The sequence below is a fragment of the Hippocampus comes genome, unplaced genomic scaffold (assembly GCF_001891065.2).
Source record: "Hippocampus comes isolate QL1 unplaced genomic scaffold, H_comes_QL1_v1.1 scaffold85, whole genome shotgun sequence".
NCBI lineage: Eukaryota > Metazoa > Chordata > Actinopteri > Syngnathiformes > Syngnathidae > Hippocampus > Hippocampus comes.
Genome location: NW_017805540.1, coordinates 491,084 through 559,736, shown reverse-complemented (window position 1 = coordinate 559,736; position 68,653 = coordinate 491,084). Strand labels below are relative to the sequence as shown.

Sequence of the window (68,653 nt, the reverse complement as noted above, 5' to 3'; positions counted from 1 at the left end):
GTGTGCAACATCGGCAATAAAAATAAATGTATTTTCACAGGCTAACTGCAAGACTTTCGGTAAGGAAAATGCAAGGTCAAAGGTCAAACCTGGGCACAACACATACCAGGTCTGGGATTGGCTTTCCGGGGGGCAACTTTGGCCGCGAGGACGGCCGTGGGGGAGGAGGTGGAGGGACCGGACTGCCTCGAGACTGCGGCGTGGCGGAGCGGGCTGGTGAAGACGGGCCTGAGGGACAAACCAGTGTCTGAGGTGAGCACTGCCTTAATATCAACGCAGGGACAGATTTATGTTCAATTGACATCAACTGACTTTTCTTGCTTGCTGAACGACTACAATGATAAGGTCACAGAGGTTCTTGTATAAGCAAACCCATGTTTTGGGGAATGGTATTTCAACCATCTTTTAACTAGACTTTGTTGATCGCAGCACTAGATGGCAGTAAAAGTTAAAAACTAACCAAAAAAAAATAACCTATCGTGCTTTTCAGAAAACCCCCAAAATGTTATCCATCCATTTTCTGAACCGCTTTATCCTCACAAGGGTCGCGGGGTGTGCTGGGGCCTATCCCAGCTGTCTTCGGGCAGTAGGCGGGGGACACCCTGAACCGGTTGCCAGCCAATCGCAGGGCACACAGAGACGAACCACCTTCCACACTCACATTCACACCTCGGGACAATTTTGAGTGTTCAATCAGCCTGCCATGCATGTTTTTGGAATGTGGGAAGAAACCAGAGTACCCGGAGAAAACCCACGCAGGCACGGGGAGAACATGCAAACTCCACACAGGAAGGCCGGCGCTGGAATCGAACCCGGTACCTCTGCACTGTGAGGTCAACGCGCTAACCACTCGCCCACCGGGCCACCCCCAAAATGTTATTTATTTATTCAACTGTTTATTTATTTAACAGCACATATTCCATTGTCCTACTGGTTGCCCTTTCTCGGATGTACACAATACTTTTGAGGGCATGTCACACGACAAGTAAATATGTAAAGAGCTCAATACTCACAGCTACCTGAGTAAGGCCCAGGGGAAGACATAATAGATCGGTATGTGGTCGGGGGAAGAGGAGGTGGAGTTCCACGGAAGCTCGGTGTTAGCTCTCTGGGTGAACCAGTGAAGTCTGGGATGTCATCTCTCAGGTACACTCCCTCTGGTGTCCTTTTCCCCCCTGCTATCCCTAAAACCAGGGGCGATACAACTCCTGCTCGAGGGGACCTTCTCTCCGCTGGCAGAGGAGGCACTGGACTTATTGATACTGGAGAGGGTGTGTAATGTGCAAACTGCAGCACCTCCTCATCAATCGCCTCCTCATCAAGGCAGACTGCTGGTGAACTTGTGGGAGAGAAGTAAGGAGGCAGGGGAGGGGCTGGTTCATCCGGTGGAGGAGGTCCCAACATGATGGAAGGGCATGAGTCCAGTGGCGTAAAAGGAGGCGACGACTCAGGAGAGAACACCGGAGGTGAAGGCGGGGGCTCATCGGGAGGTGGTCCAGGCGAGAGGCACGGGCTGGAGGGTGTGGACGAGGGCGTGTCAGGGGCAGGAGAATCCGGCGGAGGGGGCGGCGCGGGCTCATCCGGGGGTGGAGGTCTGTCGTTTGTGAAAGTAACCCATCTGGTGGATGCCGTGTCCGCAGCCGTGCGCGGGCTACCCACGGGGCCAAACACGTCATCGAGGTCAGGGGCTGCGGAGCCTCGGTAGGAAGAGGGGGACAGGACGCTCAGGTAGATGGGGGCAGAACTGCGACTTGCTCTGCCATTGGGTAAATCAACTGCAAAAAATAATAACGATGAACTCGGGCAACTGTATTCACATTCAATCCACAATTGCACTTGGAGGGCTATTTACCAGCAGATTGTGAAGGATAGCCTTGACGCTGCGATATCATGTGTTTGGGAGGGAGTGGGGGTGGAGCTGCAACGACGATTGGACACAGGTCTTAATTTTTCAGCAATTCCGAATATTTATTCACAAACGTACCTCCTGTAGGGAAACTTCTGCTCAAAGGTGACTCGGATCTTGGCCTTGATCCTCCCCAGACATCAGCAGGAACCACTGCAGAAATGATGACCAATATTGCCTCCGGCATAGCTTTATATGCATTCATGTGACGAGTTCCAATACCATCATATCTGCCATACTGGCTCTCTGAGGGCAGTCCAAAGAAGGCAGGGATGTTCTGTGGTAGTCTGCCACTGCAAAGGGAATGCAGTAAAATCTGATTCTTTTGAAGTGATTGATTTTTTTCATGTTCGTACAAACGAAGGTGGATCATGTTTCAAAGTTCGACCGGCTGAGGTGTACACACAATGTAGACCCTGTAGAAAGCCTTTGTGGGCTCTGACATTCAATATATTCAGGATGGTTAGTAAATAAGAGACAATCATGAAAGACCTTGGGGTGTCAGGGGCAGGACTCGGCGTGTGGGTAGAGCGTCTCGGCCGAGCAATCTCTTCACCTAGAAGAAACCGGCAGATGAATGGCTGCTTTGTAAAGTTGTCATCAAAAAGCAAACACATTCAGATGCACTTACATGACAGGTGCCTCTTTATCCGTCCCTGCAAAAGGATAAAATAAATCACACCAAGAAAAATGGTAACATCGCCATCCTAAATCCTTTTTTTTTTTTTCAAGATGGAAAATCTTGTGTTGCCGTTTATTTGAAATATAAGCCAAAATGTGGCGCTTTGCTTCATTCCATCGAAATTTGTCGGGTCGGTGAGTGGGCCTGAACTGAAAGTGTTTTGAGTGTCATGAAAAGTGCTTTAAATGAAGTCAACATCACCTCCTTCACATATTTTCAAGCTACCTCCAATTGTCATCACTTTTTTGAGCGTGTTCTCAGACTGTCTGGTTGTCAGCCTTTGTGCACTGCAGAGAAGATGAGAACTTTCGGGGTGTCGGCTTTGAAAAGTCAGAAGGCGATGCCACAAACTCACCGGGCTGCGTCTCTGAGACCGGCAAAAAGGAAGAGAGAACAGACCTGGGTCAGAAAGTGAGTGACAAATCAGTCAAATTCACATCAACTAAAAACTGCACACAGCGTTCCTCTTTACTTGCGGTACAAGGCTCTTATAATGCAGTGTGAGCCATAACACACAAGAGATTAACGACAAGGACGGCACGATCGTGTCGGTTTCAATGAGACTGCCTCAGTCCTAAGGAAGACTTGTGAGTTATGTTTGTATGCATTATGTGACGGCCGTGTCAGTAAAGCCGCACAGTATATTCAGCCACAGACATTACTCATGCAAAATAGGGTGCAGCTAAAAGGTCATTTGTGGCAAGCATCATTCAAACTGTTTTGTAATTTACAAATAAAGAAATCAATAAATTGATTAAAAAAAAATTCAAATGGCTTACCGGACTTCTCTTCTACAGGAAGACAGGAGTTCAGTTTAAAAAAATGACATGAATGTAAAATAGAATGAGATAAACAACAAGAGAAATCCGAAAGATCTTATTTTCTTTAAAAAAAAAAAAAGAGCTTTGTTCATGAGTTTTCTCACCAGAGACGGAGAGAGCGCCAAACCTCCCACTGAGGCTTTTAGCTCATCCAGTGACGGAGGGATGCACTTGGCACTCTCAGCGGCCAGTGGTTTGATCTTGATTTGGAATTTTTTCTTGCTTTCTTCATCGTCCTCTGAATCGCTGGAGGAGAAAAACTGCTTTCCCGTGGAAGCTGGTAAACATTTGTCAAGGACAGAGGAAAAAGGGTGCTTTTGAAATGAAAGAACGTGAGATGTTAGGCTTGGTATGGAGAGAAGAGAGATGTTTACCTGGTTACTTAAGGTTTTGTTTCAGGTGCAGTGGTTGTGAAGGCTCTATATATAAAAATAAAGCTGTATAGTATTGTGATGTATTCCTTTTAGCATAGCTCCACCTAGTGGATGCATAGCGCAACCGCAGCCACTATTGTAGCTTCTATTTAGTGCGCACCATCTATGAAAATAGTTTTAAAATAGGCCATTCATTGAAGGTTCGCTTTATAATCCGAAGCTCCTTATAGTGCAGAAAATACGGTTTATAAATAAAGATGTATTGTATTGTACAAAAAGGATATCATCGCCTTCATCACCAGGACGTTGGCTGAAGCCCTCTTCATCCACATCAGGCGATGCCTGAAATGACAGGGAGAAAAATGATAAATTATTCAAAGTTTCTTTTAACTATTCTCACAGGAATTCTGCAGGGGAAATTGTGTTGCAGTCGTCCGACAGATACTGACACAAGAGTTGATTTTTTTTTAAAAATCTGCCTTTAAAATTAGAATGTTTGATAAACTCTTTGTGAAAACAGGCTCACTGACATGGCTAGCTCCTGCTCTGTTAAAACCCATGCTCACAATATGCCTTGTATTGTGTGCACTGAAAAGTGAAAAAGAGGTATCAGCAAGACAAGAGGAAGCAGTGAACACTCACGTATCTGTCCCAGTCAAATTCGCCATAGAAACCGTTGGGTGCTCCATTTGTCTTTTTCTGTACAAAATGACAACAAGGAAGCTCAACATCATCAAAGTGTCACAAAGTATTAAAAACAAGAAATGCCAAATATTTTCAAAGGAAGGCGTATGATATTCTGACAGTCAAATTTATTCTGACATTTGGGAAAAATATGTATTTGAACTAGGTTCAATAAATAAATTGAAGTGAATTGCAAAGTTCTTGTGAGAACAGCCACTTTTGCGCATAATTGTAGCTTGCCATCCTAGACAGTCCCACAGTATGCTGCACAACGTAAATCCAAAAAATCCAACATATACACACGTTTCCTTTCTTTCCACTTCCGGTTCCTTCTTTGTCAGGTGAGCTCCTGTTTGAAATTACAAGAGACACACAAATAGTATGACTTGAGCATCCACATGAGTGTAGCCGTATTGTTTCTCAGTTGAGTGCCTTTGAGCAATGAAAAGCAAATTTGGTGAAGGGTAAAAACAAAAAGATCAGTAAATGTATTTATTTCATCTAAAATAAAAAAAATTAAAAAAACATTAAAAAAATCTGGATTTAGTCTTCTGCTATTCGCAAACAGTAAACAATTCCTAAGTACCACCAAAGGTTTGCATGGAACATTCAATGTCAAGCAAAGTGAATAATAGAGCCCGAAGATGTAAATATAATCAAATGTAATGCAATCGAGACAGTTAAAAATTTGACCACTACATTCTAATCGGTACGTTTTAGAGTACTTTTGTGCCAGGTGGGCAGCAGTTCCTGGAATATTATGTTGAACAAGAAAAACACTGACAGAGTGAGAGCATATTACTTCCCCTGGATATTATTCAACCAACTAATACTTTTTTTTTCTTTTGCTTTGCCTCACGTATCTCTGAGTTATTTTTACAAAAGCAAAATTATGATTGAGATTAAACTGGACTAAAGGTAGTCAATTCACAGCACAGTACAGGCAGTACAGCCCGTGAGCTAATAGGACAGTTTAGTCAAAATGAAGACAATTTCAATACAAATTGGAACCCGTCAGGATGCTTTTGGATTGGTGCGAAGAGCACTTTCCAACAGCAGCACTCAATTTGTGCTTTTGTCCACTTGCATATTGGGAATACTTTAAGTGAGAACATTGGAAGCATGCCCTCTGAGATACATCGTCATTTTCTACAGGCATGCATTTCTCATTACATTTAGCTTGTGGTCAGTATTTTTGGCAAAGGTCAATCCAGCACATTCAAGGTAACTTACGTCGCCTCTGTATCCTTGTCTTTTTTTCGTAAACCCAAGGCTTTCCTGGTTCGTTTTTTCAGTCCTAGAACACACACAATGAAAGAAAGGGAGCTCGGCATCATGAAGATTTTAGCATTAGCACCCGTAGTATCTTGACATTAAAATTTAGCAAGCAAAAGTGCAGTAACTTCGAGAAGGTTTGTGTAGATACACAAGAAATTCCCGTCAGCCACAGTCATATAACACGTGAATATCCCCAAGCTCGGGAAGTACATGTAAGATGTAACACCACGGGAGACTAACTACAGGTCATTTGCTAATTTTAGCTGCCATCATTTGCACGTTAGCACTGACGTCGTATTTCAAGAGGGGCACCTGTCATTACGGTTGACGTATATGATTTAGCCATGCCCTAGTTTATCATTGAACTGACTTCGTCCTGAAGTATGTGAGATAACTGTTAGCACAATAGTGATGCACGAGGTGCAAGATACTGTTCACCTTCCAGCCATCGTCAATACACATACAGCACATAGCCATGTGCAGACACGTACAATTACAATGATAATCAATCCCTGCGCGACAGGACACCAGCAAGACAACATTGCATCAGGGTACCATCTTTTTTGTTGTTGTTGTTTTTTTTTTTTTTTTTTTAACCACACCTCACTCGCCTTTCCATGCATTGGACATACTGCATCTTGTCAATGCACAACAAACCCGTCACCACGCTTATTAATGCACGGTCCAGGTGTCCCGAGTCGTCCGCACTGCATGACAGAGCACATCAATGAATTCAGTCCTTAATAGCCCAGCAGGACATAAGAGGGCAAGAGGAGAACGCAAGGGCTAAAAGACAGGGAGTGTACAGATTACCTTGCATCATGATTCCAGATTTTCATCCTATACTGCCGCTGGTGTGTGGATGGACACAAATGGAAATGATTCCGGCTGGTTAAAGGATGCATGGGCAGGGCATGGCTTATTGTGCATGGTTCCAGAGCTAAGCACGGATGTTGACACCCTCCTCCCCGAGAGGCCCAACTCCCATGTACAGGGATGAGAGAGGTGGGGGGGGGGGGGGACAGCAGCTGTAGAGGACAGCAAGGGGAGACTAAGCAAAAGCGAGGGAGCCGTAGGAATATTCGGCAAAATCCAGGAATAAGGGGTCCTATCAGTGCACGCTAAGTCCCGAACGCCCTGGCAGCACCAACGCATGCCATCTCTTCGAGGAGAGATGCTGACGAAAGGAAAAGGAGGAACACTGAGCGGTAAGGAGAGCGAGGAAGATTGAGGCGGGGGTGGGAGGGGAATGGGTGGGTTGCTGATGTCACAGCTGCATTAAACCAATCCCCGCATCCGTGGTCACATGGCTGCTGCCGTCCCTGATGCCTTTGGCTTCCATCTAACAGAAGCATCAGCCGAGTGCTTGCAAATTGCACATGGAGGTTACACATGTATTTAAGCAAATATTACCTATTACTATTTTTTATTTCCCACAGAATTGTGTGCATTGTGTTTCCAAACAAAAGTCTCAGCTGTTGTTTTACTTTCTAGGGCATCCATACAGTTTTACAGAAAAGTGCGGAGTTAAAATCAACACATTTCATACTGGATTGCATGACCACAAAAGTATCCAGGCCCACTAAAGAGCAAATGCATCACATGACGTAAGCTGATTGTTATAGACACATAATCAAATCATGATTTCAGTATTTTCCAATAAGTAATACCTTCAAGTACACTAAATTGATTTGTTCCAGGCTTAAACAGTCACCGGCTCAAAAATATTGACTTTGCAATGTGATAAATTTTATTTGTATACAAATAGAAGTCAACCACTGGAGATTAAAAACAAAAAAATTGGAAACCAACTCACCATTTCACAATGCCTGAAGCATCACAAGCATGGAATTAGTAACAGTTTGCTTACAAACTTCTCTGGTCAGTTCTATGCTATTCATTAGCTATATAAGCTTTTAGCTAGATGCTATTCATGTTAGCGTGTTACGTTGTTTGATGGTTGGACACTTTTGGAGGAACTCCAAATGATACAATTTTTGGGGGGGCTTGACTTTGGGGTTTCCATTGAATAATAAACTATATATTAATTTTGTGTTGTTGCTTTCTCTGTAGTCACTGATGGTGTAGTGATACACTCGCCTGAGTCGTGCGCAGGCAGCATGTGATCAGTCCACATTCGGTGATGGTATGGACGTGGGTGTGAATGGTTGTTTGTCACTGTATGTGCCCTGCGACTGACTGGCGTCTAGTTGAGGGGGTAATCAGCCTTCCGCCCAAAGTCAGCTGGGATAGGCTCCAGCAACCGACCCTGTTCAGGATAAGCGGTATTGAAAATGGATGGATTGATAGATGGATGGATTGATAGATGGATGATTTCTGTGTTGATATGATTTTCATATTTGCACTGAGACAGAAAAGAAGAGCCAGTGCTATAAAAATACATTGCTACGATAGATGATTTTCAAATGTTGCTTAAGAGAGGGGCAGAAATGGCTTTTTTTCATATCAGAAAAGATGTCTTGGGTGAGAATTTACGGGTGAAGTAGTCATGTTGACTTTTAAGATATGTAAGGTCATTTATTAATGCTTGGAGCTGTTGTTACCTTGCATGTCGCGTTAACTGTTAATGAGCTTACCTAACCTGCAGTCACAGAACGAAAACTCGTTCTGTGTGCTTCCCTTCACAAGCTCCTTACATAAGATGCCAGGACGGGGTCAAAAGTCATGCCAGCACGGATTTAGCCAAGGAGAGTAGAATAAAATGAGCTCCAGTAGCAAAGAGCTTTGGGATAGCGGTCAACTCTTGCTGCAGTTTGATGTGGCACTTACAAAGGACAAGAGTTAGTTATGATTGTGTGCGCCTCACAGGCAGGTCCAAGCTGCAAACAGTGAATCAATCTCCAATCGCCCATGTGAATATATCGCAATATCAAAAATAATGTGAATTGCAGTGCTGTGAAATCGTATTTGCCCCATTCCTGATTTCTGTGTTCTTTTCATATTTATTACATACAGTACAAAGGTTTCGGTTCGTCAAACCAATTTTAATACCACACAGAGACTACACAAGGAAATAAGAAAATGCAGTTTCTAAATGCCAATTGAATTTATTAAGGCACAAAAACAATTTCAAAACTGCCTGTCCCTATGTGAAAAAGTAATAGCCCTCCCTAGTTAAATCACAAAGTAACTGTGACTAACAACAGTTTTGGGAAAGTTAAGTTCAATTTCACAGGCGACACCCTAGCACCCCATTTGTTGAATCAAGAAATCACCTAAATAGAATCTATCAGACAAAGTGAGGTAGGCGACAGGATCTCAATAAATAAATGCATCATGTCACAGTAGTAAGAAATTAAAGAAAGAATTAGAAAAAATAGTAATTGAAATCGATCAGTCTGGAAAAGATTCCAAAGCCATTTCCAAGACTCTGAGGTTCAGTAAGCCACTGTCAGCGCCATTATCCACAAATGGATAAAACTGGGAACAGTGGCAAACATTCCCAGGAGTGGTCGACCAGCTAAAATTACTCCAAGAGTACCAAAACGACTCATCCAAGAGTTTGCAAAAGAACCTAGAACAACACTCAAAGAACTCCAGATCTCGCTGGACTCAGGTCAGGTCACAACTCTACCATTAGAAAGACGCTGGCCAAAAATGGCATCCAGGGGAGAGTTCCCATGCAGGCAAAAACCACTGCTGTCAAAAAATGAACACAAAGGCTCATCTCACATTTGCCTGGGAACACCTCGGGATCTCCCGGGAAGAGCTGGAACAAGTGGCTGGGGAGAGGGAAGTCTGGGCGTCCCTGCTAAAACTGTTGCCCCCGTGACTCGACCCCGGTTAAGCGGTAGAAAATGGGTGGATGGATGGATGGACAGGTGGGTTTGGACTTGTATTGTATCTAAATAAATTGAATTGGCATAGAAACTACATTTTGTATTTCCTTGGGTTGTCTCTGTGTGATATTAAAATTGATTTGATTAACTGAAATCTTTGTGTGTGATAAATATGCAAAGAACACAGAAATCAAGAATTGGGCGAGTACTGTACTTTTTCGCGGCACTGCATCAGTATTGAATGAAAGCGTATTTAATTCCGTCAAGCTGTATAGTCTTACATGAGGGGCTCAGCAGCCCCCTTCCTGATGGCATGAGAATTAGATTACTATGTCCACTGTGGGCGGCCCGGTCCTCCGGTGGTTGGCGCGTCAACCTCACAGTGCAGAGGTACCGGGTTCGATTCCAGCTCCGGCCTTCCTGTGTGGAATTTGCACATTCTCCCTGTACCTGCGTGGGTTTTCTCCGGGTACTCCGGTTTACTCTCATATTCCAAAAACATGCATGGCAGGCTGAGTGAGCACTCCAGGTGTGAGTGTGAGCGCGGATCGTTGTTTGTCTCTGTGTGGCCTGCGATTGGCTGGCAACCGGTTCAGGGTGTCCTCCGCCTACCGCCCGAAGACGGCTGGGATAGGCTCCAGCACTCCCCGCGACCCTTGTGAAGATAAAGCGGATCAGAAAATGGATGAATGTTCACTATGACTGTAGAACTGTTTTGCAAAGCTTTTAGCCCAGAGCAGTCCAACACTGCCACCTACTGAATGGAAGGATAGACACAGCGACAGTCATACAGTATACAGTATTATTGTTAATACACATTAGTATGAAAGCTGTGGTAAGGCTACTCGTACTGAATACAGTAGTAAAATTAAACTTGAGCAGAGTACCAATTAAACACAGCTCTTCTAAACACACTTCATTTTGCTAAATTGTTGGTCATAAGAATGAATAATTGAACACTTTTATCTGCTTTATTTCAATAAGACTTAGACTTTATATTATATATGATATGTTTTTTTTTCAAAATATGACTAAATCCATTATTTCATGAGCTTGACGATTTGCTACTTTTCCATCTTTACATAAGAAATGATTTGGCATAGAAAATATAATTGTGGTAAAATCTCTCACTCTTGTGGGTTTTGTGTGTGTGTGTGTGGGGGGGGGTGGTTATTGAAACAGATAACAAAGGGGAATTTATGTCATCATTGAAAGTGTCTTAAAGGGACATACCCATGAACGTCAGGTGAGCTGCTTGACTGCATAAAGAAGCATTTGACACAAGCACAAACATACAGGAGATATAAAAGCAAAAGGCTATACAGTACAGTACAACCAAATTTCAAAGTAAAAGAAACCTGAAAAAAATTTTCGTAGCAGACTGGCCTAACCCCCCACCCCACACCGAATAAGAGTGCAAATATATGACGTAAGACGTTGAGGTCCTGCATTGTGCCACTAGAGGGCGCATTAATACCGACTAAACGTCCTCTCAATGGAGTCGTCATACACATCTTGCATATATATGTTGACAATCACCTGTCAAAATATGAGTGGATTGCGTTAGCTAAATTTACGCGGATACATTAATCCTCTATCTTTCCAGCTTTTTTGTTTTTGATCCAATCTGCGTCATGGCAGTCAAAGAGCGCTTCGGGTTCGCAGGTGGATCAGGAGGTGGCAGTGTTATACACCAGTGAATGAACCAATTGTCTCTGGGTAGAAAAAAGTGGAACAAGGCGAACTGCGGTAACGAGAAACCACAGCTAAAAAGATGATGTAATCCATTAAAGGGGCATTCACACTCACAAAATTGGACCACGACAGACGACACAAGGTTGTGTTGCGATGACCCACTAAAGAACGAATGCAGACAGAAATGCGAGGAGGCAATAATATCTTTGGGTTACTCATTCTTAAATAATAGAAAATTGCTTGTTTTTGTTTACGGCACCATTCGTCATGTCAGATGCTCATAAGCAATGCTGAGTAGGGACAAAAACTACATAATTCGTGCTAATATGTTCAGTGAATTTCACCACATATTTGTTTGGATGTTAGAACTACTGTACAGTATTGCAGTGGTCTGTTTGTATTCCACGATACATCGTATCCACCACAAGTAAGATATATATATTATATATTTATATATAAGTGCTAGGTTTAACATAAAATCAATCGAGACTGGTCAACAGCTCCATCCATCCATCCATTCATCCATTTTTTCTTAGCATTGCTCTTCATTCGGGTCATGGGTAACCTGAAGCCATTTCCCAGCTGACTTTGGGCAAGAGCCAACTGTAAGACAATTGTGTCAGACTACTGCAGGGCACATAGGGACAAGCAACCATTCACACTTCACACCTATGGACAATTTAGTCTTTGGAATGTGGGAGGAAGCTGGACTACCCCCAGAGGAAATCCTCACAAGAACAGAAAGAACATGCAAACTTTGTTCAGAAAGGCCAGAGCTAAAATTGTTATATCAAACCTCTGATCTCTGATGTAGACGTTAATCACGAGGCCGAATGTGAAATAATTGGTATTCAGTTTCTTTCTCAAATTTTCATGATAAAATTGTTGGATTCGGGTTATAAAAAACATGCATGCTACAAATTAGAATCCTTTTCAGTTTACATTGCTGTATATTTTTTGTTGCACAGAGAACTAGACCACTCACACAATCACATACACAGGGAGATGTCAATATGATGGTCCGCACAAGTGGTGCTACACCCCTCAGCTGAGTCTTGGGAATGTGAGCTTGGGGGATATGTTGGATGCTTTGCTCAAAGGCACCTAAACAATAGTCAAGACGCAGATTAGCACAATTTGAGCTTTTGCCGCCCAGTTAGTTATTACTGTAGTTGTTGAAAAAAAATACAAATAATCACTCTAACATTCCACTGTCAGGACACCAGCATTTTATGTATTAAATATTATTATTTACAGGAATAATAAAAATACATAGCACCTTACAAAAGACCTAATAACATATATATCAGAGGTCACCAATGTGGTGCCCGTGGGCTCTACATGAGCACCACATGAGCACCACATGGGCCTGTTCTAAAAATAGCGCACCAGTAATGGGACATGTTTTCTTAGGAATGATGTCGAAGTGAACACTGGATTTCAAAAATGTGTATCAAACCGGCAGCCCTTTGTACTAATCAGTCACCAGAAGTTGCTCTCAACTTAAAAAAGGTTTCGTCAGGTACTTTCATTGAAACCATTTTAAATACTCATAGTAACACTGTAAATCCATGACTTACATCGAGAATAATTTTCAAAATCACATGAGTTTCACAATAGCATCAGTGAAGTCATTTGAGTGTCAAATGTGGGAAAGTTTTGTTTCAGCTGACAGCAAGACAGCCCGAGGGAAAACCGCCCATGCAGTATTTCGTTATGAAAGTTAATGAAGAAAATCCAGGTTGTTTCATTTTGGTCGGTTATAATGTGGCCAAGTCGCTCGGAGCTTATTAAAAAACAACAACAACAACAACAAAAAGATGTTTTGAGAGGCCCCTGTGTAATTTATTTGATATGTACAGTAGATTCCGAAAACTGAAGCCTCTTGGATAACATGGACCCGATCAAACAAAACAATTTGCACTGCATTAAAAGTGGAGACTCAGGATCTGCCTTGTTTGCATATGACCGCAGCTCCGACGCCTTGGGCTAAACAGAAACACCATCCATTATGAAGAGTGGTAAACCAGCTGCCTCCCAAATTACAGTGACTCTGCGCTCCCATTTTACTGATTTAGCGGTGTCGTGGTTTGCCATCTCATGTTACTGACTGTAATGGTGAGATGTACTCACGCAGGCTATCCTCTCCTGGTAAAAAAGTGGGCGGGGGGATTTTGTTGGCCATTTAATAGGCACCGAGTGAAGCACAATTACAGATCTGTCACGGGGGCCTTTCAAGGTTATTTGCTCAACCGACACTCGCATTTTTAGTCTGCCAAACCCTCAAAAGCAGGAGAGGTGGATCATTTCCCCAGCGTGTCGGGCTTGAGGGACCGAAGCTGGTGACATGTCATCAGTCTTGCTGCGGTATGATTGTGATTGACAACCTAGATGAAGCACCCAGACAACGGCCCGCTTGTAGAGTTGACCCTGCTTTTAACCTGTTGCCACGACTCTTATCGTCACAACACCTCCGCATACCCCCCGGTCAAGCCTGACAATATTTACCCAGCGCCTTGTGCGCCCCTTTTTCGCCATCAGTCTGTTCAGAGACATCTGCTCCTCCTAAATGCTGCACTTTGACCTTGCACGCTAAAGATAAGTTCACCTTTCCCACCATGCTGACTCGTAAGCCACACGGTTTCTTTTTAGGACACGCGTGTGGTATCTGAGCCTGGAGAATAAAATACAAGGAGTCCAAAGTATGAAGAAAACCACCGGTGGCTGCGGCGCTCCTGTATTTGCTCATTTTCGACAATCCTTTCTGACGGCACTAATCAGGGGGATCGTCCAGCCCACCATCTTCAGCTGCAAGCCTATTAGCGGATTGTGTCGTTCGTTTATTTAGTTTCTCACACTTCTCTGGAATGAGAGGCCATGGAAAAGTAAGGGGTGGCGGTCTGGGCTCGGAAGTTGTGGAGGGAGAGAAAGAGGAAGGGAAAAAAAACGGAGGTATATCGAAGCGCGCAAGAGCAAGTTGGAGAGAGCTGGATGGCCAGATACAAAAGCCAAACCTGTACTGAAATAGCACGCTCAAGAATCTTTGCGGTCGACAGCAACTGTAACACGATGAGGGGGCTCAACAATGCGACGTGAGCGACCTTCTTGAGTGCTTGATGTCGAGTATTGCATTATCACATTTGCTTTGCAACCTGTCGCCTTGTTTATCTGGCAGAGTACGCCGAACATCCTATTACACGACGACGTCGCTCCACTTAAAGCTGTGAGTGACCCCGTTTGTTTACCTTGACATTTGCGGCGCTGACAAAAGCGAAGCGTCTCTTGACAGGCGTAATTATCAAAAGTAGGTGGTAATAGAAGCTTAAGAGGCCTTTGACCTTCAGATGACATCCTTTATCCTCGTTTGATGACAACGATTGAACCCGAGCGCTAAGCTCGTCGCCTTTGTCTTGCCTCCGTGGGGTTTACAGGACCAACGTGGCAACGCGTTAGATTTGAGATGCCAAGCAATCTTATCAATTCCGTGAAAACATCATTACCTTCAATTTGTTTTGCTAGGGCGGGCACCCTGACACCACGCAATCTGTGCTTTGCTTGGCCACGCGTGACACATAAAAATCAGCTTCGTTTGACTGCAGTACATTTTGCTGGCCTTTCTGCGGTTTTGAATCGGGTGACTTGGGCACAGTGCGATTGCTCATGCAAGGCCACATACACAGAGCTGCAAACTGGACGCGACGCGTAATCATCCAATTGTTCCACCCAGCGCTTATTCATCATCAAAGTGGCCTGTCAATGCCTTCATATGTTAAATTACCAAAATGGTGCATCAGCAAATGCACCCAAATATACATTTGTGATCAAAACACTTTGAAATAACCCTCCAGGTTGTGCTTGAGAAAAGGTGGGCATTTCAAAAACGTCACTGGATGGTGAAATTCCAAAGCAACCCAGCCAGAGCTGCGAAGAAAAGGATAATATCATCATATTGTACCGTACTTTAAGCAAGGGTTAACTGATTTGATTTTTCTGACCCTATGAGAGTGTAACTCTAGTCATAATCTATATGACGGACACATTTTGGTTACACAGCATAATGAACATTAAAGCATGGTTCTGGTGTAAATTAGTGTCATGCCACGCATGTAGTAGCCGGTCTCTCAGCCAAGTTGTGTGGGAATAGGCTCCAGATCACCCGTGACCCTGCACAGGAAGCCGCGGCAGGGGAAGCTGGGCGGGGCGGGCATGTTGATTGAAGGGACGTATGCAGTGGTGTGATAAAGTATCACTTCATTCGTACTGTGAGGTTTGTTTGTTTTTTTAATATAATTTGTGTTATTCTCAAGAAGCAGTCTTTTATTTCTTTTTACTCACTTTATCTTGTAATTACATTCGCACGGGGAAGAAAGTTTTTTTTTTTTTTAATTTACTCAATATTATTTCATCAAGTGGTAGCACGAAAAAAAGTCACCTGGATCCACATTCATTTTTTAAGTAGATAATAGAGGGCTCCGTCCTTTTAGCAATTACCCACAATGCACTACCGGCGGCCATATTGGAGGGCTGTTATAAACAAGCCGTACACGAATAGACTTCGTGTATGGCATTGTGGGTAATTGCTAAAAGGACGGAGCCCTCTATAAAGTTACTTTAAAAATGTTTCTGGATCCAGATTTTTTTTTTTTTTTTTTGGGGTGTGTGTGCAACCACTTTACAAAATAAAATGGAGTAAATTCAACGCTATTCTGTGCATATAGTAACTGAAATGCCTTGTTTTGCAGGCTACACTGAAGGCAAATGTGTGGAAAGGCTTTCGAATACAGTACATTCTGTACGGGAGCCAAATAGTCATACAATCATATGACATCATTACACCTTGATTTAGTTCTCAGCATTTTTATGGCTAGTTCTGAATAGAAGACGAGGGAAAATTGTGGCAAAGCTTTAGAGACAAAGAGGGTCAAATTTGCCCTGGGGACTATCAGTTTGACATCCGTGCTCTATGTTATGGAATGGATGCGACAAAACACCAATCAAATTAGGTCGCAACCAATTGTAGCGTATATACTTTTTTTCAGGTTTGGCCATGATCGTGTCTGCCTATGTGATGGTACAGTCCTCTCTTGAACTGAATTGTTTCTTACTAGTATAGAGCGAAAGGTGAAAAGCCAGTCAGAAATTAGAGTTAAAAGTTATGACAACAAACGTTATCAGGATTTTGGAACAAAACATATTCTGGTACAAACTGTGCATACAAACAGCACATAAATATGGTCTCTGGAAGAAAGGGAGCGTTTAAAAAAAAGTATTAGAGATATGGAAGATGAGAACAGGGTGACTTTTTGTAGTACCTCCCCTCATTCATATGTAGGGAATAGTTTATTATTGTGGCAGTTTGGGTGATATTTTATTGCTGAACCTCATAGCTAAACGGAGGGAGAGGGATCGCACAGTCTTTGATGTGGTAGTGCTCTATGGTTGTTATTTGGTCGCTGCTGCCGATTCGCAATTTTGTCCGAAGTCTCCGGGACAAAGTGAAGTCAAGGCGGTAATGGTTTCTTAACCTTCAGGGAACATACATTGCAACCCGCTGTCATTTAGGCGCCAAGGTAAAGCTGAAATAACTTGCTGTGGTCAAGGATGTTTCCTTTATGCAGGTACCAATGCCGCTGTTGTTGTGCAGGGAGCCTTTGTACTCTCACCGTATTGTTATGGCTCCACCGTGAGTGCTTAACACATGTTGAAATAACTTCTTTGAGACCTATGTAAGCAAATACCACTTAAAGTATTTGTATGGTCACGCATGAGAGTGCATGTGTAAGGAAGGGCACCACTTGCGTGCAGGACAGCGGTGCTTTGTTTGGTCAGCAAAATGTCAATCTGTCTTTGTGAGGTTATCCCATATGATCTCCCTAAATGCACATGGCTTGGTAGCCCATCTGGCTGGCAGTTGCGAGCTCCCCCTCCCCAAACACCCGCCGCCACCACTCACCCTGGTCTGGAGGTCTTGCCTTGCTACCTCCCACTGAGAGGATATGAAAAAGCAGACAAAGCTTTCCATTCTCTTCTTTTACTGTCAGATTTTTGGATCAGTGTAATCCTGAAATGGCAGTAACACGTGCACCGTGGTTTGGTTGCTCCCTAACAACTAACTTGCGGAGCAAACAATGTGACAAATCTTACTGGAAATGGACATTTGGATGGATTTTGTCGACACACATACACACAAAGACACACACACAAGCATACACATGGGGTAGCAACTTCCCAGCTTCCCCTAAAACGTACACAAAAAGCTCAATCATTCCACCGCGTCTACATGGCCTTGGGCTCCCTTAAACTTTTCAGCATCTGCAAATGAAAGATGCGCCTTGGAAAAGCACAAGCCTCTAAGAAGTGCACAGCTAGCCTAGCGCAACGATACACACATCAGCTCTCTGGACAAGTTTGGCACCCGCACCAGTAACTGTAGGCCAAAATTCATGTTGCGTGCTAACTCACTCCCTCCACCCCCATCCCCTCGCGCTATCCCGCACTGCAATTATATGCATGCTCCCACCCAAACATGCAAGAATAGGCCTTCTCAGTCAACAGACAAAACGAGTCATTCTGTCCTCAAACCATGACATCATGACCATTTAACTCCGGCGAGAAATTCAAGCTTAATTTAACTTTTGTCGAGAGAGGGGGAAAAAAAAGTGGTGTGTGTTAAAGTGGCAGAACGCAGCGGTGCAGTGAACAGACACTTCTACATTTCAAGGACAGTACTAAAAAGGCCATCTATTCTGTGTTAACGTTGATATGAAAAATAGGGCTGCAGCTATGGAATATTTTGGAATTCGGCTATCCTATTGAAAATTAGATTGAATAATCAGGTATTCGCACATGCATTTCCACTTAATAATGAACAGCCAATTGGTTTTCTTTTTTTTTCATATTCAACATTTCATACTTCAATATAAACTGTGCATAGCAGCACACTAGTTTTCCTTTCTTGAAACATGAGTAAAATATAAGAGAAATCTCTCCCCATGGGCAGAGATTTTGGTCTATGAGACGGAAGTAACTTCAGAACAATAGTTGCGATTTTAAAAACAACACGAGTGAGGAAACCTGGCTTGTTAAAAAGTGATCGTTTGGAATGGCAACTGTCAGGCTGTCAGCATCACAGTGTGTGGAGTCATTGGCGTCTACTTCCTTTGAAAGTAATCGAATGGCTCTCGCCAGCCTTTATGGGGCAGTGCTTGTGCTTTCTAGCGCAGCTACCATTTGCTAGCACTCGCTAGCGTCGGAGATGCCGACAAATTCTGGCAACAGGCGCCGTACAATACGGTGTCAGTGTAATGAAGTCATTTTTTTCACGCAGTTAATTAGCGATTGAACATAATTTCAGGGCGTCATTGTGTTGTTGAAGTTGGTAGCAACGGTTTGTGATGGCAAATGGCAGTCAAGTCAGTAGGATGCGACACACTGGAGGGAACAATTTCAGAATAAGAGTATTGATGTTGGTACCTGTATATTATTTGGTTATATAAAATTTATTTTGAAGTTAGCCTTCTTACAGCATTGAGGAGTGTTTCTGTCATGCATACTATAAACAATTGTTGCTGTGGTTAGCTTGACTACGACTCCTTGACAGTGTAGACGTCAAGAAGCAGGAAAAAAATGCCTCTCTAGAGGTCCCAAGCATGTTGGGGGCTCTGTTAAGATCCCACTGGCCGTGCTAAAAACTTCCCACAGACATAAGACCATTTGTGTTTTTAGATTAGATTAGATTAGATTAGATTAGATATCCTTTATTTGTCCCACACTGGGGAAATTTACAGCCTTCAGCAGCAAGATTGTGGGTAGAAAGAAGAGAAAAGAAAACACAGTTCAATTAAGTGAACAGTTATCATAGAATGTCAGAAATTGTTGTCTTTTATAACTTCAGGACTCTGCAATTTCTGGAAGTTTCGTGGTGTCATTGCAGGAGTGGCATCTATCAAACTGCTGACAGCTTTTGTGTCAAGCGCACCTCACTCTCTCAATCTGCCTCGCAACAGAGCCTTCTCCTCTGTCCTTGCGGCTCTGGGAGGTGTCCTTAATAGTGGGTGAGCACTTGCGTGTTTATGCATGTATACATGATAGAAGTGAACCAATGACAGGAGCCTGAGCCCAGCCCATTCCTCGCAACAAAGAGGCGGGTGGGTTTCATTGCAGACCCTCTCACTCTCCTACACGCTCATAAATAACCATGCGGACTCTCTGCCCTGGCCAGGGGGAGAAAAGAGCCATTTAGGCAGCTCCTCTCCTCTCATGCCTTGTAACTGACCTTTTATAAGGGTCATTCCGTAGACCCTCCCCGCCCCCCACCTCATCTCAGAGCCACCACCTCCCGACACACACGCCTCTCGATCTCTCCTTGCTGACACCCACCTGGATCATCCGAACGTTAGAACTGTGGAGAGAAGCCACTTAGCAAGCTTGTGTCACTGTGGACGGGCCTTTCAGACCCAGAAGGCTGAAACCTTTACAAGCTCTGTCCTGGAGCGTGTGAGATGGCAGCAGGGGTCAGAGGTGAAGGTCACAATATGGGAGGAGGGGAATAAATCCTGTATCATGAACAACAATGGCTGCAATCCCCACTGACAATGATGCCATTGTGGGCTATTGGTTGCTTAGTGTGTCCTGGAGCTGTGCCTAATAGAGTTATAGGGCTGATGTGATGGCTGCGTAGCAAGGAGAGTAGTGTCCTTTTATATGAAGGAGGCAACTGCCTAAGAGCTTGAAAAGAGGTCTCAGCGTCTTGGTTTCTGCGTGAAAGCCTGGTTAGTGTGTGTGAGTTTGAATGTGTGTGAGTGTGCATCAGTGAGGGGGCACCACATTTGACTCCTGTTTCTTAAGACTAACACGTTGATGTTTTGTGCGTTGGCACCCCACACCAATGTTATTATTTCAGCACATTTTGGGGGAATTGTCTCTTCTTTTTGGTGTAAACACTGCCATAGACCCATCCATCTATTTTCTTCCAATTATCCTCTGCAGGGTCACGGGAAGCCTGAGCCTATCCCAGCTGACTTTGGGCAGAAGGCAGACTACACACCAATCACAGGGCGCCTATAGAGAAAGAGAATGATTCACACTCGCATTCAAACCGTCACCGAATGGCAAGTGAACAAACAGTGGCTGCACCAAAAGTCTGTAAAGTGAACCACAACACAACCGGTGATGGTCCAAGCGATTACAAATGGTATTGCTGAGTCAGGTGTCATCAATTGATATCGAAGGCCACCGTGTGTTGTGTTGAATAATAAATAACATTTTGCTGAAACGTAACTCATGAAAATCAGGATTGTTTTTGTAGTCCAATAGAATAATTGAAAAAAAAAGACTGTAGTTAATACGGTTTGAAGAAAAATGATGGAAGCAGGAAAACCAATCACTGAGGTCGAACAGTTTCAGATTGGTGCACCTGACATAGTCCAGCTGTGTTGGGTTTGAAGCGGGACTTCTACACACTGCATGTTTCAGTTCTTCCCACATACAGGATGTTTAAAAGTCTTAGGATGAGGACTAATTGAAGACCATTTCAAAATGCTGCCGGTTAATGTTTTTGTTCTTAGCCATTCTTGAGTATTTTGCAAAGCGTTTTGGATCATTATCCTGTCGGGAGAAACCCATCACCGGTGACTGAGAATTCACTTTTCACACTTTTTGCCACTCGGCAGGTCTTTTTTTTTTTTTCAAGAATGCCTTGATAATCTTGAGAATTCATTGTACCATGCACGCGTTTAAAAATAATAATAAACAGGTTACCGAGTATTTCCATGTTTCACTGTTGGTTTTTTTTTTGTTCTTTTGACCCTCTTGCTCTGAAGTGACAGTTCGAACCATGACATCACTTTTCAGTGCAGTAAGTGCAGTGAATTCAGCATCACTTTGGACTAGAAAATGTCCAAAAACTAAAACGTCACCTCTAACTGTAACTCAAGTGTAAAAAGGCACTACTTGAAAGACAAACTCATTCAACATCTCATGAATGTTTGCTCCTTGAGCTCTAAACGGTTCGTCCGTCATTTGGCCCTCCACTTAAAACAAGATGTGGCAAAGTCTTCTGGACGAACAGTGGACCCTCATACCACGACATAACTCAGACACCTCAATGTGGCGGTATGCCGCGAGTTCCTCAGTTGTCACCTCGGCATGGCAGAACGGAGGGACAAATTATGAGTGGTGGCTTTGACCGCTGCATGCTCAACTAACACGGAGGACAGAAGTGGCATGATCTGACCAAGAGAGTCAGACAGGCTGACACAGGAACGTTTGGAAAAATTGTAAATCATTTTTTTTCTGATGCTCCCATTCGACATTCCCTTCACCAAACATTGGTTTTCTGTTTATTTTTTTTCCTTACTCGTTGGCTTTTCTATGACCCCCTCAAAAGAACAAGCTATGTTTCCCAGGGACCAGCTATTTGAAGCTCATACTTTTGGTCATCTAAGGTTTTCAGCTCCATTCAGACACTGTCCCCACTTACATTTCCACAATGACAAGATCCCCGGGGCCAGACCATAGCCGTCCTACACTCTGCCCACAGTTGAGTTGCCTCTGGCAGCACTACTGCATGCTTTGTGTGCTGGTTCTGGCCACCAACCAGGGAAACCCCACAGTCTCTCCATGGTGAATGCCGAACACTCTGCCAAGACCATTATGCATCCCTTCAATGGCCGTGAATAGCGGCACACTACAGTGCGGCAGATTGTTAAGATGTGCAATTCACCCTGGGCTACGTTGTGAGACCATGACACATATACAAACACTGATGAACTACACTAATCCCTGATATGGTTTCTCGGTGTTGTGTCTTTTAATGACGGACAACAAACAAAGCAAATCCTGATAAAATGTGCCCTACATCGAAAGCTACGGAAATATGAAAACAGTTGATGAATGATGTTCCTTGACACAGTTAGTGGGCTAAAGCTAAACAAGCATTACTCCCAAAAGCCAGGAGATTACTATCAAAATTTGGTGGCAGCAGGAAGCCTACCACGTGCACATTTAACACTCTTATGTGGGGATTAATGTTCATAATTTCCCGACAGCGTCAACAATACAATATCGAACCACGCAGAATCGAGTGGCTCGAAGGAACAAAAACGGACCATTTTCAAACGATCCTATAGCCATAGCTCATTCAGATTTCCTACTTTTGCGGTAATAGACCTTCTCCTTCTGACTATTTCTTCGCTATTGTTAAACTCTTAGTTTCCAAGGTTCACTGGCATATTGCAGTTGTGGGTATCAAGATGAGTCACACCAGCCAGCAGGCAGCAGGCAGGCCTCTTGCGTTAATCTTACGATTAGCCCACACTGATCCCATCAGGACTGCCTAGATCTGTGGTGCAGAGCCTAAAGGTTTATCCCAAAAGTGATCTGTCGCTAACCCTAACCACAGCATGCACAAATGGGGCACGCGAGCAAATACAAGGCGCACCGAGAACATTTCCACTACTTTAAATGCCGTTTGTCAGCGTAACATATCTCGAGAGCTCATCGTGCCTGTCCTCACTTGACATATGTGGAGCACCGGCGCTGATGTGCGTCAAAGAGTGTGGTGGTAGTGTGATGTGGAAATGTGTCACACAGGTCAGACCAAGAAGTTAGGGGGGCAAGGAGTGTGCCCCTCTGACACTGGACGGTGGAGGTCACGGGATAGCTGCTAAGTGACATGCCGTGACAGGCTTCGAGTCTTCTCAAAGTGGGAACGGCACAGAAGGCACAAAAGCAAACACTAACACTTTGTATTTGTGCCCAAATATGTTCACACACACACACACACACACACACACACACACACACACACACACACACACACACACACACAAGCACATTCGTCCAACATGCAGTAACACCTGCTGAATTTGACTACTGACAAGCAGTACACCGTATGTCTCAAAATAAACAAACATGCCATTAGTCTAGCAATTTAACATGCGCACAACATACGAGTGGTAAAGATACTTTTGTGAACGATTAACGCGTGTTTGATTGAACCACGTGTGAAGATGTGAGTGAGAAACTCCATTATGTGTTTCTCTGAGACATTGACAGCTAATATTTTCCATTCAGGTCGGTTAGTTGAGAAAGTTCCATGGACACTGGACACAGGCAAGAATCGTCTTACTGATGGGAAGAAGGAATGCTGGAGGCAATTACCACCCTGACTCTGTGTCTTTGGGTCAAAAGGGGACCAGCCATAAACGCGCGGACACCAACAGAAACAGACCTCTGACCAGGCAGACCTTGTTTCACTCTCCCTGCAGCCACACATCAGCTGGGGGAAGAGGCCCTGGTTGTTTAAATTTACAGCACCATGTCATTCTGTGTCATGAGAGAACGACAATGCTTGGACATGAATATACGCGCAGTACATTAATGCTAATATGCAGTTAAAATTCATTGTTTCTAGATACTCTTTTCATTTTAGTGTAGACTCTGCCACTAATGTGTTCAGCTGAATGATCTCAGCGATAATTACAAGTGGTCCCACGCACACATGCGCAAACGTTGACAATTTTGCTGCTGAACGTGTTTGACAAGCCCAACAAGAATATAGCACACACTCGAGAGGTACTTAGGTGACACCATCACCACTGAGACAAAAGAGCTAAACAAAATGCTTCCTGGATGCCCTAAAGAAAAGCTCAAACAATAACTCCTCTGTTATACTAATGTGTATAGCATGATGTCACCTTAATGTTACCTGTGTGTTTTGTCGTATTATTATTTTATGTCGAATGTTCTGAAAAGAACTCTGTTACAGCTGCAGCTGGTGTGAGAGGCTTTATAAAAAAATGATGTTTTGTATAGTCATGTATACAGCATTTTGAGGCAACTTGAAAATGACAGCTCACATCAATAATTTCTTGTTTTTGAACGTTAAAACAAGAAATGTAAAAGGGATTATTTATATTTGATGGTTCTAATACGTGTATTACGTTTTTATCTTTCATTCATGCCATGCGGGCCATTTTCAGCTGTTACAGTGCAGCTTGAGCAGACCTGAATGAAAAGGTCCGGATCGTACCATTCTGGCTTAGGGATAAAATTAATTCTAAAACGACATAACCGTTTGTAAAATAAAATTATATTTGTCATAATGCAGTTGAAAGTTTTCGCTTAATTCTGACAACTATATACAATATAACAACGAGTGTTGCGTGTGGTTGTCAAGCATGCGCGTAAAATAACCCCCCTACCGTGAGAGCGGGTTGGACCAGTCCAAGATGATGTTAGAACTGCCCATTAAAGTCGCTCGACTTCCTCGACGAACTAAAGACGAGCTCAGTGCACTGTACTGCAAGAAGGTACAGGCTGACAATTGGCATCTTTAAAAAGTCCGCAGACAGAATCTATTTGGACTTTGGTTGCTTTATGAAACCAGATTATTCGCTGGGATTTTCTTTTCGTCGAATCAATTTTAGGACGTACAGGCTGATTTGAAATTGAAGTAGCCGAAATTCGGTTCCGTGACGAAGGAACAAAGGTGCATTTTTCATCCTTTTGTGTTTCTTTTTTTTCTTTATACTTCGAGACAACGACAGCAAACTGGACTACTCTTGTGAAACGGGAATGATTTATCCTCCCGAAGGTTTATTCTACATCGAGATGGATCCAGCACCACCAGGTAACACTAACTACTGCAGCCATTGTCTGTCTTTTGGGGTCTTAAAATCGTCTGTCAGCTCCCGTTCGCTTGCTTTTCAGCTTTAATGGTGTCGTGTGACAAGAATGTTCGGCTTGACATGTGCCAAATGTATGGAATTTTGAGCAAAACGTTCAAATGGTCAGGTCGTGGGTGCTGCGCCTCCTCGGTGCTATTGCCCAGGCATGCATAGCGCAATTCGCTTGCCAATTACGTAATACCTCAGCGGACCAGGCGCAGTGGTTCGCCTCTTTTCCTTTGTCCCGGCACGTACGACTAAATTGACGACAGGCACCGCCGTTGAGTATCGCCGAGCCCCCTTTAAAACGTGTGAGGACTTGGTGGACACCCATGACATGGCACGGGGAACATTTTGAAGGAAATATGGTGCGTCAACGGGCACCGCATGAAACGAGCGCTTTGTTCTCCTCGGCAGCCAGCCGTGCTTAATTAGTGCTAGCTCGCAAAGTAGGCTAGAAGGCGAGCGGGCGAGACGACCCATCTCATGCCGTCATTGCCGTGGGGCGACTGGTGCCTTTTTTTCCTTCATGCATATTTGTCTTTTTCCTTATCGTCTTACACTGTGCTCGACGTTTTATTCTTTTTCTTTTGACAACTTGGAAAACTGCGCCATAATTGTTGACGTGCATACTCAAGAGGGGTTGTGCTAAACACGACATTGGCCACCAATGCTACGACTTAATGATTCGGTATCTAAACGATCCATGACACGACCGTCCCAGAAGAATCAATTGACAATGGAGCAAAACCAGGTTTTACCGTCATGGATTGGAGTCTCCAGTTCAGGGTTAATGACTTGGCTCTGGCTCTGTTCTATGCTGCTGGCTGGTACGCGGCTTTGGAATCCACACAAATTTCTTGGCAGCCAACAGAAAAAGGGGAAGGTGTGCAGGTTTAATTTTACTGGGGCCAGCAGCTTTTGGTTTTTTAGCCTGCCAAATAACTGCTTCTGCTGCACCTGACTTTTGTTTATTTTAAGGTCAGAAAAAGAGCGAATGGTGGGTGAAACCCACGTTTTCTCCCTTCACAGGCAGCTCTTGTCGTCTGCCCAACTTCCCCATGAAAGGCACTTTTGTCCTATGTTGAAATATATCGCCCCTCACCTTCTCTTGATGCGGTTTGCCCTCGTTTTTCATCCTTAGGAAAACGCTCAAGACTTTTGGCCAAGTCAGATGTTCTTTTCCTTCAAGCCAGTAGAAAAAAAAGGCTGCAGTAATTACAACAAGATGGGTCATGAAGTTCAAAATATAATTTAGTTCTGATTCTCCACTTAAGTGCAATTGGTCAATAAATTAAGACTCAAACTGTAGAGAATTATGTAGTTAAGGCAAGACTTCCATGATGACATCACGCTGTAACAAACTTGTCTCAGATTAGTCTGAAATACTAAATTGCAAGCCCCAACAATTATATTTATCGTGTGACAGTGAGAAAATAGACTGCGTACCACTATTGTGGGCAACTGCCAAATAATACTCAAATTTCTGATAAGTCATAACGCAAGATCGTGCAACAACTACCCTTGGGTGTCAGTCATGATTTGGCATGTGACATCTTTTGGAAACATGCCTGGGCTTGTTCCTGACAAGCCACCAGGCAAGGCTGTGACTCTTTCATGGGTAGGAGGTGTGGAGTGATCGGAGTTTATAATCTTTGAGACATATATAACTATGTATATGTATATGTGTTTTGTTTTTGACTGATAGCGCTCTTTCTAAGAATCATCCTAATCCTTGGTTTTCATTTCTGTCCCTTCCAGCGCTCCCTCCTAGGTCAACAAAGCCAATGTCTTCCGCCATGAACAATAACTGCCTTTCCCCGCAGTGCAACTCGCTACAGGATGCTGAATGGTACTGGGGAGATGTGACCAGGTAAAAAGAAGAAGGGCGAATTTAAATACGTCCCCTTTGTACTGCTTGGTGATTCACTGTTTAAAGGTGTCGTCATGTTTAATCTGTTAACTGATTTTCCCTCAGGGATGAGGTAAACGAGAAGCTGCGTGACACACCTGACGGCTCCTTCCTGGTACGCGACGCCTCCACAAAGCTGCAGGGAGACTTTACGCTGACGTTAAGGTAAAATGAGTTCAGAAAACCGACGGAGGAGTGCGTCGGAAATTGTTTTGTTCGCTCTTTTACACGAAATGACGGGACAAATTGTGGTTCACAGGAAAGATGGCCATAATAAACTGATCAAGATTTACCACCGCGATGGGAAGTATGGCTTCTCGGACCCGCTTACGTTCACTTCGGTGGTGGAGCTTATTTGGCATTATCAGCACCACCCGTTAGTGGAGTACAACGCCACACTGGACCTGATGCTCACACATCCAGTGTCGCGCTTCCAACAGGTTAGTAGAAACTGCTGCTGTGACTTCAGATTAGCGATGGTCAGTCGTCTCACAGACAATTGGGAGGATTCTTTTTTTTTTTTTTTTTTTTTTTTTAAACAAGCCCCTAATACAGTACTCGCTTTGTATTTCTTAACCGGTTGCTGTTGCATAACTAATTACAATTTGCCTTTTGCCAACTGCCTCCGACCAATAACTGCAGATAATTGTGTGATTGCTGTGTGTTTTGTAATTGCAATTTGCGACGACTGATTCCAGAGTTTTCAACAGGATTCGTCAAGTAAATATCTAACCTTTTATAAATCCGATTTGTTTTCACATCAGGCAAAGGAGAACAGCGTCGATGTCGCCGGAAGAAAGCTCAAAGAGGTCCATTGTCAGTATCAAGAGAAATCTCAGGAGTTTGATCGTCTTTATGAAGCCTTCACGAAGACTTCGCAGGTAATAACTGAAGTTGAAATGACCTCTGGTGGTCTTCAACGCCTGAGTGAAAATCAATCAGTTTGACTGGCGTCCTCTAAATGGATTCATTCTCTGATGTCAGGAGATCCAAATGAAACAAACGGCAATCGAGGCGTTCAACGAGACGATGATGATCTTTGAGGAGCAGTGTCGTGAACAGGAGCGCTACGGGGAAGAATTTGAGAGGAACAATCCATCCGAGGGAGCCGACAAAGATCTTGAGAGGTGCGAACATGGATATTTCAAAATGAACGCTGCATGGCATAATAAACATTTGTTTGAAGATGTCATCATCTTGAAATGTTCGTCAGACCTTTCCTTCCTGTCTGTAGCTTTCTGATCAACTACGAGAAGCTGAAGTGCCGCCTGAGCGACATTTATGACAGCAAGATCCATCTGGAGGAAGACTTGAGAAGCCAGGTGGAGGACTACAGAGAGACGGACAGAAAGATGAACAGTTTGCGGCCAGACCTAATCCAGCTGCGCAACATCAGAGACCAGTATCTCAAGTGAGTGTTCGGCGGTCGAACGGCGTTGTCATAACGTCTCATGGTCTGGGAATCCCATGAACTACATCGCTAATGTTGAATTGTATTTGATTGGTTTTTCGACGCGCAGCTGGCTCAATCACAAAGGTGTACGACAGAAACGCATCAACGACTGGCTCGGGATACTAAAAGACAGCCTTGACGAGTACGTATGAACCGAAGTGTTGAAAGAAGTTTGTTACCGCTGAACAATCTGTAGATGGGCTCCGGATTAAAACAAGGTTAACTTTTTGTTTGTTTGTTTGTTTTCTCAGTACATACGTGTTGAAAGGAGACGAGAAGAATTTACCGCATCAGGACGAGGCGAGTTGGTTTGTCGGCGAACTAAGCAGGACGCAGGCCGAAGAGATGCTTCAGGGGAAAGATCCCGGAACCTTCTTAATCCGTGAGAGCAGCAAGCAAGGCTGCTACGCCTGCTCCGTTGTGTGAGTTTCTTCATCAAAAACTGGACAACGAATCAACTCGTGATATTGAAGTGTGTCCACTCATTGATGTTTTGGTGTTGCCCCCCCCCCCCCCCATTTTAGCGTGAACGAAGAAGTGAAGCACTGCATGATCTACAGCACGCCGCATGGTTACGGCTTTGCCGAGCCCTACGACGTCCACTGCTCACTGAAGGACCTCGTCCTGCACTACCGCTTGCACTCCTTAGTGCAACACAATGACGCCCTCGATGTGAGGCTGTCGCATCCAGTGCACGCCAAAGCGACGACCGCATTGCCTTCGCAGCACGCAGAGGAGCACAAACTCTTACAGACTCCCAAACAGACAGTGAGGCTCCCGCCGGCCGCTCCAGAGATGTAAAACACCCGAGATTCTATAAAGGACGTGTTTACTGTATCCTGCACAGAAACGACTGCATCGAGGTGCATTGTTGAAATGTTGCACTAAAGTGATTCCATCAGTTTTTGTGAATGCAATTTCACAGATTGAAGTGGGACCGGAACTTGAATGTCAGCTTCTATTATTTTAGGTTTTCGAGAGACTGTTAAATGTTTCTGAAAAAGAAATTGTACTTCATATATTGTTGTTCGTTTTGTGGGACGTTCTTTTTTTTGGGTGGAGATGTTGACGACCGCTCAGTTGCTCGCTGACAGCAGATGCCGCATCTTGGTTTGACTGCTACAATCTGAGCTGACGTTTGCCGGAGATTTTTCCCGAAAACGGAATCGGCTATGAAAAGCGATCAGTAGGTGACACAAGCATATTACATTACTACTACTTTAGTGCATTGGTGTGGAGAAAATGGTGCTGTACACAGGCTGTTTCTGTCATCCTGGTTTGGTGGACCAAACCTTTTTCTGGGTAAATACCACTTGTGAATATGTGAAAAATTGTGGTGCATCTTGACAATTTGCCCCGTTCATAGAGTGGATATTATGTAGCATTAACATCCTATAGAAAACTATTGTAAAAGCATACTCAATGTTATACCCATTGACCAAAGCACTTGATGGAGAGCAAAAATACATGCCCCGTTTTGCCCAATCAGTGCATTTGGGCAAGCCAAGGGCAATTATCTACACCTGCTGATGTGCTGATGAAAACATAATCTGAAGTACTGTATGTTATATTCTGTTACTCAAAAGAAGTATAAGCTTTTTTGTATTCTATATTTTTTCTACAAACATGCCACAAAGACGAAAGCTTGAAGAAAGTGCAATCCAACAGTATTTCTATTGTTGCAATGTGTGACGGTGGTGTGAAGGTTTATGCTGTTACGAATGGTTGACATGCGCCACAAAAAAAAAAAAAAATGCACTCTTTGGTGGTGTCGGTAAGATATGGCCTCCAATGTTCATTTTAAACAGTAAGCGGTCCGGAAGTATCCTGCCTCCATTACTTGAATTGTGGCATTGCTAGAGCGATGAATGTGTTTCATGACATGCAGCCTACATAACTAATGGCGCGAGGAATCTGTTTAACTTGGCACATTTTTTTTCTCTCCAAGTTTGTGAACAACAGAAACTCTGTACTGAGAAATTAAAATGTATTTCTGAGGTTCCTACTTGGGATGAGGCCGATTTGGCCTTATATAGTTAAAAAAAAAAAAAGAAACTCCAGATGAGGATGGAGGAAATGCCTTGGGTGAAGCTGAGCAATGTGAGATCCTGACCTTTTTCTTGCTGAAAGACAATAAACTGAGAAGGGTTTTGTCAATTTATACCATTTGCTCTGGTTTTTTTTTTGTTTTTTTTCCCCACAGTCAATTGATGAGAGAAGGCATGCTTGGCTAGATTCTATTTTACGTTAGAATATTTATTATAATTTCAAAACATCCCAATGGGTCATTAACATTTAGTTGGCGTCGGGTGGATTATCAACGAGAGCAAACCTGTCAAATTAAGAGTTTAAATGTAGGCTGAACAATCGTATCGATTTGTTTAAATAAATACACTGACCAAATTTGGACATGGGAGATTTCGGCCCAGTGGCAGCAATTTCTATCTTATGTAGCCATTGCATTCCAATGAGCTTTGTCCTGGCTTCAGCGGGCAAGGAAGCCACAGGACATAATGTGGACAGATGGAAGAGAAAGGAAGTGACAAAGACAATAGCAGGATGTGCTGTGGAACTCGTTTGCCCTGCCCAGTACATCCGGATTATCTCACTCCAAAAAAATCTGGATCATTTTGAACATGCTTCTATTTAATTTCAGGATAGAAGAAAAGATCCGTTTCCAAACATTAGAATATAGTGGGAAGCCTTAATTTCGTTCGCAGGAGTTTATCACACACCACTGTGATGTAAGAAATACACAAAACATCTAAAATGAACCATAGTGCTATCAGGTCAGAAGCCCTTGTAGAAACACCGATATATAGAGACCACTGATTAGGGCAATGTCCCCAGTTGACACCGGTGTGACCAAGATCAACATGTGACCTCTTTTAGCCTTCACATAAGGTCCACATTAGGCAGGGATTATAAAGGCGAAGAGGGCAAGGATGTACTCGAGGAGAGCCTCGCTTCCAAGCCATGGATTATTCACCCATACCTGTGTCAGCATAGAGCTGGTGGAAAGGTCCCATGACTAGAACCACTCGGATGGGCCCCTCATTGTAAAAGAAAACAAAAGACCATATGTGTGGGTAAATAAGAGAAACTGATTTTTTTGAACTCATGTAAAGAATCATGTGCATTTACTACTTTTAGGGAGGTTGCATTGGTCCCTTGAACATTTCCTGCAACCTGAAATATTCCCCCAGTCTGGCTACTTCCCAGAGTAACTTGCCTACACAGCAGTTAAACTAACACAACTCCATCTCTTTTTCCTTCCCCAAACTCCCTCCCTCTCTCGACGTAAAAAGCCAGCATCAACGCCCTTTTCCTCTCAAAAATAATACACACATACTCCTACTCCATTTCCTTCGTCCTTCATTTTCATTCCCATTTTCATGTGTCAGCACACACACACGCACACGCACGTACACGCACACACATACATATACACGAATACACGGACTCGCTCGTGCGCTGAAGTTCTTAATTTAAACAAGTCACGGACTGGCTCGTACACTGAAGTTCTTAATTTATATAAGTCCGAAGTGAGGGAGCAGTTGGACGAATTTGTTGTGTTGTCACATTTAGAATGTAGGGGGAACCTTAGGTGACTTAGAAGCTTTCAGGAAAAAAAAAGCTTCAGGCATTCAGCGCGGCGACGTCCAATCACGTCACTCCTCCTCTCTGTCTCCGTCCGATTCCTCCGCGTTCAGGCCAGACTCTCAGCCAATGGTAAGACGAGAACGTGAAGCGTGTCATCCAATCCAGAGCCAGTTGCTATGTCGAAGGAAGAATCGATAAAGCGGATAGTGACATTTTTTTTTTTTACCTCCTCGTTTTATTAGCTCACGACCGATCTCATAGGCTGAGATCTAGAAGCTTTGTTGTTTACCTGTCCAAGCATCGAGTAAACTAAAAAAAACACTGAACACACGCTTCACATTATTCTGAATCTACTCCTACAACAGAACATGACATAATTAAGACACTTCACACTGTCTGTTTGGCACTAGGTTGTATGCTCCGTGTTGAGGACAAAAAAAGTGATCTTTAATTAACAACAATCCCTCTTCTCTTTAGCTATATTATGCGAGGTTGCAAATTATTTAAATTCTAACACATTTTTAATTGAAAAGAAAACAAGCAAGTGCTCAAAAGATGTAGAATGCCACTGTAATTGATTATAAATAAAATAAAATGTCAACTCGTTTATTTAATTGGTTAAATTTGCTCCACTCCAATGAAAGTACTAATCTGGGAAGACACTGAGCATGTTCATGATAATAATTGCAACCCCCCCCCCCAAAAAAAATAAAATAAAATAAAAAAAACTCACGATATACAGTAGCTGGCTCATTGGCTTTGTTGCTTACCGGCTTACCTGAACATGAATATCAAAAATATGCAACACGTTATTTCAATAACTATGTTTACGTGTCAACATTTCCAAATGATCACTTCTACACATTCCAAGGAAATCACAACGTCCTATCATTTGGAAACTATTTTTAGAACATGCTCGCAGGCTTTTCATGAGATACATGGTCGCTACCTAATGCATGTTGGTACCACATTAGTGAGCTTTGCCTAAGTATGCTTTATGAACAATTAGAAATATAAAACTGGAAATGGCAAAAATACTCAAAGAAAAAAAGAAACTGGAAAAAGTGGGATTCATTGATTGAAGTAAAAGTAAATACAGATTCAGATACATCGCTGCAGAAGGTTTGTTGAAATTACTTTATTTTATTTCCTCAAGTGGTTGCACGAAATTAAATAATCTGGATCCAGATAAATGTCAGTGTATGTTTTTCAGTACAAAAGTACAAATTATTGATTTTTGTCTATTATCTACAATAATTGGTGGCACAGTATAGATGAGTGGTTAGCACATCTGCCTCACATTTCTAAGCTTCCTCCCATATTCCAAAAACATGCTTCTTCAGTAAAAATAAATAGTAAAATACAGTACAGGTACCTGAAAAATCGACAGAAATTGAGTAACAAAGTATTTGCACGAAATAAAATCAAATATAAAAGCTGTATGTTTTGGATCACCGTGTTTGGATAAGACCTTCACATCGCACTGATTAAAGGTGACACTAAATCAGCTACAAGGGACTAATTTAGCACTGCCAATTCAATCAATCCAAATCCGCTCATTATATTGCGTTTGCCCACCAAGCTTATCTGTTGTCAATACTGTCTATTCCGACTATAGAGTAGGCTAAATATCATCATCACTGTGTGACAAACTAAAGCCACAGGAGCAACGGTCCATCCAAAACACAGCGTGAAACTAAAGACACAAGGACAGGCTTGTCTGGAGCATTAAAAAAAAAAACAAATCCGCAATTCAAGGGCTGCACGAGGCTCCATGGTTTCCTCAGAATGCCCGTTCTTCATTTTCCAAGACGTTTTGGACAATTCTATGCTTCCAACATTGCGGGGAAAGTTAGTGGAAGGTCCCCTCCCTGTCCTTTCCAGTGTATGTCTTGACTCCACCGTGACCAAACAAGGTACATAAAGGCATGGTTGGATCACATTGGTTTCGGGGAACTTGATTGGTCGTCACAGGGCCCAGAGACTGTGTGCCATGCCCCCTTGTCCAACCTCTCTGACCTCTGACGTTTTGAATGAATAAGACAAAAATTCCCCACACACTACTTAATTGTCCTCTGAGTAGAAACTGTATCAGTTGAAGATGAGAGTTTTGATCTACATATTGTCCATACACATAACACAGGTACAAATTTTCAATTTGAATTAACTTTTTTTCAAGACGTGCGCACAGATAATTCCTATAAATTACCTCGCTGCACAAAAATGAAAGTCTAAGGCATGCAATACTCTCTTAGATAATCTGTTTACTAAAGCGTAGCTTTGACATTGATTCGATCAAGTGTTCATGGTCCAGTATTGCAGTACTGTCAGTTGGCAGTACCCTCATTCATTTCTTTACATGGTGTGAACTATTGCAATTGGCGCTTATCGGAGCAACAATTAGTCCCTAGAACACAGTCTATGAACCAAATAAGACTAGTAAAACCTCACAGCATGTAATTACTTTTCAACAAACTCTCATCTATTATGTGTTCCCATAAAACCAAATCTCATGATGTTTTCATTCCTGGTGGAGACAAAGTCTCACCAGAGGCCAGAGATCTAACAGAAAGCCAGACATGCTGCGTTTTTATAAAGAATGATAATTATGGTGACCACTTTCCATAGAATGGCCCTCACACTATTCCTTTTTTCCTCCGAGCTCATGAGATTCTGCGAGCAAGTCTTTCTTCCCCCTTTCATCACATTAGCGATCACATGGCGATGGTGACAGGAAGAACAGTGGAAACAATGATTGCACCCATGATGAGCAAAAAAAAAAAAAAAGTTGTAAAGTCAAAGATGGGGGAGTTATATCATCTTAAAAAATGCATTTTTAAAATTCAAATATTCAGTTAAATGGATCACATTCACAAAGCACACTTGTTTTCTTTCTTTCTTTTTTTTTGGTTTTTAAATCAAAACTTGCTTTTCCCCAAATCAACAGCAAGAAAAAAAAACCATAGCACTGATAAAAAATAAACAACAAAAATAATAAAAGTCACCAGTAATGCCAGAATTATTTCTGGCCTTTTTTCCTGTTTAATTAATATGAATATCTATTCATTTTCAACACCACTTATCTGAACAGGGTTGCGGGGGCTTGGGGGCTATCCCCGCTAACTTCGGGCAAAAGGGAGACTACACCCTGAACTGGTCGCCAGTATCCTACAGAGACAAACAACCATTCACACCTACACCATCACTGAATGGGAACCAATCCCACGCTGTCCGTTCACAAGTGAGGCGAGTGTACCATTGACTAAACCATTAGCGACTTGAGTATGAAAGTTTTTTTTTTTAATTAAAAAATGTTACAAATTGAATGGAAGCCGGAACATTACATCGAAACAACTCTTGAATTGTAACACAGCAGTAATTGCGTGACAATTGCTAAAAATAATATGATTAAAACATCCAGCATCTCAACCTTGTGGATATTCATTCACACTCAAGTGAGGCTGATTAGAGGGTGAGGGAGGCATTTGTTTGTCAACATTGTCTGATCAGCACTGAAATCAGGAGGACACTGAGACCAACCCCCTGAGGCCCACATAGTTTCATTAAAACAGATAAATGAAGTAAAATAAAGTACAGTATGTCCTTTCATGGAGGAAACTGCTAACCAATGCTCAAAGTCAATTATAGCCTAATAATGGAGAACCTGATTATAATAACTGACATAACATCATTACATGTTTTACATTTTACACTCTGACGGGGAGCATGGAGAGACTCAAGTAGGCTTTTATATCTCTCCATTTTCCATGGCCTCATGGGATGAATAAACATTTCTCAATCTGAATAGTGCTTGTCCTTAATTCGGGCCAAGCGTGAACTGGAGCCTGGGCCAAATGACTTTGGGTAACACCCGGGCACTTGTCACTCCACTCCAAAACACTAATTTAAGGTTGAACAGCTTTAAAATACAAATTGTTGATATTTATGCCAGAAATGTTTGTGAGCACAACAAAGCAATCAAGTTGTTTGCTCCTAAATAATTTGATGAGTTGTCTTTATGAATATCTTCAAGTTAGGGGACAATGCAGGGGACAATTATTGCTGCAACCTCTTATTTCTTTGTTTTGAAATGCGGTAAAAACCAATTTTAGCAACAGTAAAACTTCAAATATTGTTTTAATTGCCCAACTTTTATTGACGTGTCATTCCGGAAGAGGTGGAAATAATTGAAAATAGACATACAGATGTGACAAATAATTTCGACGTATATTTTTGCAATATCAGTTAACATATCACAGTGTCTACCACAAAACACAAGGACATCGTTAAATAGTTTTTTTTTTTTTTTAACAGAGTAACAAGTCGGTACAGTATCTGCAATTTGCCATTTGCACCAATGAAATACAAGCCAGAAGCCCGTGAACGTGGTCAGGTCTGCTGCAAAAGGACTTATTGAATGTCAGTAATGTCCAAAATAAACAATGACATAAAAATGCTTCAACATAAAACATAAGAACGGTTTCTTTTGGGGTGTTGTCAAGGATTCTACTCTTTACACTTTTCATCATGTATTGTTACACTTTTGATTACGCGCAACACTGCCACCTGGCGTTGCATCTCATACAGTCCAATCAAGTGCAACAGCACGATGAAATCAAAAACATCATCATTTTCAAATACGATAAAACAACAGATTAGAAAGAAAAATTAAATTATAGACTTCAGATTTTACACATAGGACAAATGACACCACTCCAGTTCATAAGTGATTGATTAGTTGTGACTGGGGATTGACTCCAGACCAGAGTAATCGAATCTGACCGACGACAGTAAAAGTATAGGAAGTTATCAGCATCGTCATAAACACATTTATGGGTGAGTGGGGATTTAACGTTGGTCTGCGGTTATAGGTTTGATTTTAGAGTGCAGTTGTTATTCGTAGAGCAGTGGTCGCATCGGAGGTCTGTGACAAATATTGATCATGGCGAGCGATTTGCTATCATGCTAACAGCTGTGGCAAGTGGGTCCTTATAGTTTATGTATCGATCAAGTAACTATTGCAAAAAGATGCCAAATGGCCGTGTTCTACTGGTTTATTACATTTAACATTAAACAATCTCGGGAAAACGTACTAAACGTTTGTTGAATATTAGCGCAACTATCTCAGGCATCGGTTTGATACGAAACACATATATTTGTATTGTCTTCAGTGTTCAAGTTCTTTCATCTCCTTCTATGTCTATTTTGTGTTATTTAGAGAAAAAGGTTCTGGAATAATGGCCCCAATGGTAAACTGCCTCCCCGGCTGCAGAGTTTTCAAAGTTCATCGTCTGGTGCTCGCTGCCAGCAGCCCATACTTTGCCGCTCTATTCTCCAGAGGCATGAGCGAGGCAGATAAAGAAGAGGTGGAGATTCTGGGAGTAGATACTAAAGTCTTTGAGGTTTTGCTGGACTTTGTTTATACAGGTATGCATCAAGTCTGAAAGACATATCATTATCTTCTGGGGGGGAAAAAAAAAGAAAAAAACTCAGGCAGTTTATTTAATGAACACATTCTTCCTTTCTCGTCAGGCACAATCAATGTGACAATAGAGAATGTTCAAGAACTCATGGTGGCAGCGGATATGCTGCAGTTGAATGAGGTGGTCTCCATCTGCGGGGAGTTTCTCAAGCGCCACGTGGATCCATCCAATTGTGTGGGCATCTTTCAATTCCTGGAGCAGATTGCTTGCATGGAATTGTTGGAGTTTTCTGAGAACTACATCCATGTTCACTTTCTAGAGGTATGAAACACTTTATCATTTATGTTCATACCTCAGTGTTATTGTTATTGTTCTTCCTGTTGTGTACAGTTATCAATCATCCATCCATTTTCGATTGCGTTTATTTTCATTAGGATCAGGGGTGAGCTGAAGCCTATCCCAAATGAAATTGGGTTTGAGGCAGGGGCCAAATGCTGAGCGCACTTAGAAAAACAACTATTCACTCACATTCACACCTACGCTGTAAAAAACACATCTTGTGTGTGTGTGTGTGTTTTTTTACACATCTTAGAGCCTTAAAATTTTGAGTTATTTCATTTTTTACAGTGCATGTGTAACTGGTGGTGTCCGACTGCATTGTGTTGAAGAATATTGATGACGCATGGCAGGATTTCTTGTGTTGGTTGAGTTTAATCGTCTCAATCCCAAAACCTGACAAAAACAGCAGAAAACAATGTCCTCCTGTCAATTAAAGTGATACAGCATAGCCCTACACAAATTATATGGCACAGCAACATATTCAAATACTTATTTAAGTAATAATAATGCAGTACAGTAAGTATTTCCAAGTAGTTTTTTTTTGTAGCCCTGTTACATGCATGGACAATTTACAGCTTCAATTTAACAAAATATGTGTTATCGAAGTTCATCATAAATTGGATTCTCATAACTACGTTTTATTTGCGAAGACTGATTTTAACCTCCCGGATTATCTTGTGCGTATTGTAAGCCTCCGTTATTTGCTCCACGTTAGGTTTGCATCGGTGACGAGTTCAGCGGCCTCTCAAAGGATCAGATTGTAAAGCTTCTAAGAAGTGAAGAGTTGAGAATTGAGGATGAGTACCAGGTGTTCACTGCAGCCATGGACTGGGTTCTCCAAGATGTGGCAAAGAGAAAAAAATATGTGGTTGAGGTGTTGGAACCTGTGCGCTTCCCTTTACTGTCCCCACAGAGGCTGTTCAAGTACATAGAGGGTGAGGGGGCTTTTAATATTTGCAAACTTGTTTTTAACATTTACAAACACGTGTTTTTGTTTCCTTTTTTTCTTCGTTGTAAATGTATTTTGTCCGATTAAAACTTAAGTTGCAAATTTGATCTTTTAATCAAGGCATGACTGACTTCAGTCTGAGGGTGGCACTGCAGACCCTTTTGAAGGAGTACATTGAGGTCACGAAGTCTCCAAAAGATAAGATGCACTGCCAACTACATCAAGTCAAGATGAGACCAAGAAGAAAAGCCAGGAAATACGTGTATGCCATCGGTACGATTTTAAAAGTCTTATTTTTACTCTCATACACTGAGTTCTGTGAGGTGGGTTTTTAGTTTTGTTTTGTAACTTTTACAATGTGATAATTGCACGGTGAATGAAGTCATGTTGGAGACTGAGAAATAAGTAAAACAAGTATGTGTGAGACACGAGAAATATAGAGAAGAAAATTTAGAGTGATTGGATTTCCACTTTTTTTTTTTGCAGGAGGCTACACACGGTTACAGGGTGGTCGGTGGAGTGACAGCAGGGCGTTAAGTTGTGTGGAGCGCTTTGACACCTTCAGCCAATACTGGACCACGGTTTCATCTCTGCATCAGGCTCGCAGCGGGTTGGGGGTAGCAGTACTAGAGGGCATGATTTATGTAGTGGGAGGTGAGGAAGCGGAGACGATAAATGTCACATCACGTGTGTGAAAATAAGGCTCAACCACTTTTTTTTTTTCACCAGGAGAGAAAGATTCAATGATTTTTGACTGCACAGAGAGATACGACCCCGTGACTAAACAGTGGGCTGCCGTGGCTTCTCTGAATTTCCCTCGCTGTGGAGTTGGCGTCTGCCCCTGCCACGGAGCGCTGTATGCGCTTGGTAAATACCACTACAGTATTGTTGGGACAACTACCGATGTTGTGTGATGTTCTAAATAGATATAAAATATAAGGGCCTAACTTGTATGGATTTTTTGAGGCCGACGTCGATTTTTGGCAGTGAAACATACCGATTAATATGCGGATGTGTGAAAAAAAAATTGTATATATGGCGGCCCGGTGGTCGAGTGGTAAGCACGTCGACCTCACAATGTGGGTTCAATCCCAAACTCCGGCCTCCCTGTGTGGAGTTTGCATGTTCTCACCGGGCCTGCGTGGGTTTTCTCTTGGTGTTCCGGTTTCCTCCCACATTCCCAAAACATGCATGGCAGGCTGATTGAACACTCAAAATTGTCCCGAGGTGAGAGTGTGAGCGCGGATGGTTGTTCGTCTCTATGAGCCCTGCGATTGGCTGGCAACCGGTTCAGGGTGTCCCCCGCCTACTGCCCGAAGACAGCTGGGACAGGCTCCAACACCCCCCGCGACCCTTGTGAGGATTAAGCAGTTCGGAAAATGGATGAGTGTGTATTATACACTCACACACATATGAATCTTTGTCATATATGTGTTTGTGTTACCAGAGTGGAAATGAATTTACCCTTCAGGGATTATAATCAGTGTAGTAAATGACCGATGTTGAATTAAATAATAATCCACATATTCTTGATTTTTTGTTTTCTTCATCAAGATTTCACTATAACAAATGTGGCTATTTTTTTAGCATCAATCATCAAAACAAAGAAATCTTTAGCATTTAATGGTTTCCCATACAGGTGGATGGATTGGCTCCGAGATCGGCAGTTCAATGGAACGTTACGACCCAGAGGAAAACAAGTGGGAGGTCATAGGCAACATGGCAGTTCCTCGCTATTATTTTGGTTGCTGCGAGCTCCAAGGTGTGTCGCTATCTCTTTGTTCAAGCAAACTTTAGGGTACAATCTGAAGACCCTAAAATTAATTTATCATCCAGACAAGATTTGTGTCTCTTTTTAGAACATTTGTCCAAGGACGACATTGTTTCTCTTATCAGGTTTTATTTACGTGATTGGAGGAATCAGCGACGAAGGCACAGAGCTACGCTCAGCAGAAGTATATGATCCAATCAGCCGTCGCTGGAGCGCCTTGCCTGTTATGCTTACACGGCGAGCGTATGTGGGAGTGGCCTGCCTCAACAACTGTATTTACGCAGTAGGGGGTCGGAATGAGGCTGTGGGTGCTTTGGAGACGGTGGAAAAATATTGTCCAGAGCAGGTAACCCTGAACTCTCAACGCCATTCGATTGATCGACAAAATGTGCCATATCGACAGAATTTCAATCGAGGCACTGGATTTTTCTTGTTGAAGAGGTTTCACCTTCACTTCAGTTCTAAGTTTGAGGTGTGGCTAAATCTCCCCAAACAAACAAACAACAAAAGGTATCAAAGGATTTTAATAACCTTTCTAATCTGATATTAGAATTGAAGAAGCCGTTTTGGATTAAAGCCGAAAGCTTTTCAACAAACAGGAAAAGTCCACTTGCCTCAATTCTACCTTGGTGGGTTAACATCACCTGTATGATCTACACATACAAAATATGACGGATGGAAAATTTATGACTAATTCACACCTGTGTGGGTCTATTTTTTTTTTCTCCCCAGGAGAAGTGGTTGGAAGTGGCCTCGATGTCCACAGCACGGGCAGGAGCATCAGTGTCAGCAGTAAACGGGTTGTTGTATGCCGTCGGTGGAAGGGCCGCCAGCAGAACCTTCTCAGCCCCCGTGACCATCGACTCTGTGGAGGTCTATGACCCCCACTTGGACACCTGGACCGAAGTTGGCAACATGATCGCCAGTCGCTGTGATGGCGGCTTGGCTGTACTGTGACCACCTGGACGATTCCAATTGAAACTCTTTTGGAACCCGCATGCCACATCAAAGGAAAAGCCGCACCTTAAGATTACACTTGTTTCACATCGCTGCACATTACTTATTCGTACATGTAATTGTTATGTCTTTAAATTACAGTTGATGTGATGGAAAAGTGCCCCGACTGTTTCTGACAAAATCGTCTGTCTCTATTCTTTCTATGTCCCCTCATTTGTTTTAAATTATACAACTGACCACAAATTTGATCTTTTCTTTTGTTTGTATAAAAACAATCTTTATCTCGTTCTCTTTTCCATTCATCATTGTGAAAGTAGGTTTTTTTTTGGCTCATGCTTATGAGGACTGTTTTGTGATCAGATCTGAAACCACTTTTTGTTTCTTTCTTTCACTCTCCTCAAAAATGTTGACAATGTGTGCGGTGCTACTTGTAAATCTTATCAAAACACTTGAGCCTATTTATCAATGTAAGAAAAGAACATTCAGAAATGCTTCTAAACTGAAACGGTTGCAAAGCCTGTGCTGTTACTACTGGATTCTTTTCATATTGATGGATAAAAATAATGTTTGCAGACATGCCATATTATCCCCCCCAATGTTTTTAACCTTAGGTTAAACTTGCTGAGCTGAACACCTGAAAGGTTGCAATGTTTCCTTCCACTTTGACTATCCCTTATACAAATACAGCATTGCTGTAAAAAAACAAAAAAAACATTGTTTTTCAGTGAATTAAAGTTCCCTGTTGCATATTCTATGATTTCCAGTGATAGTAATGGCTTACATTCTTAAAATATTGACAACAAAATATAAAGAGTACACCATAATCCAACCGCTTATTTTAGCTGCGTTCGATATTCATCGTCATCTTAATTTGTGAACATTTTATGTGACACTGATTTGTAATTCAGGAAATGTGTCTAAAATTACTGAAGCAGAGTGTAAGCAATAAGAGAGATCTATTTATGGTGATTTAACTTTTGTGTTGTTTGGATCAGACTGAAACGTTTTAATCGGTAAACTCTTTTAGCTTCTTCTCAGTGCAGAACTTCTTCAAAATCAGCGTTGCCACCAGTGAGAAGGTAGCAACCAGAGTGAGGACAGTTCTCATGGCTTTGAACCAGGCTGGGTATCCAGGTAGCAGTGTCAAGTCATAGTGTAAAGAAAGTCCTAGTCCCATCATAACCAACATAGCACCCTCAACGACATTGTCCCTGCAGAGCAGAGCCAGCCAGGCCAGAAGTGATGGAACTACGCTGTTGCCCAAGTTCATCCAGTCAGGTTGAGCAGGACTACCATCAGGAATGGCAAACCCCCATCGGGCACCTCCGAGGAAGGATACTATACAAGCGCCATACAGCATTTGAGCATATGCCACTTCTGGGTAGAAAGACTGAGTGGTCGCCATGAGGAGCGGGGCTGCCACAAATGGGATGAGCCCAGAGAAACCAAGGTACAGTGCAGGCTTGGGAGCCTGAGTTAGGGCTCTCAAAGTAAAACCTTCTTTGGTGTCTCTCTTGTCTGAATGGCAGAGACGTGAGCCAGCCCAGTTGATTGGTTTGACGCACAGCAGCCTGTTGGTTGAAGCCAGTTTGGATGGGATCGACAACGGAGAGACCCTCGAGACCAGTTGACCATGAATTGGGTTTGATGCGCTGTCTACCCATCGAGGACGCCACACTGGAATCTGGAAATGCAGAACATTTTTATGCTACTCGGAATAAAATTAGGACTCAACCAATATGATTTTTTTAGGACAATGACGATTTTTGGCATTAAAAAAAGACGGACTACCCATTTAATCGATAGATTTTTTTTTTTACATTGACTTACCTTAATGAGATAGCTACGAGGTGCAAATCCAAACATTTTGAATCTAAAAAAAAAAAAAAGACATTCTACATTAAGACGTAAGAGTACAACGCACAGTTGCGGTATTACATGCAATTTACAAATCCAGATTTCACTTCAATGTTGGGAAACACTAGCGAGTCAACAGCTTCTAAACCTGAGGTCAAGCAATCGTCCAGCAAAAATACGCTTGAATAATGAACTACCCAAACGTTCTTTTGAAAGCGTGTCATTTGTTAAATTTAAATCACTTGTCGATGTTTACGTTTTGAGTAGCTTTATCAGGGGTCACAGTTTCCATCGGTGTTGAATTTATTTCTCTTTCACTGTATTCCATGAATACAAATACAGTACCACGTCGTGTTTACGATGTCTTACCGTCTTATCAAATCGAGTCTGCTCATTTCAGAGTTAATCGAATGTCCTTGCTGTGAAATCGTCCCGTTTTTCTCCAACCACACGAGACAAGTTCTGCTATCGACTATTTTGTCTGTCCATGGCGGGGGAGGATTTATGTGTCATTCAAGAGTGCAAATGCATGAAATACTAAAGATCGCCATTGTGTCCTATAAATGTCGAAAAGTATATGTACGTCGTGCCGTATGAAATATGCGTCAGTAGACGAATATATGAGGGGTTGTAAAATCTATTTAGTAATTTTCAAAATCTCAACTCCAAGCAGTTAAAAACGTACCTCACAGAGTGGAACCTCATGCAGTTGGATAATGACGTGACTTCTTGAACGCAGCCTTATTGAGTATTCGACTACCCCCCACCCCCCACTTTAGGTGCCAGCGCCAGTGGTAAGCGCGTAGAAAACCCAAACAAACATCACTAGCTACTCAACCACAGCGTTATACTCACACTGGAGTGTCATTTCGTTGTGATCGGACTGCTTCGTATACCCTCGAATCTATTAAAGGCTGTTTTGCTTGGGAGAAGGTACGCGGAATTGTCAGGGCAACATTTGCAAGTTAGCTCGCTAACACGTAGCGAGCTGATGAATGTGTGCTGCCGCTGCTAAGGTAGCCATTTTGAAACTGTGTTGTTCCAACGATGCCAGCTCTATTTACCTTTACTGTGTGTCCGCGACAACTGCGAAAACGGGCTATTTGCGCGGTTTTGGTTCAGTGGAACGTCTTAACTTGTTAGCCGTGCGGGGAGGAAGGCAGTGGACCCATACGAGCTCATCGCATGACACCTCACAGTTTTCGGATTCAGTTAACAGGCTAGGTAAGAGCAGCTATTAGCTAACACTTGCTACGCGACTGTTCACGAAGGTAACTGCACAAACGAGTTAGCAGCCGAGTTGATGTCGATTCTAGAGCACCGTCCGGCAGTGATTGGCTTTGATTAAGCTTCGACATTCGAATCGCTTTTTGTCAGAATTGCACCTTTGAACATTTAGCAACTTGTAAGCAGGGTGAAACGTGTGCTCTGCGTGTTGTATTGGTCCCCTGTCGAACAAGAGGGCACGTTTGTTTGTTTGGTTGGTTGGTTGTTTGTTTCCTACAATGCTAACGTTTCACTTAAATAACACTTGTGCTTAGACTGCTAATCCGACAGTGGAACATCGCTGGTGCCCGTAGTAGCTTGTGCGCGTCGCAAACTCATTGATGTTAAGCTATTACGTAAGAGTTCAGTGCGAGAGCAATGCTGTTTGAACCGAGCTTGTTTCAGTTTTCTGTTTGATGTTATACTGTAGCATAATGAAATTTAGAACGAAACGGAAGCAGAGTTCGTTAATCCATTTGATTGAGCATTACTGCCCTGTTGTGCTTCCGCCGTGGGAGAAGTGAGAAAGTGCCGTGGATATTTTTGCATCGGTATTAATATTTCATTAAAAGCTGCCACACATTGTAGCTTTCGTCGTTTGATGGCTCCCAGAGCACAGTGTCTCTTGATTTCGATTCGCGAGAGATGTAAGGCATTCAAAAGTAGATATCTGGAGCTTTGATTACCGTATTTTGAGTTTGATGGCCAGTGTATTTTTACATAGACTGCTGTAACAGAGAAGTAGTTTGTTTTGCAGCTTCATTGGCATATCTTGCGAAAACGAACAGAATGTTCTGCCACAGTAATTAATTCAATATACTGTCTGTGATGTTAATTCAACTTGAGTTGGTATTTATAGTGAATTTGTGATTGATGAATTGATTTTTTTTTTCTGACTGGAGTCTTTGATTTGCAGGTGCAGCTCCTTTGCAGAATCAACTGAAAACCAGGAAGTAAATAGAAAACTGTTCAGCAAGGCAAACGCTTCTTAAACCAGGAAAACATTTTCAACACTTTAACGTTTTGGGGTTGCGATTTTCCTCTAGGAAGGCCGAAAGATTTTTTTTTGGACAAGACTGATCAATATAAGGGAGCTTTTTACAATTTTTTGAACTCTAATATCTATGAAATCAGACCTTCGCCAGCTTTCATCTTCCAGAAAACTACACATAGTTAGATGGGCATTCTACAAATATGAACGCGAATCACTCAACGATAAAGACATCTTTATAATGCATCACCCATCCAGCTCTCTGTTTCACTAACCAGAAATGAAAATGACGGCAATGTAGCTAACACAGGTCTGTTGTCTTCATTGTCATGTGACTTTGAACTAGCAAGCATCTTTACCTTCCAACTCTGGCAGTCTTTTCACCACATTAATGAGGTGATCAGTGGGTTTCCTACAAAAGACTGTCCCTAAACTCTTTTTTTTTTCTGCATGCGTTTCACTAGATTCTAAAATGATTCGGTAAAAGTTGAATTGATGCCAATACCTACTGGCCCACAGTGTGGCAGGACGACACTTGTTTCATTCTCCCCGTCTTGGTGTCAGAGTGGAACTGCTTCACAAACTGCTGTCCATGTGCATGGGCAAAGCCCTTCTACACTTCCACAAGCTCACAACCTAGTTCTTCTGAACCCGTGGGACAAATGACCCCCCATCAATAGAATCTTTTGCAAATTCGGCAGAGTCTGCTCATGTTTCATGTGTCCCAACTAAATCATTGAACAACTTTAAACCGTATCACTCGGGACAAGATTTGCTTCGGGAGCATCTTGGGAATCTTGTTCCTCGGAGACGACTTCACTTGCGTGTTTGGAAATCCATCCTCTTCCTTCTTTGGCTTGTCGTCTGGATCACCGATTCCAGCTGATTCCTGCAACCCTTGACCCGTCTCCCAGTGATCCACCCTGGACGAAGCGATCTGCCTCTTGGGAAAGGGGCTGCGCTGTCCTCCCAGAGATTTAGAGGGGTAGTGTTTTTGCCGCTCCCCGTCTGTCAGTGCCATCAGGCCTGAAGAACAGAGACCAGGTGGACGAAGGGAGAAGGCCAAGGACTTCAGAGCCATTGACTCTGGGGTAACTATTACACTCAACCCGACACGACAACACTGTTAGTTACGACACTCCTAACGACCAATTCTTTTGTAAGATCCTGGCCATGAGGTTTGATGCCTCAATCCACTGACCAGAAACACTGGACCTAAATGGCGCAGCATGACTTCGTCCCTGCCTGGCTTAACTTCTCCACACCCCAGCCTGCCAAGGTTTGTGTGGAAATGTTATGCGTGCACGCGAGAGTAAGTGAAGCAGACAGGGCTTCAAACCTCACTGAGACACTACGTGCGCGAGAAGTGAGTTTGTAGTCAGCCTAAGTCACGTAGATGTTGTGAGCCAGCACAAATGACGCAAAGACGTGGCGTAGTGTTTTAGTCCAAGTGTGGTGCAAAACACCTCGTTAATGTGCAAGGTTCCGGATTCGAGTTGAAATTTGTTGCAGGTCAATGGAGATTCAAAAATCACACCTGTCAGATTACGTTGAGCAAATGTGGTGTGCACAAAGCACTTCATTGTCGAGTTGTTTGCTTGTGTAGTGATTGTCGAGATGCTGTTCAGTGTAGTCTATGAGTCGGGACGTTTCCCAGCTGGGCGACTTAACTTTAAAATGCATTCAAGGCAGAGAAAACAAGAAGAGCCACCGCTTTGACGACAGTGCTCTGTTTGTTCAGCGATTGCAGCCCAATGTTTAATGCCATTGTTTTGGCTCCGGTTTTGTGGTGTTTTAAAAACCGCGGCGCATGAAGGATTGTCAAGTTACCATTATGCAGTGTCAGATGATGGCAAGGGGATTTTAGTGGGTCATAAAAGAAAAAACAAAAAAGAATTGTTGGTCATACCTCCACCAAACAAAATTGGTTTAAGTGATTGTGTTCATATAAATTGTTTTGAACCAGGCCAAAAGTTCAATAAGATCCCCGTTGTTTAAAATCCCCTTGCGTCCATCTTTTTCAAATGTTATTGGATTTGATCAAAATGTGCTGTTGACTTTAATGTGAACATGATCAAGATCAAAGAGCCGGTTGTATTATTTTTGTCGGCGTTTAAGATGGAAAAACACATCTGGTTCAAATTTTTGTGCTGATGTTTGATCGTTTTGCGTGTCGTTTGATGTATCTGGAGAAATTCTAAAGGCGGTTTGTTATTTGGGTTTTACAAATTTTTAAGCCATTGTGGAAGTCGTGCTGTCTTTATGCTTGTATATACAATACAATACATGCTGATTTATATAGTGCTTTCACAACAGCGGCAGCTGTAACAAAGCGCTTAACAATATACTCGTACAACTCTGACATGTCATAGTGCACGCATTTTTGCTCCTTTACAATTGCACGAGTGTGATCGTCAATTGGTGATTGAAACTTGACTTGTCTTGAGAATTGCCTTTCGCCTCATTGACTCTTATCTGCTGTATTTCTCGCCACCTCCTCCAGTCCACTGCTGCCACCCTCGATAAACAAGGCGAGCCCCACCACCACAGGGAAGGCAAAAATGCTGTGAGCCGCCGCCGCCACAACTCTTCCGATGGCTTCTTCAACAATGGCTCCCTGCGCGCTCCAACAGGTACCGTTAGTGACGAAAACCACTTTGCAAGAGCAATTACGGCGGTTGGGCAGATCAGGACTGGAATGCTTGCGATCTCACTGTACTGATGCATGGGGAATAAAAGTTGTCCGATAGATTAAGGGTACATTGAATGGGTGCAAGTTCTGCTGTGGATGAAGGAGAATAGAGGCAATTTGTTGCTCGTGCTTTCATATGCTGCCACTTGGGACATTGTTGCAGTTTGTCTAAAAAAAAATACAAACTAATGTGGTGTGTTTTGCATGACTAGTCTTGGCGTTTTGTTTAGTTTTGTTTTTTTTCCCCCGTGTTCCATTGGAAGATACTATGGATTCGTATTTGTCAGGTTGTTGATGAAGACGCTTTTCTTTGTGCGGAACGCATGTCATATTCAACTTGAGTCTTATGAGCAGTGCTGTAAATTGTATTTCACTCTTCAGATTTGATTCTAATGGGCAGTTTATGTAATTGAAAAGACAGTTTCGTCTGTGCTTGATTTGAACAGTAGGTGGCATTTGTATTGCGGATGCTTGGGAATTACAGCAGGGCTAGAAATTCTTCTGTCAGAGAGGTTTCAGTGAATGGATTGAAAATTAATGGGTGGCAAACGTATACTTGACAAAGTCAGAGATGGATGTGCAGAGTCACCAGCAGCCAGTGTCAAAGAATAAGCGTATACGTTTGGTGCTGTCTGTCTACTTGGGCACGGGCGATATCGATTTTTCAAAAAACATTTTTTTTAAAAGCCCGATGCAGATTCCAATATTTGGCAGAATGCATCCATTTTCCGATCCGCTTATCCTCACAAGGGTCGTGGGTGGTGCTGGAGCCTATCCCAGCTGTCTCCGGGCAGTAGGCGGGGGACACCCTGAACCGGTTGCCAGCCAATCGCAGGGCACATATAGATGAACATCCACGCTCACACCCACACCTAGGGACAATTTTGAGTGTTTAATCAGCCTGCCATGCATGTTTTTGGGATGAAACCGGAGTACCCGGAAAAAACCCACGGGGGTCCGGGAAGAACATGCAAACTCCACACATGCCGGAGCTGGAATTGAACCCGGTCCCTCTGCCCTGCGAGGTCAACGCGCTAACCACTGGTCTACCGGGCCTTCGCCCCTTTGGCAGAATAAAATTCAAAATATCCAATTAATCTGACGATGAATTACAAAAGTGCATAGTCAATCAAATAGCTTCTTTGTTGGACTCTTAATGAATCCAACTTCATGTAGTGCAGTTCTAACGCTCTATTCTGGCATATTTTCTGAGACAACACCAGTCATCAATAATACACATGGATATCAGAATCATCTTTATTGGCCAAGTATGTGGGACACACAAGGAATTTGTCCCTGGAAGTCCAGGCTACGCTAGTATTATCAATAACAAGCAACTACGATCAACAAGGACATGACAAATAAGTATCGAAAAGGCTTTCCGTAATGCAAGGGTACCGTTGTGCCATAATACCACCTAATGACAGCAGAGATAAAGTGATGCAATATGACGGTTGTGCAGTTGGTGCAGATAATCGTTGCATCATTTTTCGAGTGACCAGTAGCAGTAATTGTCGTACAACTTTGGGTGTGCAAATATACAGGCAGGCTTTGAGCGCTTTATTTCAAGTTTCTGGTGCTGTGGAATACTCATCAATGACAATTGTTCAAGTGAGCGAATTCCAACTAACATCTGACTGTTGTACAATACTTTGTTCTTAAGTATTTGTTCAGCCTTACAGCACAGAAAAATCGGCTGCTATTCACACCCACCCCCATTTTCATGTAATCCTAGACAGTCACATTGTAAAAACTGCGAGTCGACCTAAAACTACAACAACCTGTATTTCCTGCTACAACCATGTGCCATCAGCGCCACAAAACCACGCAGTCTTCTTGATCTGTTCCGAATGTGGGGATAAATGTTGAATGCAAAAGCTATTTACATTTGGAATAAACAATTTTTTTTCTCCCTTTTTTACTATTTCGGGAAAAGTAATTGTTTCTCCGCAACGTTCCCTTAGTGGAAGACGCGATGCCTTATCATCATCACCATGTCAATTCAACCGTTTTCATTTTTCTCTTTTTCTTCTCAAGTGGTCTATGGAAAGAAAAATCTAATTCCTATCAATCCAATTCTTATTGAATGTGGCGTATGCTCATATCAGATATATTGTACTCACTCCATCGAGGCAAACTTGATGTCATCGAACTATACCGATCAGTAATGTAGCGACGCAACAATAACACCAGCCGGGAACGTAAGCCACAGCAAAATCGAATATTATGGTCTAAATATGGTAAATTAGAGGCATATTCACCATCAACAAATTAATTTGATTAACATCTTTTAACTTTGGGGTCATTTTGATGTATTCCTCCCTAAAGTGATTCCAATCCACATTGTTCTCCTTGGTTTGTGTCAGATACTTCATTTGTTGACTATTTAAATCAGGGGTAGGGAACGCCATTTCTTGCACGTTTTAGATCTCTCCCTACTTCAACCCACCTGATTCAATTGATCAGCTCGTGAGCAAGCTCTGCTGAAGCCTAAAATGATCATGATCAATTGAATCAGCTGTGTTGGAGTAGGAGAGATCTGAAACAGGCAGAATATGGCTCTCGGGGAGTTCCCTACCCCTGATTTAAATAGACCCGGAATTAAGAATCCCAAGCTCCCCTGTACATCCCGAATGTCTGTCACAAGACTTTCTTGATAAGTCTTGTCACCGATTGACCTAAAATTGACACCGGTTTTATTTTTAGTCTTTTCATCTATTTATATTTTCTCCCGAGTACGGATTTGTGCTATCTTAAGCATTTGGATTGGAAGGGTTTTAAATGTCAAAACGTTCACGTCGACACAAGCTCCCAGTGGAACGTCTCACCTTAGGAAGAAGTACATTCTAGCATTGTGTCGGATTCCTCCACGCAAACACAAATCTGACAAAGAATTGTTTCAGTGAGTCAAGGGTCCATTCATTGACATTAGTCAGGCCACATGCGAGGATGCTGTAATAGCCAAAACAACATGTCCTGTTGAGTCAACAACAACAACAAAATGACAAATGAAAGGAAATCACTTCCATTTTACATGATTAAAAGAAAATAGAAAGGGGGAGGTGCTTGAGTTTAGTTTTCTTCTCTTTTTGTTTGCCTTCATACATTGCGTCCATCACTTCAGTCATACGTTCTTTGCTCATCTCTGCGTCTGAGAATAGCTTATTGTGCTTGTTCAAAATTCAGGCCACTCTTAGGGAGCACTTTGTTGCTTGTTCATAGATGTGATTACCGTACTAGAACCCTGCTTGCAGGTTGATGTGACCATTTTGTTGCATGTACTTTTGTCGTTCTTACCACTGACTTTTAAGACAATGTCCCAAGAAGCATTTTCTCGCATAATGGCGTTTCAAATTAAAAATAGCAAAAGTCTCTTGGCATATTAAGCACACGGGTCTTGCGCTGATGGGTTTGGGGGGGGGGGGGGGTTATTGCAATTTTTCAGTCCATTCTTCTCGATGAATTGATGGATTTTCATGTCCGCTTTGCTTTCAGCAGTGAGTTTGCAAAGCGTTGTTTTGCTATTATCCCAAATCCTACAGCAGACGGTGTCGAACAATTCTATGTATTGCTGTGAGATTGAAAATTAAAACCGCAGCAGTGAACTGTGAGCGACCCAGAAAAACTCTTGTGTATTGTTGGCCTGGAGACAAGACCGCCTGTCTTGTCATCATCTTTTTGATCACTATTGATCGTGATAGGAAATTTCCACATTTTAAATTGGCAACAGCTAAATCTGTAGTTGCTAAGCAGTATGACTGCTCTGTTTTTTTTTTGTTTTTTGTTTGTTTGTTTTGGGTTTTTTTTTTTTTTTTTTGCCGGGGGGGATTTGTTTGTTTTTTAGGTGATGGGTGGCAACAGCCCTCGCTGCTTCTGAGACATGACTCTGTGGATTCAGGCGTGGCCAAAGGGGGGCACAGCGGGCTAGCAGGGGGCTCGTGTTGGAAGGACACACCCACCTGGCACGGAGCTCCGAGGGGCGCCCAGGACGGCCACCATCACCACCACCACCAAGGGCGCCACCCGAAACGGGGAGGGGGCGACAGAGACAGGCAGGGAGGGCACCGGCAGCGCAATGGTAACTTCCATCCCCGTAAGGGCACCTCATACCAGGACAAGTTTCCCAACGAAGAACGCAAAGACAAAAAGGATGACAAGCTGAAGTTTGTGGAAGAGGACTTTGTGAGTAGCATCATTTGTTTTAAACGACTTTACTGACGATTCCTCACGATTTGATTCGATAATTTAATCCTCAAAATCCAAACACATTGGGCACACGTTTTCCCAGTGTTGCACTGGATTTCATCTCAACCAAACCATCTTATCACTGCCTGCAATGTTTAGAAACAACTCAACTGTATTTATAGATCACTTTCAAACAGCCATTGCTGCATAAAATAAAAAAAAAACAAGATGGGTGTATTCTATTTTATCACAAGCCTGCGCAGGCATTATGAACACTCTGAGAATTCTTACATCTGAAAGTCACACCTTTTCTACTAGAATGCCGGAATTTTCTCCACAACCGTCAATTGTTCTGCTTCTTTTGTAGCCTTCCCTCAACCCTGAAACAACTGGAAAGCCCGGGACTCAGATGAGAGCAGTTGCCCCCCATGCTGGAGTGTGGGGTAAAGAGCTCCGTGTCCACTTGCAGTCTTCACACTTTTCTTGTTGTTTTCTAACAGCCGCCTGGAATTTTTCTCTCCTGCCCCAGAAAATCCTCCGAGTGGCAAGCAGATGGTGTCCAAAATGTTGGTTATCAAGAAGGTTTCCAAGGAGGACCCCAGCACTGCCTTCTCGGCGGGCTTCGCGAGCGCCGGCGCCTTGCCAGCTAATGGCGCTAAAGCGCCCATCACAGGCTCCAGCGTCTACAAGAACCTGGTCCCAAAGCCTGCTGTGGCTCCCACCAAAGTATGAATGACCGCCGTGTGTCAAATTTGCTAACTAATCCAATATGATTTATTAATGTATGTACGTATTTATTTTAAAGAGCACCCAGTGGAAAGCCGGCGCAAGGGAGCTCGCCAAGTCTGGCCGAGATTCCGTCTTTACCAACCCCGTCTCTGCTGCCAAACCCAGCACGCCGGTCAGTGCACTACAGCACAACACCCCTAAAGAGGTGAGCTTTCTTAATTGCTCAACTCAAACTTCAGGGGTTCGTTTCAGTCGGTCGGTAGGCTTGATTTTGTTTTTTCTGTTATTTTTAATAAGGTGTTTGATACTTGAATCAACCAATGTATGGTCCCGGTTCAATTAGAGCTGGTGTTTAAACAGTCATCCATATCAAGCCGGTCGCATTTTGACATCAAGAGAACAAGACGACACCTCACAATGGACCAGCAGTACCTTGCCACTGTGATGCTTCAAACGGGATGTTGTCAGACGGAAGTGGCGACTGAGCTTAGAGTGTCATCAGCAGGTTACAACAGAGATACCGGGAGACTGGAAGAGTCACAGAAAGATGTAAAAGTGGACGGCCTGTGGCCACATCCCATGCCAATGACCGAAATCCGGATGATGAATGCCACTCAATTGCTGCCACTCAACAAGCTGAGAGGCAACCAAGTGTCACGTCAGACCATTCGAAACCATTTACATCCGCGTGGTCTGCGTGCTAGACGACCTGCAAGTGCACCTGACCACTCCACCAGGCACAGGCGTCATCGCCTTGCACGGACCGCGGTGCATTTGCGCTGGACGAGGGACCGGTGGCCTTCACTGGTGTGTTCTGATGAAAGTAGACTCACGTTGAGCAGAAATGATGGCCGCCAACGATGTTGGAGAATGCTCTGCATCACCCCCTGTTGTCGTCAAACGAGCTTTCGGTTGTTGGGGTGGTTAGTGTGGTCCAATTGGGTCCAGTTGGTACAGAACTGCCCTACGCTTTGTGAATGGTACAGTGACAAGTCCATACTACCTGAATAACATTATTCATCCAGTGATTGTGCCGCTACAATGAACAACACGGGCCTAATTTCATCTTCATGGATGACACTGCTCCAACTCATCAAGGTCGCATCATCAGGGAACGGCTGTTGGAGACTGGTGTGCCTCACATGGAATGTTGGCCTGCACTTTCTCCAGACCTGCATCCTATTGAAAACCTGTGGGATCAGTTGAGTCGCCGTGTAGAGGCCCGAAACTCTGCATCTCAGAACCTCAATGACCTGAAGGCTGCCCTTCAAAAAGAATGGGATGTCATGCCTCAGCAGACAAGAAGTCGACTTGTGAACAGCATGAGACGTTGTCGTCAAGCTGTAATTCATGCTCAAGGGCACATGACGATGTTGAAATTATTTTGTTGTGTTGTACCCACCATTGTCGTTAACTTTTGTTTGTGTTTTTAAAAAAAACATGGTGAGAGAGGGCCTTAAAAAAAAAGATTTGCAAAAAAATGCAATATTGAGGGTAAACAATAATAATTAGATTATTTTTCAAAAGCCCCTTTTTATTCTGGTAGAAAATATTCTACCTTCACCTCTGAACAGCCAAGTTACAGCTGACAAGCTCGGAAAGAATAATGAGCTTGGCGGGTCTTTGCTCAGAAAAGCAGTCAAAGGAGAAACAGGAATGAACCCAATTGGTCTCGGTGTCGCCATCTCTGCAGCATCCTTCCAGCACGACGCCTCCCATAGACATCGCCCCGTCAAGGCTGAAGCTGATGCGCCGTGGTCCGGACCGAAAGAGTGAGTTCCTGCGAGCTCTGAAGGACGAGGGCACCGGAGAACTGACAACAAGCAGCAGCCCGGGAACATCAGGAGAGGTCAGGCATGGCTCCGTTTGCATCTTGCGTTGTTCATTACCTGCCGCGCATGTCAAAAATCTGCGCACCCCCACTGAAATACGGATTTTGGTGTGTGCGTGTGTGTGTATGTGCGCTTTCAAATCCAATTGCCTTTGTGCAGTTCATGTCTTCAAATTTATTGCGTGGTGAGAGGTACAACTCCTTGTGTAACCCCATAAAAAAAAAAAATTCTGTCAAATCATGTGACCTCCATTGTGAGACGAATAAAGGTTTTCTAATTCTATTTAATAAATTGTCAGTGGCTGGGTTTACAAAAACAAAACTGTGATTCCCGATTGAGGTGTTTTATACAGAGCATTTCTATTCCGCTTAGTGATTCGGTTACATTCTAATTGGAATGTAAACCCGAGTGTCTGAATTGTAAAATGCCTGGAATATTAATATTTGACACACTGAAAATCCGTACATGCAGATTTTGTTGGTATCTTGAGGGTCGTGTGATTGTGTCCAGGGTGAAAGCAGCACCCCGGAACCCAAAGCCTACAGTGAGGATGTCTGCCACGAGAATGGGTTGTCCTACTCTCTCAGTGACTCTGACACAGAACACCTGTCCAGCTCCCTGGAATCTGAGCACAGGTATGACAACACACACACACACACGCTCAGTTTGTGTGTGTGCGCCATCAGAGGCTCAGGTTTTATTTGGATCATCTCCAAAATTTGTTTGTAACTGTTCTTAAGATTTGAGCTTGGACCCTACGTGGCAAATTGCTTAAATTTAAATGACATTAAAACACGGTTGTCCTGTTCGTTAACATGCTAAAATAGTTTCATGTCGGCTGAAGGGGGCAGTAGTGTGCAACACTGCATATTGCAAATGAAATAATAAATATGGTCACAGCCATACAGGTGGTCCCTGTTTTGCGGTGGTACGACATAACAGGTTGCAAAAGAAGGCACACTCAGTTACTGGCGTACTTGCTGGATTTCCTTTGATTGCTTTTTTTACTCACAGCCTCAGGGTTTTTTTTAAATGCAGTTATTTACTGTAATTATGACTTCCCTACTGTGATAAACTACGAAGAACTTTAACAATCTCTGTTTTGGACTCATGGTACCTCCTTGACAGTGTCATTCACTGTGTAGGCCAGGGACTCCTGACAGGGTGGAATTTTCTTTTTTTATTTCTTTCAAGGAACCCTTCATCAGACCACCACTAATTAAACATAACTACAGTGTGTACCCAAGTGCCATTGGAATTATTAAAAAAAAAACCCATACATTTGTAAAAACGGCCTATTTTCATAATGTGATGATAACAATTTGGGGGGGAGGGATTAGCGGTATTCGGGGTTATTTTTTTCAGTGGTTTCCTTCACTATAATAGTTTTGATTCAAGCAGGGATGTCAGCTTGAAGAAAATCAATTTGGAGCAACGTGTTTGTGCAGGTTGCTGAAGGCCATGGGCTGGCAGGAGTACCCCGAAAACGATGACAACTTCCTGCCTCTGACCGAAGATGAGCTGAGAGAGTTTCAGACGAAAACGGAGCAAGTGAGCAACGGTCCGGTTGATTGCTGCCACGTTGAACAGATCAAACGTGAGGTCACGTGATATCCTTCTGTGTTGTCCGAGCAGCTGAAGCGCAACGGCCTGCAGAAGAACGGCATTCTGCCCAGGGCGCGGGGTGTCACCCTCCACTTCACCCCCTGGAGGAGTGTGGCCGAGGCGCATGTGGAGGAAGGGTCCGAGTCGGAAACCAGTAGCAGCAGCCAGACCTCTGACGACGACGACTGCATCAAATCCTAGCGTGGTTTTACGGAACAAAAAAAAGAGAAACAACGCAACAGCCAACACATCTCAGCAAGCCACCCACCCTCCTTTCTATCTCATCTTTTTTTTTTTTTTTTTTTAAAGAGCACCATTTTGAATTTTTGATTATTTTTTGTTGTTGTTCTTGCACAAGGGAAAAACCAATCATATCCCAGTGAAGGGGGAGATTTCTGCTCTGCCAGACGTTGTTTTCCCTGCGTTTCCTCCTTCACTGCAGTCCTGCTCTCTGACCCTGCCCTCCTCCTCCTTTTTCTTCCTCGCTTTGTGGAACTGAAGTGTTCATCAAGAAAAAGGGCAATGAATGCACACTTGATTCTGCTTTAAACAGACTAACTCATTTCATTGATGATGCTGATGACACATTATTAATGATATTAATAAAATTGGTTCCTGACAAGCTGACGTTTCAAGCTGTTGACTGTGGTGTTTGAGTCGAATGGATCAAGCCCAAGTTCCTCATCCTCAAAAACTGAAAAATTCTCCCACTTTTTTTTCCCCATATTGGCTCAGTGAGAGCACATCCAAGAGTTTAACCGAGGATGCACAGCCTACAATGAATAAAGTGTTAAAGATTTTAAAAAAATATGTATTGCATTGTGTTTGTGAAACTGTCTTCTAATGATGTTCAATATATGCTTGAATGCTCCGCGTCAAAAGTGGTGGGGAGGAATTGACCCAGTGGTTTACATATGTGTCCTCACAGTTTGAAACTTTAGTTTGTATTTTCTCTCGCTATGCCGCCCACCCCACACATTGGCGATATTATCCTCTGTGTCGAGTCTTCGATGCGTAATGCTGCAGCGGTAGGGAACTCTGGTTCCTCGAGAGCCATTTCTGCCTGTTTTCGATCTCTCCCCACTCCACAACACACCTGATTGTTAATTATCGTTTCAGAGCCTGATGTTGAGCTAATCATTTGAATCAGGTGTGCTGAAGTAGCTCGAGATCTAAAACAAGCAGGATATGGCTCTCGAGAAACCGGGGTTCCCTACCCGCGGTATACCGAGTAAACTGGGACCGAGTATTTGAAGCGCGCACCGAGAAAATGCTCGGATGATGACAATCGAAGCCTCGAAACCGGCCGTATCACGTGACCGGTTCAGGAAGTACATCGACGAGTTCAGCTCCTGATTTATGCGGCGACGAAACACGACGGATGCGGAGTTTGCTGCCATTATAAGGGTCACAATGCAGTCCTCTTTTGCTCCCGCTGCCTCTTGTGTGAGTTCCATTTTTTTCCCACAATACACACTCAATTACTGCATTTTCCTCCATCCTTTCCATGTCAATTTCATTTTATGAGTAATCCATAGCAAAACTTTGCCCAAGAAATCCTCCTCCTTGCATGTCATGTCCACTTGATTGACGACATTTGAAGCCTCGACACACGAGTCAAACTAATTGCATGGAAAGCCTCAAAGCGTTTTAGAGCTTTATGTCACCATCACTACCACACATTCCACTAAAAACATCCACGGTGACTTGTCCATCGGGTGTGAACTGTGGTCGGCAGGCAACGAGGTCAGCTTGTACTCCACTTCAACCCAAAGTCGTTTGCGATCAGGGGCTAGTTCAATTCAAGTCCCTCCAACTTTAATGCAGGATAAACAGGAAGCTTATCACCTTAAGTTTTTTTTTTTTTTTTTTTTTTTTATTAGGCAAAACAAGAAATTACAATTTCAAGGAACAGGGCAGTGCAACGATGCAGGGCGGAACAATGCCAACATTTCTGCTTGGATATTTTAAAGGAACCACAGTTGCCAAACGGGTGCAATCAGAGTGGCCAAACAGGCACAAAATGTTTAGATGGGACATCAGAAACCTGAGACGACAACAAATCCAGCCATGTTAAGAGACCTACCGATGTTGGCATTGTTTCACCACATAACTTCAAAGATGTACAAAACCACTTTTAATTCAACTGTACAAAAGCAGAAAATGCACGAATAGACACAAACAAGTATACAGGATCTTGGACACAATGCCGTGTCCTTGCTGAGGTAAAGTGAGGACGAAGAGGTCTCTTTCACACTGCAACAGAATAAGAAAAAAACAAAACAGTTATCACCAAGTAAGCAATAGATGACTTCAGAGACTGTCCAGGAATAAAAACCAGCCCTCACCGCGAAACTTCCCATGCGCTTAGCGTGCCCCATTAGTGTCACCATTGGCTTTTTGCACAGCACACGTCTCCTGAGCATCATCTTGCTTGGCCTTCTTGACGATGCCTTCTTTCTCAGGACTCTCCTCTGGCTTCCTCTGAAACACACACAGGTTTAGGTTAGACAACAGCGTGGGGCACGAGTGCCGTTCGTTTCGGACCCCATCATCGTCCCCACCTTTTTTCTGACCAAGTGGCTGATATCAGAGACTGGGGCACTGGCAGCGGACCCGATGGCAGAACTGAATGTGGTGGTTGACGTTAAGTCGCTTGTCTGAGTCGGGGAGGAGAAACAACATGAGCACTCGTTTGATTTTACACGCAAGCATGTATGCACCACCGGGGACATATTTCACAATCGGGCAGGACAGAATTGTTCAGGGGTAAACCAAAAATGATTGCTGGCAACACTCACTGCTGATGTGTCACCACTCTGTGCAGCAGACGAAGTGGAGGCACCATCCTGACAAGCGCATTACAACAAGTAAGCTTACAGTCAAACCGAAGATTTTTAGTGAGCCGCATGTCGAAAAGCGCCCTACCAGCACAGCCTTCATGGCGGTGGCGTCCTCCACTTTCTCTTGGATGTCTGGCAGCAGAGCCTTCAGCTCCTCCATCTCCTGCCTCTCCTCAGAAAGCGCCTCAGGACCAGCAGCCTTTGCAATCAGCTCTGTTAGATTTTCTGTGAAACAACGTGGTTGTATTGTGCGATTACAGACAAGGGGAAAGCCTTGAGCCATCTCACAGGACCACAAAAAGGAACAAGGTTCAGTTTGAATAAATTAAAAAAAAAAAAAAGGTTTGGGCTGGTCAGCCGAAAGGTATAATTTCAGGATGAACCTAAAACAAAGTGGTAACCTTTACACGTCAACGTTATTTGACTTAACTTTTGAACTCACGGGTCCACCTAAGGGGAAAATCAAGTCAAAATTTTTCTTTACAATAAATATGTTCTACGTGCCCCCATTAGTTTAAATTCTGTATTGTTTGTGGAATAGGAATTAGCTTGCTAACGTCACATGACCACACTCAGAAAACAGGTGAGCCATGATTGTGGTTATCTGAGCGACTGTGATGTCATTTTCAGTCGACAGCAAGTAGCAAAATGGCTGCCCCCCCCCCCGAGACTGATTAAAAACGGACGGATTTTGCTGCTCAATTCATCTTCCAAATTACAACCAGATAGAGAGTCCTCTGCACATGTCAAATAGGATCTCCTGTTACATTTAAATAGCCGCTGAATTTGAAATCTGGATCAAGATGTGGATTTTAACTGTTATAATCACCCTTCAAACTGCTTGACAAAGAAAAACATGAAAGTTGATCTGTCAAGCGGATTGCCGGTAAGTGTTAAGCGGGGAACATCCTTGGAAAAATCCACTTGAAAAAAAACCTTAGTGGCAATTCGAATTGTAAACTAAAATGGCCGCGCTGGCCCTCGCTCTCACCCAGCCTGCTCTTGATGACAGAAACGGAACGGTTGAGCTCGTCGATGGCCTCTTTGTATTGCTGGTTCAAGGTGAAGGTCAGACCCAGTTGGTAATGCGTCTCGGCAAGGAGTCGGCTGTCGGCGTCCAAGTGTTTCAGCTGCAAGGAAAGACACTCCTGGAAGTCCTCCAAGGCTTGGGTGTAATTCCCTGCGGGGCGGCGGGGAGCGAGCGTTCATTTCTCGGGAAGTTTCACGGCGTCTGCAAGGTGGCGTTCAGCCTCTTGAACGTACCCGACTCCACAGAAACTTCACCCAGCCTTAAATGGGCCTGAGCTGCCATGAGCTGATCCTCCTTGGGCTCTTTTCTATGTTGAGGACAAGAAAAGACAAAGTTTGGTGACAGGCAAGATAATTAGAGGGGCAACGATTAATCGCTAATCAGATTTACTGATTCCTTTTGATCGCCAAATCGCTGAGAAATCTTGTAAGCCGCCCCCGTACATCTTGCGCTCATTAAATTTGCTGTATTTTAAAATGAATGAGTAAATAAATAAACAAACTAAAACTAATACAAAAAATAATAAACAAAACTGAAACAAAATAAAATTAACCCAATCCAAAAATGAAACAAATTAAAAAAAGATAAAAGTCAAAACGAAATCAAACTATAATGAAAAATCCCGAACTATTATCACCCTGGTCTGCACTGACCTCTTATAGATGACCTTGGCTACTTCCAGCATCTCCCAAGCCAACTGAAGGTTTCCCACCTCCTCTTCCTCTTCTTCGTTGCTCTCCTGCAAAACATTCATGTTAATTTTGGACATAGGCTCGGCTATGCAGTTTGTTGTTGTTGTTGTAGTACCTTCTCTCTCGTGTCATTGTCCTCGTCTTCCTCCTCATCTTCATCTCCTTCTGAAAACAACTTTGTTCAAATATTTCAGGGCAGACAACTGCGACCAGTCCAATAGACAAACTCACCGTCATCTCTTTTTGCTGGTTCTTCTTCCATCTTCTCAACTGGTTCATCCACCTTTTTGTCGGCGGGCTCCCCCCCCCCCCCGAGACTGATTAAAAACGGACGGATTTTGCTGCTCAATTCATCTTCCAAATTACAACCAGATAGAGAGTCCTCTGCACATGTCAAATAGGATCTCCTGTTACATTTAAATAGCCGCTGAATTTGAAATCTGGATCAAGATGTGGATTTTAACTGTTATAATCACCCTTCAAACTGCTTGACAAAGAAAAACATGAAAGTTGATCTGTCAAGCGGATTGCCGGTAAGTGTTAAGCGGGGAACATCCTTGGAAAAATCCACTTGAAAAAAAACCTTAGTGGCAATTCAAATTGTAAACTAAAATGGCCGCGCTGGCCCTCGCTCTCACCCAGCCTGCTCTTGATGACAGAAACGGAACGGTTGAGCTCGTCGATGGCCTCTTTGTATTGCTGGTTCAAGGTGAAGGTCAGACCCAGTTGGTAATGCGTCTCGGCAAGGAGTCGGCTGTCGGCGTCCAAGTGTTTCAGCTGCAAGGAAAGACACTCCTGGAAGTCCTCCAAGGCTTGGGTGTAATTCCCTGCGGGGCGGCGGGGAGCGAGCGTTCATTTCTCGGGAAGTTTCACGGCGTCTGCAAGGTGGCGTTCAGCCTCTTGAACGTACCCGACTCCACAGAAACTTCACCCAGCCTTAAATGGGCCTGAGCTGCCATGAGCTGATCCTCCTTGAGCTCTTTTCTATGTTGAGGACAAGAAAAGACAAAGTTTGGTGACAGGCAAGATAATTAGAGGGGCAACGATTAATCGCTAATCAGATTTACTGATTCCTTTTGATCGCCAAATCGCTGAGAAATCTTGTAAGCCGCCCCCGTACATCTTGCGCTCATTAAATTTGCTGTATTTTAAAATGAATGAGTAAATAAATAAACTAAAACTAATACAAAAAATAATAAACAAAACTGAAACAAAAATAAAATTAACCCAATCCAAAAATGAAACAAATTAAAAAAGATAAAAGTCAAAACGAAATCAAACTATAATGAAAAATCCCGAACTATTATCACCCTGGTCTGCACTGACCTCTTATAGATGACCTTGGCTACTTCCAGCATCTCTGCAGCCAACTGAAGGTTTCCCACCTCCTCTTCCTCTTCTTCGTTGCTCTCCTGCAAAACATTCATGTTAATTTTGGACATTCTCTCGGCTATGCAGTTTGTTGTTGTTGTTGTTGTTGTAGTACCTTCTCTCTCGTGTCATTGTCCTCGTCTTCCTCCTCATCTTCATCTCCTTCTGAAAACAACTTTGTTCAAATATTTCAGGGCAGACAACTGCGACCAGTCCAATAGACAAACTCACCGTCATCTCTTTTTGCTGGTTCTTCTTCCATCTTCTCAACTGGTTCATCCACCTTTTTGTCGGCCATTTTGTCTCCTTCACCGGCTTCCATTTTGTCCGACGCGTCTGCATTCTTGTCTGCTGCGCTGTCTTCCGTTTTCTCTGACAGTTCATCTCCCTTGTCAGTCGAATCCTTAACGTTTTTTTCCATTTTGTCAACCTTCTCGTCAGTCGGGTCTTCTTCTTTCTTGTCTGTTTCTTGCTCTTCTATTTTGGGTGATGTTGGTTCTTGCGCTACACTGTCCTCCATCTTGTCTGCACATTCTTCGACATTCCTGTCAGCTGCAGTTGCCCCTTCCTTATCTGCCAGTTCTTCCGTCTTGTCCACAGCTTCCCTTAGAAGATCGGCTTTGTCCGCATCACTTTCCTCCAATTTTTTGTCCCCTTCCGCTTTCTTCTTTGCATCTTCAGGTTTCTCCGCCATTGCATCATAAACTTGAACCCTCAACTCATCTCTGGTCTTTTCTGTTATGACAAGAGGGCACAGAAGTTTAAGAATAATTTCAGAATTTTCAGCCTAAAATGCACTAGAAATTACTGGTGAACTTATTTTGACCTTCCATAAACTTTTCAATGAAAATGTCAAACTATTTGTGATTTCTGTACTTGTATACAACTTGCTGTTCTCCAACTGGAGCTGAATGAAAGGTGTCCCTAATTTAAGTTAACCTGTAAACGTTCGAGTGCATTTTAGGTTTATCCTGAAATCTTGCCACAGGTCCTCACCCCAAAAGCCAAATCACCCTAAAACTTTGCGAGTACTGCATTTAACTTTTAACATGATTCACACACCGTCAACATTTTCTGTGCCCTCCACGTTGGATTCTTGAGGTTTCTCGTCTTCATCGCCTTCTGGGACTCCTTCCAAAGCATTACCAAGGACTGAGTTCTCCATCCTGCATCACAACACTGACATTGAGCTTTTTGCCTTTGCTTAAATAATTCACTGAGGAAAAAAAAAAATTCTCAAAAGCCTAGAAGATAGAGTTCATACCTTGCCAAATCCAACAGCGCTCTGCCACACCAAAAGAATGCTTCTGCACACTCATCTGCAGTGTCTCCATATGCTTTGGCTCTGAAAGCAAAACACCTCATTGTCAAGCCATCCATTTCCTATTGCGCTTGCTCTCATTAGGGTCACGAAGCTGGAGCCTAACCCAGCCTCCTTAGGGAAGGAGGACTAGATTTGCAGTCGTTGAGGCTTCAGTTAACCGACCATGCATTTTTTTTTTCAAAAATGGGAGCTAAATGGAGTACCACACAAACAAACTTCACAAAGAAACTTCCTGAGCAACGATGTGCATAAATATTTAAGCTGTAAATGGATACATCCCTACTGCACCTTGAAAGAAAATAAAAACAACTGGGCTGAGGTTTAGCCCATTATGACATTTCTTTAGTTTACCTAAGATCTTTGATTAAAAGAATGAATTTTGGGTTGATTTAACAGCCCGTTCAATACAGTAAGAAAAAAAAAAAATTCTCATCAAGCAAACTCATGGTCACAAAATAAGGCCAGGATTTGAAAGGAATTAATAGTTTTATGTTGCCTGGAGTCACATTAACTTTAACTGGAATGCAGGAATCAGACTTTTGTGCTCAAGAATCAAATTTGAACAAAAATCTAAAATTAGAATAACTCAGTCGTGGTCTAATTGTCCTAATAACTTTATTTATCAACAACACACTGGTCACTTGACCAATGCATTGATACAACTGTTAAACGTGTCCAGGTATGTAGTTTTGCCATTCTTTGTAAGTCGACTGCAGGTTGTGCAAAAAGTACTCAACATTCAACAGTTGGACATGTGCATTCTAAGGTTCCGAGGTCAAGCTGAGTTCACTTTTCGATGCTACAGTGCATTTTCGGTCCATCCAGAAATTTCGCGCAGAAACTCAACATCGCTAAACTTTTGTGACCAAAGTGGCTACACAAAACTTTGGGGGTCTTTTTCAAATGCAGTTAACAGTTGCGCTTACAAAAGGATTCTGACAACCTTAAGAAATAAGAACATTTGCGAAGAACAGTTACAAACACTCCTCGTCGACCAAGCTCACAATATTCCGCAGGCCTCCTGGAGCGTGCTCACCGCCTCCACCACTTTGCCCATCACCAGTTGGTTCTTCCCCGCTCCGACGAGCTTGTTGGCCTCTTCCATGTTCTTTGAAATGCACGGACAAAACCAAGCAAAACAATGTGTTGACGAAGAACAAAACTAGGAGCCAATCGACAACTGCTGCGAGCGCGTGCCAAACTGAGACTTTGAGGACACGCACTTTGAAAGGAGCCGTAAGACGCCGATTTGCGTGACGTCGTATTGTCGTGCAGCCTTGTTCTTGTGTTCGCATTTGGCGCCACTTATTCTTTGCGGTCCACTTCCGGGTTCGGCGCGGGAGAATTCTTAAAGGCACAGCTCAGCTCCTTTTTGGACTCACGTGATGATATCAGTGGTGAATTGTCAGGGCCACTGCGGTCTTTTCTGCTGGCCTACGAAGTATCAGAAGCCTACATTTATAATCTTCTTCCATGAAATTACAGTATATTAATTCATCCTAAACAATCTAATCGATTTTTTAATCACACAAATGTAAACTTGGCAGAGGTGTACACACCCCAAAAAATGTAAAATAAGGAAGACTGAGGATTATTTGACAATGTATCATTGATTGAGCAGGGTGTATACATACGTATACCAACTTTAAAATATAGCAAAGGCCCAATTATTGCATATCACTGTCAGTCAAGTCAAGTACAACTTTATTGTCAAATGCGCTGTATGTGCAACACACAGCACAGATGAAATTTCTTCCCTCTCAACCAGACAAGACGAGCTGCTGCAGGTGCCCGCGCCGCCATCAAAAGAACAGTTAATATGAAATAGATTGTCCTGACTCCTGAATGATTATCTTGTGATGTGTTAAGATTTCTTTTTTCCCACTCCAACTTCCTCAAAAAACTGCTTGAGAACTTTCACATTTAAACAATCTCTTACGATGTTATAAATAGGGTCAATGCAAAACCCACTTCTCATTTTATGGGCACGTGTTTGCGTATACCGTAAGTGTGTGTGTGTGTGTGTGTGTGTGTGTGCGTGTGTGTGTGTGTGTATGTGTGTGTGTGTGTGTGTGTGTATGTGCGTGCGTGTGTGTGTGCGCGCGTGTGTGGAGCACATGGCTCTGTCACATCCTGCTGTGGTGAAGAGCATGTTTTTACCCTCCCACCGCTTCCATGGTTTCATTGCCTCGTTATACATGTCTGAACTTGGCATCCAAACACTGTCACACTGAGACAAACGTACTCAATTCGCGTTGTCACTGCATACACCATAACTCACGCAACATCCAAACCTGTCTAAGTGCCTCCATTCATCATCATTGTCCATACTGTGGTGAGTTTATTAATGATGGGGTATCTTAAAAAAATAAATATTATATATATAAATATTATTTTCAGGTGAGTTGCTGCTCTCTCTATATATATATATATATATATATATATATATATATATATATATATATAAATAAACACACACACACACACACACACACACACTCAGAACCTGTGTTGTCAGGGATGTATAGAAGCATAAAATAAACTCGGAGGATATTTTCAGTAATTCAATAATACCTGTATTTTTAGAGATTATTCTTTCGTCATTGCCACAACACCAACAACAAAAATCTGAATGTGTTTTAAGGGTGCATCAGGATCAAAATATCTGCTGTGAATGTCCTTCAAATATCCGCAAGCAGCAATTACACGCATTTTGTGATCTAGCAGATGACAACAGCGTTTGATCAATGCGATGCCTCAACAAGAGGTTATTATTGTGTGTGTGCCCTCTTATCTAGCACCTGATGCGGTGCCCATGGCAACAGCATGCGAGGACATCACTCAGTGACAGCAGAGAAATGAGAAGCGGTGGAGAGCAGCATTAATTTGGTAAAACATTCATATTTGAGTTTGAGAGTGGCCATATATTTAATTTGACATTTTGGTAAAATGTCAATGTTTTTGTGAGGGATTCGGAGTTTGGGTTGTAGCAGGTTAATTAAAGACTCAAACATGAAGCCGTACGTTCAGCTGATGCTGTTGGCAAAAATCACGCAATAATGGCCACCAAACAGTTTGAGGGTAAGGCATTGAAAATGGATTCTGTATATAGCTAGAGGGACTTTTTAAAAGATTAATATAAATCAAGTAAAAGCATTCCTTTCTTTAGAAAAAACTGCCACAAGCAAGAAATGAGGAAATGCAAGACAGGTTAAGTACAGAGTGATGCAAGAAAGCACACAGGGTAAAGTGACTGCAACTATAATAGGGCATGCTGGGAAACAGGATGCAAATTCGCTATAAAAATGGTTATTACATCCCTATTGAGCTATATTCTTCTTACAGATTTTCTGAATATGGTTTACTGATGTATGAATGTCCACAGAGTCAGTGCTGCACATTTCACATTTTTTGAATGTACTCTACAAAAATGTTTGTTTGTCAGTTAACTCTAAGACATTTTTAAATGGTCTACTTCTCTGAAGTGTTCTTCAATCAAGACCATTGTGCTTTTCTTTAATCAGCTGATTTTTTTTTAACCTCTGTCATGGGGAGGGCTGAGCATGGCACTGTCAAAAGGTTTGTTGTTTGTGGGGGTTCGTCTTTTTTTTTCTAAAACTACTTGTATCAACATAATTAAAAGTAAATGCTTAGTTTCATGTCCAAAGCTGTAAAAAGCAATGTTGAAAGAATTTTATCAACTATTCTCAATTTACATTTTCAGTAAATTGGGTGATTTGTACTTGTCTCACTGTAAATTAAATCCCAGATGTCTTTTTGTTGTTGTTGTATTGTCCAAACAATGACATTTGCTTGTGGGCTGGAGACTGGGAATAGCAGACTGTCAAGAGCACCACACCTATTCAAACATAAAATTCAAATCTTAATGTAATTAGGTTGAGCTCCCTAACCCTTCCATGTATTCTCAACTTCAATTTCTCGTCATTTCTCTGTAATCTGCAGTGCTTTCAGGCCCGGTTTGCACCAAGATTTCTGGAAATGTGCAAAGTCATGCTGTGTGGACTCACTGGAGGGGATGAGGAAGTGGAGAAACTGAAATCCCGTTTCTGAGCCGTATTCACGCGAGAGGTGGCTTGCTTTATAAACTGCTGCCTCGCGCTGCGCCTGGTTCCCCCAGCTTTCCTGTTGAATACGCTCAAGTCGAGTAGTCAAAAAGGCTCTAACAAGGTACGTGTTGCAAGAAAAAATACGAACAAACGTTGCCTTTTATAGTTGAAATTTGTTTTAATAGCATACTTAACCGTTTTTCTTGTGTAAGAGTTCATTATTGTGTCGTGATGTTTTGTTGAAGTAAATTGTTCAACAAGTGATTTTCGGGGAGAGCATGTTTAACTTGAGAAACGAGTTCATTTTATTTCTATAGTACAGTTATGCACCTCTCATTTTAAACTGAAAGTAACTATTGTGTAAGTTTCATTTTCATTGTCGGTGTCTTTTGCAGCGAAGCAAGCTTTATATACTCAATGAAGTACGGTACAGAAGGGTAATGGCTTTAAATAGAGTATCGATTTGCCAAATTTATGTTCTTGTTCTGTTAGGCCAACCTTTCAAAAATCGAAATTAATTAATCAAGCACAAGACAAGAAAATGCAACTCGTCCTCGTGTTAACAAATGTGTCAGTCTTGAAGAAGTGTAGACATAGATTAATAAAAGATCCGGTAGGTGTGGTGCTAATTTCATGAATCTGTTTTTTCCCCACTCTGTTGTATCCAGCGTTTCGTTGTCTATAGTTTTTAGTTTTGCTTTCACGTTCAGAATGACTGTTCACGTGAGAACAATTCCTGTTCAAAATGTTTATTTTATTTTACAAGGCTTTGCCGTACTGGTATATTACTGGAAAAATATTTACAGAATCAACTGCCATTCTTATTTTTTCCAATGTTGAAAATATCACAAA

At 42.8% G+C, this 68,653-nt stretch overlaps 7 protein-coding genes across 20 annotated transcripts in view; 4 read left to right on the top strand and 3 right to left on the bottom strand.

Annotated features, from left to right (window-relative positions):
• Positions 1 to 6,994, bottom strand: part of LOC109521269 (SH3-containing GRB2-like protein 3-interacting protein 1) — a 10,475-nt gene extending 3,481 nt beyond the window's left edge. Inside the window, exons 1-15 of one of the 6 annotated variants that reach the window (XM_019879028.1) lie at positions 6,559 to 6,994; positions 5,701 to 5,764; positions 4,771 to 4,816; positions 4,426 to 4,482; positions 4,068 to 4,125; positions 3,514 to 3,689; positions 3,368 to 3,379; positions 2,944 to 2,955; positions 2,538 to 2,562; positions 2,399 to 2,462; positions 2,129 to 2,199; positions 1,985 to 2,059; positions 1,853 to 1,918; positions 1,014 to 1,775; positions 107 to 228 (exon numbers count right to left, since the gene is read on the bottom strand). In XM_019879028.1, coding sequence (XP_019734587.1) covers positions 107 to 228; positions 1,014 to 1,775; positions 1,853 to 1,918; positions 1,985 to 2,059; positions 2,129 to 2,199; positions 2,399 to 2,462; positions 2,538 to 2,562; positions 2,944 to 2,955; positions 3,368 to 3,379; positions 3,514 to 3,689; positions 4,068 to 4,125; positions 4,426 to 4,482; positions 4,771 to 4,816; positions 5,701 to 5,764; positions 6,559 to 6,568 — 1,620 coding nt within the window. In that variant the 5' untranslated portion in view covers positions 6,569 to 6,994. The remainder of the gene's footprint in view (positions 1 to 106; positions 229 to 1,013; positions 1,776 to 1,852; positions 1,919 to 1,984; positions 2,060 to 2,128; positions 2,200 to 2,398; positions 2,463 to 2,537; positions 2,563 to 2,943; positions 2,956 to 3,367; positions 3,380 to 3,513; positions 3,690 to 4,067; positions 4,126 to 4,425; positions 4,483 to 4,770; positions 4,817 to 5,700; positions 5,765 to 6,558) is intronic. The other 5 variants (XM_019879029.1, XM_019879032.1, XM_019879033.1 and 2 more) reach the window with 5 other exon arrangements.
• Positions 6,995 to 24,501: 17,507 nt separating this feature from the next.
• On the top strand, positions 24,502 to 30,436 carry LOC109521214 (phosphatidylinositol 3-kinase regulatory subunit gamma-like). 2 transcript variants are annotated; one of them, XM_019878909.1, is made up of 10 exons: positions 24,502 to 24,873; positions 26,672 to 26,783; positions 26,889 to 26,987; positions 27,082 to 27,262; positions 27,587 to 27,703; positions 27,807 to 27,949; positions 28,036 to 28,233; positions 28,343 to 28,417; positions 28,527 to 28,697; positions 28,800 to 30,436. In XM_019878909.1, the coding sequence occupies exons 1-10, from the start codon at positions 24,819 to 24,821 to the stop codon at positions 29,074 to 29,076; spliced, it is 1,428 nt and encodes a 475-aa protein (XP_019734468.1). In that variant the 5' UTR covers positions 24,502 to 24,818; the 3' UTR covers positions 29,077 to 30,436. The 2 variants fall into 2 exon arrangements, with proteins under 2 accessions (XP_019734468.1, XP_019734469.1); XM_019878910.1 differs by having other exon boundaries at positions 24,503 to 24,873; positions 28,057 to 28,233; positions 28,800 to 29,076.
• Positions 30,437 to 37,170: 6,734 nt separating this feature from the next.
• ipp (intracisternal A particle-promoted polypeptide) lies at positions 37,171 to 42,012 on the top strand. The gene is made up of 10 exons (XM_019878893.1): positions 37,171 to 37,305; positions 37,411 to 37,622; positions 38,356 to 38,575; positions 38,710 to 38,862; positions 39,076 to 39,243; positions 39,319 to 39,456; positions 40,229 to 40,351; positions 40,486 to 40,706; positions 41,093 to 41,334; positions 41,384 to 42,012. Exons 1-9 carry the CDS (start codon positions 37,221 to 37,223, stop codon positions 41,315 to 41,317), a joined length of 1,545 nt encoding a protein of 514 aa, XP_019734452.1. The 5' UTR covers positions 37,171 to 37,220; the 3' UTR covers positions 41,318 to 41,334; positions 41,384 to 42,012.
• Positions 42,013 to 42,300: 288 nt separating this feature from the next.
• Positions 42,301 to 43,822, bottom strand: LOC109521211 (transmembrane protein 69-like). The gene is made up of 3 exons (XM_019878905.1): positions 43,544 to 43,822; positions 43,148 to 43,190; positions 42,301 to 43,001 (listed from the first exon to the last, which is right to left on the bottom strand). The coding sequence occupies exons 1-3, from the start codon at positions 43,567 to 43,569 to the stop codon at positions 42,324 to 42,326; spliced, it is 747 nt and encodes a 248-aa protein (XP_019734464.1). The 5' UTR covers positions 43,570 to 43,822; the 3' UTR covers positions 42,301 to 42,323.
• Positions 43,823 to 43,888: 66 nt separating this feature from the next.
• On the top strand, positions 43,889 to 57,101 carry gpbp1l1 (GC-rich promoter binding protein 1-like 1). 5 transcript variants are annotated; one of them, XM_019878900.1, is made up of 12 exons: positions 43,889 to 43,968; positions 45,357 to 46,522; positions 46,596 to 46,710; positions 47,935 to 48,064; positions 51,968 to 52,305; positions 52,676 to 52,751; positions 52,838 to 53,034; positions 53,114 to 53,242; positions 54,731 to 54,886; positions 55,380 to 55,504; positions 56,318 to 56,420; positions 56,505 to 57,101. In XM_019878900.1, the coding sequence occupies exons 3-12, from the start codon at positions 46,651 to 46,653 to the stop codon at positions 56,673 to 56,675; spliced, it is 1,485 nt and encodes a 494-aa protein (XP_019734459.1). In that variant the 5' UTR covers positions 43,889 to 43,968; positions 45,357 to 46,522; positions 46,596 to 46,650; the 3' UTR covers positions 56,676 to 57,101. The 5 variants fall into 5 exon arrangements, with proteins under 5 accessions (XP_019734459.1, XP_019734456.1, XP_019734457.1 ...); XM_019878897.1 differs by having other exon boundaries at positions 43,967 to 44,107; XM_019878898.1 differs by having other exon boundaries at positions 43,967 to 44,190.
• Positions 57,102 to 58,252: 1,151 nt separating this feature from the next.
• LOC109521203 (histone-binding protein N1/N2-like) lies at positions 58,253 to 65,053 on the bottom strand. Of its 4 annotated transcripts, none has more exons than XM_019878890.1 (14): positions 64,739 to 65,053; positions 63,675 to 63,755; positions 63,473 to 63,576; positions 62,694 to 63,145; positions 61,271 to 61,322; positions 61,155 to 61,204; positions 61,001 to 61,086; positions 60,581 to 60,654; positions 60,309 to 60,497; positions 59,403 to 59,542; positions 59,276 to 59,323; positions 59,039 to 59,134; positions 58,823 to 58,958; positions 58,253 to 58,730 (listed from the first exon to the last, which is right to left on the bottom strand). In XM_019878890.1, exons 1-13 carry the CDS (start codon positions 64,837 to 64,839, stop codon positions 58,842 to 58,844), a joined length of 1,590 nt encoding a protein of 529 aa, XP_019734449.1. In that variant the 5' UTR covers positions 64,840 to 65,053; the 3' UTR covers positions 58,253 to 58,730; positions 58,823 to 58,841. The 4 variants fall into 4 exon arrangements, with proteins under 4 accessions (XP_019734449.1, XP_019734451.1, XP_019734448.1 ...); XM_019878892.1 differs by having other exon boundaries at positions 61,155 to 61,201; XM_019878889.1 differs by lacking the exons at positions 61,155 to 61,204; positions 61,271 to 61,322 and adding an exon at positions 62,526 to 62,575 and having other exon boundaries at positions 62,642 to 63,145; positions 64,739 to 65,052.
• A 2,746-nt stretch (positions 65,054 to 67,799) lies between these two features.
• The window catches only part of prdx1 (peroxiredoxin 1), a 4,692-nt gene continuing 3,838 nt past the window's right edge, over positions 67,800 to 68,653 (top strand). The window contains exon 1 of the mRNA XM_019878906.1: positions 67,800 to 67,922. The gene's annotated coding sequence lies outside the window, so the exon portion shown is untranslated. The remainder of the gene's footprint in view (positions 67,923 to 68,653) is intronic.

Coding starts and splice junctions, on each gene's coding strand:
- LOC109521211 (XM_019878905.1), bottom strand. CDS start 43,569: ATGAGCAGACTCGATTTGATAAGACG. Junction 43,191..43,543: donor AGACTCGATTTGATAAGACG/GTAAGACATCGT, acceptor TTTTTTTTTTAG/ATTCAAAATGTTTGGATTTG. Junction 43,002..43,147: donor CTCGTAGCTATCTCATTAAG/GTAAGTCAATGT, acceptor CTGCATTTCCAG/ATTCCAGTGTGGCGTCCTCG.
- gpbp1l1 (XM_019878900.1), top strand. CDS start 46,651: ATGGCGCAGCATGACTTCGTCCCTGCCTGGCTTAACTTCTCCACACCC. Junction 46,711..47,934: donor CCACACCCCAGCCTGCCAAG/GTTTGTGTGGAA, acceptor CACCTCCTCCAG/TCCACTGCTGCCACCCTCGA. Junction 53,243..54,730: donor AGCACAACACCCCTAAAGAG/GTGAGCTTTCTT, acceptor CCATCTCTGCAG/CATCCTTCCAGCACGACGCC.
- LOC109521214 (XM_019878909.1), top strand. CDS start 24,819: ATGATTTATCCTCCCGAAGGTTTATTCTACATCGAGATGGATCCAGCA. Junction 27,704..27,806: donor CCTTCACGAAGACTTCGCAG/GTAATAACTGAA, acceptor CTCTGATGTCAG/GAGATCCAAATGAAACAAAC. Junction 28,698..28,799: donor TGCTACGCCTGCTCCGTTGT/GTGAGTTTCTTC, acceptor CCCCCATTTTAG/CGTGAACGAAGAAGTGAAGC.
- ipp (XM_019878893.1), top strand. CDS start 37,221: ATGAGCGAGGCAGATAAAGAAGAGGTGGAGATTCTGGGAGTAGATACT. Junction 38,576..38,709: donor GCTGTTCAAGTACATAGAGG/GTGAGGGGGCTT, acceptor CTTTTAATCAAG/GCATGACTGACTTCAGTCTG. Junction 39,244..39,318: donor CATGATTTATGTAGTGGGAG/GTGAGGAAGCGG, acceptor TTTTTTCACCAG/GAGAGAAAGATTCAATGATT.
- LOC109521203 (XM_019878890.1), bottom strand. CDS start 64,839: ATGGAAGAGGCCAACAAGCTCGTCGGAGCGGGGAAGAACCAACTGGTG. Junction 63,577..63,674: donor GCGCTGTTGGATTTGGCAAG/GTATGAACTCTA, acceptor GTTGTGATGCAG/GATGGAGAACTCAGTCCTTG. Junction 60,498..60,580: donor TGAAGTTTCTGTGGAGTCGG/GTACGTTCAAGA, acceptor GCCGCCCCGCAG/GGAATTACACCCAAGCCTTG.